The sequence below is a fragment of the Coregonus lavaretus genome (genome assembly GCF_964263955.1).
Source record: "Coregonus lavaretus genome assembly, chromosome: 12".
NCBI lineage: Eukaryota > Metazoa > Chordata > Actinopteri > Salmoniformes > Salmonidae > Coregonus > Coregonus lavaretus.
In genome coordinates, this window is record NC_139999.1 from 38,682,337 (window position 1) to 38,743,284 (window position 60,948).

The following is a 60,948-nucleotide window of genomic DNA, read 5'->3' on the forward strand; positions in this document are numbered from 1 at the left end:
AAAACAATATATTTTAATAAATTATCAAATAGTTTGACAACCCTGTTTGTAAGCTTTTAAATTATATCATTCCCAACCGTTTATCTTTTCCAGTGATGAAGACATGGTGGGGTACGCAAAATAGGATTTACCCTGCTACCAGTGGCTACCCATCAGTGGCGGGTATAGGGCAGATATAGGGTCACGAATCGGGGATGGGCCCGAAACCATGCCTGAACCACCTCTGCATGTTGGAACCTGACATTGTTCCACACAATGACATAGGTGATTCCTTCATTTTGACAGGCCTGCTCAATTTAATTGAGAAACACAATGAGGTGTGCAGCGTTGTAGGATCCAAGTAATGGCCTACGTCCTACCATCTTCAGAGATAGCTGCGCACATGGAGATGTTTCCCCCACGTTGTCCAGGCACTTGGACGGTCGCTCATTGGCCGATGAGGTTCTGCCCACGGCACCGAGTTGTGGACAGGTTGAAGCCTGCTTCATCAATAAAGATATACTTGTGATGGTTCAAAGCAGCATGAAGTACCATCACCCTGGTTAGTTATTTTTACAGTATAGTTCCAATATGACATTGTTTTTTTTTTTTTTTTTTTTTTTTTTTTTTTTTTTGTCATTTAGCAGACGCTCTTATCCAGCGTCTGCTAAATGTGAAGTAGCATGTGTATCAAATAGTAACAGTAATACAGTATATAGTGCTGTAACATACTCGGCCCGCTGTTGTTTCACCTGGTTGTTGTTTCTCTCAAAAGGCACCAGTTAAATGTGTTTCAGAGATACCTGGTGCCTCTTCAAAATGCGGTAGATTGTTGGTAGGCTGATGGATGCCACGTTGGCAAAGGTGTCATCGTTCTCCTCAGTGGCCTGCTTTATTTTGGACAGCCGTATGTCATTCCTGGCCCTCTCCATTTCCACCACTGCCCACTCCTGCTGGTCGGTCAGCACATGGCCACGGTCACCACCATGGGGTCTTCTGTCAATTCTGAGGGTAGAACAGAGTATACTGTCAATAGATCATACTGTAAGAATACTGGAACTGTAATACTGTGAATTTACATGCAGTATTATGTTATTTACTGTAAATGTAATGGTAAAGCATAGTGCATATCCTGCAGACTTACCGGTTTTCTTGGCGAAATGTTCTCATGATCGCATTGACTGCCATAGTAAGGCTTCTGCTTACCACATGGTCAACGACGATGGCCGGACTTCATTAGACATAACAGTTCCCTGCCGTCTGCCTCCTTCTCTCCGATGTCCACCTCTTGATGGGGCCCATGCCCACCTCTTTGACCTCTTTGACAGAGCCCATGCTCACCTCTTTGACCTCTTTGATGGGGCCCATGCACACCTCTTTGACCTCTTTGACAGAGCCCATGCTCACCTCTTTGACCTCTTTGATGGGGCCCATGCACACCTCTTTGACCTCTGACGGGGCCCATGCCCACCTCTTTGACCTCTTTGACGGGGCCATGCCCATCTCTCTGACGGGCCCCTTGTCCACGAGCTCTTTGATTTCTTCCTCTTCCTTGCTGTCAATCCTGCTCCATGTTGAAAGAAATTGCAAGTGTTCACACACCCTCTTTTATATGGTGACCAATTGTGGTTACCACTATGTGAAATCAATTAGCAATAACGAGTAGTCATTGTATAGTTATCATGTACCATACATGTAATTTAGATGTTTATACTTTACAAACACACATTTTATTTCTGTAGTTCTCAAAATCCATATATAATAGACAAACCAGTTTAAAATCTATAGGTTTAACAAACATTTAAGTGATTAACCATTAAGCGCAGTTGGATTAAGTGATGGTCAAATGTATTTAAACAAATGAGAAGATAATCATATGAAAAGTATTGTGAAAGGCAATTACTTTATATGAAAGGTATTTCTAGATGAAACACTGATTAGGTTTGTTAAAAAAGTTACTGTGTGATTTAGTGTGTTGTACTTAGTCAATTGAAAATGCGCTTAAAGTTTTGAAAAAACAGCCTTTTTGATGATCTGTTTTGAGTTTTGTACTAAGAGTTGTGAAATTTTACCACATACTTGTGAAAATAGTACCAAAGCGATTAAAAAATTGATGCAGATGTTTTTTTTTTATTTTGGCAGTTACATGTTAGCGGTTAGAGTGTTGGGACAGTAAACGAAAGGTTGCTTGTTCGAAATCCCCGAACCAGCAAGGTAGAAAAATTTGACTTCCAGTCAGTGTGCTAACGCTAGTTAGCATTGGCTCGCGAAACTACCTCTAACTTCCTTCATACTGGACGCAGAGACATAAAAATGGTATACATGTGTTCATCTGACTCTGGGGAAGTTGCCAAAATCCCAAGGTATCCCTTTAAGGCAGCCCCCCGCACTGCTCTGATTAAGAGGGGTTGGGTTAAATGAGGAAGACACATTTCAGTCTAATGCATTCAGTTGTGCAACTGACTAGGTATCCCCTTTTCCTTTCCCTTTCTATATTATCTCATGTTACAGTAGGAGGTTGAGGCATCAACATTCTCACTGTAATCTATTACAGTAGTCCTATTGATGAAGTGTTCTCTTATCCTGCCTGGCCACTGGTGTTTCTCTGACCTTCAGGCTTTGTCATTGGCTTTCCCAATGGCTCTCTGTTCAATGTTTGATGTGTTTATTTATCAGAATCATTCCCATTACTATCAACACAATCCCCCAAAGATGTAGCATATTACAATTATATTGGTTGGTTACATATCATGCATTAATTAACTTTAAAGGAGAAGTTCACTATTTTACAACTTGATGTTAGATGGTTCCTCACCCTGATAGTTCCTCACCCTTTTGTGATGTCCCCGCAATCTTCTCACCAGACTGTTCTCACAACCTAATAAAGCATTCTGGGAAAACGTAAAGAACAGATTAAATGTGTTCTAGGAATGTTCTTGCAACATCAGGCAAATGTTTTATGCAAACATTCTATAATCTTTAGCATGACTGGACAGTTTTTGTGTTATGAGAACATTTGCCGCGACCTAACAAATGTTCTGGGAACTTTCACAGAACCAATTTTGGTTTGCTGGGTAGCTACACACACTCAACCCAGTGACCATATCTCTCAAGCTATTTATGTTTGGGTACCGGGCGCGCGCAATCTCTGTACAGGGCAGACTGGCAAAAAAGCGCAACCGGGCATGCACGTGGTCCTTACAGGGCTGATCAACAGGCGCAACCAACAGACGTGTCACACCTATTCCCGCTCTCCCGCTCCGGCAGTCGACATTGCCGGTCTACTAACCACCGTGGGCTCCAAACAACAATGACAAAGACAATATAATTTTTTGGGAAATCATACCACCACCCAAAAGGGCAATTTGGAGACTGGCAGGGCAAAGGGGCATGTGCTCTGCACAGGTAGAGTGCTATCTGATGCACATGCCTGATGCAAACACATACACAGCTGTATTTTCCTTTCATTCTCTGTTTTGCAGAGTATTGTACTTTTCACCCTGCTGGTTGTCATCATGCTGTTCACCTTCCTGAACAGGACAGAGAAGGGGGACATTAAGGATGCCTCTCTGTGTAGGTAAAGGGCAGTGGAGGCTGGTTGAAGGAGCTATAGGAGGACAGGCTCATTGTAATGGCTGGAATGGGATAAATGGAACGGTATCAAACAGATAAAACATATGGAAACCACATGTTTGACTCCGTTCCATTGATTCCATTCCAGCCATAACAATGAGCCTGTCCTCCCATAGCTCCTCCCACCAGCCTCCACTGGTACAGGGTCACGCTGGGCAACCCCTCCTTTCTACAAAGTAGCTGTAGGCAAACTCAATGGGCAACATAACAGTTTAATCAAATAATAAGCAACTCTGTGGTTGAGGGTAAGGGTTGAACCGGGATGTGGATGTGAAGCTAGGGTTAGGGTTGTGGTTGTGGTTGAGGCTAGGTTAAGGATTGAACCGGGATGTGGATGTGAAGCTAGGGTTAGGGTTGTGGTTGAGGCTAGGTTAAGGGTTGAACCGGGATGTGGATGTGAAGCTAGGGTTAGGGTTGAGGTTAGGGTTTTGGTTGAGGCTAGGGTTAGGGTTGAACCAAGATGTGGACATATTTGTCAAAGGAATGAGACTCGTGTCATGTCTCAGTTGAATTATTTTAATTGGTTTGAATTACATTCTACCTCCTTTAACTCAAATTAAATTCAAATTTTGCTTCCTGTATTCAGTATTCAGAATTGATCTTAAACCTGGTATGAGACGGACATCTTTCGTATTATGTAGTATGAAGTGACAATAAGTCCCTCAGAAAGACAGTTTTGTATTTTATATTTTATAGTCAAAACATGTTCATGGGCTATCAGTAAGTAGATATGAGCTTTTCATGTAAAAGCAAGCTTATCTTAGTTCTTCAAAATGTCAATAATTTGTGAAACGGTTTATTGCCTTGAAAGTTGTCTATAGGAGGTGAGAGGCTGCAAGCTACAAAGACTTTATGGTCTCAACCCTAACCTTCAACCACAACCCTAACCCTAGCTACGTGTCCACAGCCCTTACCCTAGCCTCAACCCCAACCCTAACTCTAACCCTAACCCTAGCTTCATGTCCACATTCTGGTTAAATCCTAACCCTAGCCTCAACCACAACCCTAACCCCCCTTTAATTGGAAAAGGGTGCCAAAATGTACCAAGTAGCCCATTCTCCTCACTCAATCTGTGCTGTCTACAGTCGTGGTCAAAAGTTTTGAGAATGACACAAATACTAATTTTCACAAAGTCTGCTGCCTCAGTTTTGATGATGGCAATTTGCATATACTCCAGAATGTCATGAAGAGTGATCAGATGAATTGCAATTAATTGCAAAGTCCCTCTTTGCCATGAAAATGAACTTAATCCCCAAAAAACATTTCCACTGCATTTCAGCCCTGCCACAAAAGGACCAGCTGCCATCATGTCAGTGATTCTCTCGTTAACACAGGTGAGAGTGTTGACAAGGACAGGGCTGGAGATCACTCTGTCATGCTGATTGAGTTAGAATAACAGACTGGAAGCTTTACAAGGAGGGTGGTGCTTGAAATCATTGTTCTTCCTCTGTTAACCATGGTTACCTGCAAGGAAACACGTGCCGTCATCATTGCTTTGCACAAAAAGGCCTTCACAGGCAAGGATATTGCTGCTAGTAAGATTACACCTAAATCAACCATTTATCGGATCATCAAGAACTTCAAGGAGAGAGGTTCAATTGTTGTGAAGAAGGCGTCAGGGCGCCCAAGAAAGTCCAGCAAGCGCCAGGACCGTCTCCTAAAGTTGATTCAGCTGGGGGATCGGGCACCACCAGTGCAGAGCTTGCTCAGGAATGGCAGCAGGCAGGTGTGAGTGCATCTGCACGCACAGTGAGGCAAAGACTTTTGGAGGATGGCCTGATGTCAAGAAGGGCAGCAAAGAAGCCACTTCTCTCCAGGAAAAACATTAGGGACAGACTGATATTCTGCAAAAGGTGCAGGGATTGGACTGCTGAGGACTGGGGTAAAGTCATTTTCTCGGATGAATCCCCTTTCCGATTGTTTGGGGTATCCGGAAAACACCTTGTCCGGAGAAGACAAGGTGAGCGCTACCATCAGTCCTGTGTCATGCCAACAGGAAAGCATCCTGAGACCATTCATGTGTGGGGTTGCTTCTCAGCCAAGGGAGTGGGCTCACTCACAATTTTGCCTAAGAACACAGCCATGAATAAACAATGGTACCAACACATCCTCCGAGAGCAACTTCTCCCAACCATCCAAGAAAAGTTGGGTGATGACCAATGCCTTTTCCAGCATGATGGAGCACCTTGCCATAAGGAATGGGGGAACAAAACATCGACATTTTGGGTCCATGGCCAGGAAACTCCCCAGACCTTAATCCCATTGAGAACTTGTGGTCGATCCTCAAGAGGCGGGTGGACAAACAAAACCCCACAAATTCTGACAAACTCCAAGCATTGATTATGCAAGAATGGGCTGCCATCAGTCAGGATGTGGCCCAGAAGTTAATTGACAACATGCCAGGGCAGATTGCAGAGGTCTTGAAAAGAAGGGTCAACACTGCAAATATTGACTCTTTGCATAAACTTAATGTAATTGTCAATAAAAGCCTTTGACACTTATGGAATGCTTATAATTATACTTCAGCATACCATAGTAACATCTGACAAAATATCTCATAACACTGAAGCAGCGAACTTTGTGAAGACCAATACTTGTGTCATTCTCAATACTTTTGACCATGACTGTATTCCAAGTGAAAGTAAAGACATGGTTGCATTTCTAGGCTGTCATGCTAAATAATATCAATGTTTCTTATCTTTGAAAGACCAATTGTATAGAAGTGAAAGGATCACCACGTTTACTTTGGATCACAAATGGACCATGTTCTACAAATCCAAGAGTAATCCAAATTGGATGAATGAATCATATGGAATCAGGATCACTGAAGCAGCCCTAATCAGATGGCTGCTTTTTTAATGCAGTTACAGATGTGTTATGTTGTCCACAATACTGTGTCAATAAAGTTTGTTACCAGGGATTGTATGGATTCAGACGACTTTCTTTACATTGTCAAACGTCAATACAGTTTTCCACATTGTTTGCTGAGCAGAGAACTTCACCCATGCTATCTCTGAAGCCATACAGTGGTTTATGTTTTAACTGTACAGCGTCATGGAAATAGAATTACTAGAACAGGAATTCCCGTTCTAGTGATTCTATGTCTATGCACAGTATGTTACACAGGTGGAACATTGTGTCCTATGTAAGAGATGATTCATGGAAAGCAGAACACACTGACCCCTTGTCTTAACAAGTTATTAGGACCATTCAGTTGGCAAGTAGCTTTTACACTTTACTCCATACATACAACGTGTCTGTTGTACATCTGATTAGATTTGACTACTGTGTATATATGGACTGACTAAAGTTAAAGTGTCAAAGACTGACATTTTTGCTTATCTTTATGTGATAAAACAATAGTAATGTAAAACTTTGCGTATGTTTCCATTCCCCACTCTAAGCTTAGGACGAAATTAGCAAATTATTATTAATGAGTTAAAGCACAATTGTTATAGAGATTTGGGTAATTTCTCTCTAGGATTCTGTGAATATAGCCTACAGGCCTACTGTTGTTATTTCCCCACACCTCTTCATCGTCATTGGAATTGACCTTTGATCCCACTCTGAATCACTAAACCAGTGAAGTCATTCAGAACACACGAGTGTTGAGACAAGCTTGCAAAGTGTGAAGTGAATCAGAGGAAAGTCCCCACTGTTGGGAACCTCAACAAACCTTTCTGTTTTTTTTGTTATTGCCTTCAACAATATCTAAATGTGTTTGGATTTGGATATTTTCTAAGGAAATCCACTCAGGAGGAACCGGCATATTTGATGGAGTCCCATACTATAACAGTAGCTGTACATTGAAGGTATGTAGCTATTTCTGATGTCTACTTTAAAGAATGTGAGTTTAAATAATATAAGAGAGGAATTCACGATATTCACTCCTGGCAAACATTCCCAGTATATTATGAGGTGGTATGTTTTTACTCAGCACCATCTATCCACGGATAGGACAGAAACATGTGCTTGCTGTCTTTCTTGTATTTGAAGGATACTAAAGATCCAATTGTCAGCTCTTAGCTAGCATCTAACACAATGATATCTTCCCTGAAACATCAGATGAATGTGTAAATATTAGAATGCTGTTTGTGCCTCCCAGGTGGTCCGTTAAAGCTGCCTGGGTGACCAACCTGAGCCTCTCAAATTACCCCTCCATCCTCATACAGTAGCCAGACAGTAGGTGAGCTTCTCTCTTTATCTCTTTCTATATTTTTGTTATTTAAAAGCAGACTACACATATGAAAGTTCCCTACAGAGAAAATCTAAGAATTATATTCTGTTCCGTTCTATTCTATTCTATTCTATTCTAATATATTCTATTCACTTCCACTCTTTCCTAGCTTCTCTGATCTAGCTGCCATGAACGGTGTGATAGAAGGTGTATATGAGCCGGTGCAGCACCATTGGTTCCACTGCGAGCAGCAGGTGGACTGTAAAGACTCCTGGCTCCCTTTCAGCAGAGAGGACTCACTAAGGCTGGAAGAGGCACACAAACATGGCATGAGACAATTCATCAAACCTTTACAAATAATACAAATTGTTCTTGTATTGTTACCGCTCTGTACTATAACACCATATTATGTGTGATTTATTACCCTGAAACAAGAATATAGTTACACTGAAATTAAGGAGTATCTAGGCAAGTAATGTTTTCATTGTGAGTAACTATAACTTGTTACCATACTATGTAATTACATCTTTATTTCGTGCTGTAATGTAGAGTGTTACGGTTTTGTTAATTTGGGCTGTGCTGTTCAATAAGACATGGGAGGTAATGAGGTGGTCCCTGATGATAACAGCAATGATAAAGATGATTATAACCATATCATCATAATTGTGGGTTTGCTCCTAACAGGGGAGACCCGTGGGGCGGAGGAGGTGGTGGTATCCACAGAGGGTAGGCGGTTCGATGTGAGGCTGAAGGAGAGGAGGCGCTACGCGGTGTACTGGGAGCAGCCCCCCTCGGAGGTGAGGCGCAGCTCCTGGTTCCACAAAGGAGACAAGGACAACTCCTACACCCCTTACCCAGAGAACACCAGCTTCGTCCTGGAGGTAGGACACAGTCTGAAATGACATCCTGTTCCCTACAGTGCATTCGGAAAGTATTTAGACCCCTAGACTTTTTCCAAATTTTGTTATGTTACAGCCTTATTATAAAATTGATTAAATAAAGGTTTTTCTTCATCAATCTACACACAATACCCCATAGTAACAAAGCGAAAACAGGTTTTTAGAAATGTTTGTAAATTTATTAAAAATAAAACACAGAAATACCTTATTTACATAAGTATTCAGACCCTTTGCTATGAGACTTGAAATTGACCTCAGGTGCATGCTGTTTCCATTGATCATCCTTAAGATGTTTCTACAACGTGATTGGGTCCGCCTGTGGTAAATTCAATTGATTGGACATGATTTGGAAAGGCATACACCTGTCTATATAAGGTCCCACAGTTGACATATTGTAAAGTGGTTATCCCACTGGCTATAAGGTGAATGCACCAATTTGTAAGTCGCTCTGGATAAGAGAGTCTGTTACATGCGGTTGAAGGAATTGTCCGTAGAGCTCCGAGACAGGATTGTTTCTGCAGCATTGAAGATCCCCAAGAACACAGTGGCCTCCATCATTCTTAAATGGAAGAAGTTTGGAACCACTTAAACTCTTCCTAGAGCTGGCCGCCCGGCCAAACTGAGCAATCGGGGGAGAAGGGCCTTGGTCAGGGAGGTGACCAAGAACCCGATGGTCACTCTGACAGAGCTCCAGAATTTCTCTGTGGAGATCTCTGCAGCATTCCACCAATCAGGCCTTTATGGTAGAGTAGCCAGACGGAAGCCACTCCTCAGTAAAAGGCACATGACAGCCCGCTTGGAGTTTGCCAAAAGGCACCTAAAGGACTCTCAGACCATGAGAAACAAGATTCTCTGGAGGAAACCTGGCAGGGACTGGGAGACTAGTAAGGATCGAAGGAAAGATTAACGGCGCAATGTACAGAGAGATCCTCGATGAACCTGCTCCAGAGCGCTCAGGACCTCAGACTAGGGCGAAGGTTCACCTTCCAACAGGAAAACGACCCTAAGCACACAGCCAAGACAACGCAGGAGTGGCTTCGGGATAAGTCTCTGAATGTCCTTGAGTGGCCCAGCCAGAGCCCGGACTTGAACCCAATCAAACATCTCTGGAGAGATCTGAAAATAGCTGTGCAGCGACGCTCTTCATCCAACCTGACAAAGCTTAGGTGGATCTGCAGAGAAGAATGGGAGAGGGAAACTCCCCAAATACAGGTGTGCCAAGCTTGTAGCGTCATACCCAAGAAGAGTCGAGGCTGTAATCGCTGTCGAATGTGCGTCAACAAAGTACTGAGTAAAGGGTCTGAATACTTATGTAAATTTGATATTTCCGTATTTAAAATGTCTAAAAACCAGTTTTTGCTTTGTCATTATGGGGTATTGTGTGTAGATTGATGAGGATTATTATTATTATTTTAAATCCATTTTAGAATAAGGCTGTAACGTAACAAAAGGTAGAAAAGGTCAAGGGGTCTGAATACAATCCAAATGCCCTGTAAAAGTAGTGCACTATATAGGTGCCATATTGGATGCACACAAACACAAATCATAACAAAGTGATAAAATATCTACCTTGGTGTTTATCTTAGTACTGTAGTTTTGTGGGGCCAGTGTTTACTTCTTTCTACCGTCTGAAAGGGGTATACTGCAGATTGACCGGGTTTGAACCTGGGTCAACAGCATGCCCCAAGACTTGTGTTACCTCCCGGAGCTAATGCCTGGAGTGCAGGAGACCAGGGTTTGAACCCTAGTCCATTACATTTGCATCACTGTATTCACAGGAGGCTTACATGATATCAGTGACGCTGAATGACTGGAAGAGGAAGTTAGAATTCCCCACTGGAGAAACGGTGGTGTTGCACAGCCGTAAGGTATGACTCCCTCTCCCATCCATACCTGACATGTATAGAAGCACAGTATATCTTACTGTCACTAGTACCTGCATGGTATGTCTGTAGAGATGCAAATATTGGACTGTAAAATAAAATGCAACAAAGACAGTTTCTAGACCTTGCTCTGTCTCCATTAGTTTATGACACAGCAACAGACGATCCCCTCAAAAGACTGGATAAGCTTACCCTCTGCCTCTGAGCAGAATCGACCCAGGACCGTCAAAAGGGGGCTGGAGGGTATTTCAATAGAGATACCTGAAGGTAAGCCCGCAAATGTATAGGCCTCCATCTTCACAAAGGCCTTTGATTTCTACAGCTCTGTGAGGTTGTCACACCTGTACTGTACTTATATGTGTGTTTCATGCAAACAGTACTGGGAATTGGCCTGAACAATGGATATTGCATTGTTTACAGAGAACTCAAGTTGTGGAGCATCCAATGCATTGGATCATGTGCACATTGGTAATTACATGATAACATATTACAATTCCTTACACAGTAGACATTATTTGTGTTGTTGGTCATTCAGGAGAGCCTTACCAAGTGGATCACCTTGTCTTCATGGTACATGGCATTGGACCGGCATGTGACATCCAGCTGCGTGGGGTCGTTCAATGTGGTGTGTATAACCTTTGACCCCTACCCCAAAACCTTACCTTTACCTGCACTCTGCTTTTTCCCAATTCCTGTTTTCCCACAGACATTCCCATAAATGGATTAATGCAAACTTGATAGGTTAGTCATGAGATTACCATATTAATTTAAACAAAGGCCTAGCAGTTAATTGTACCAACAGGCAAAAGCATATCACAAACATACTAAAGCGCTCTCTCCCGCCTGTAGTGAATGATTTCCGTGGTGCTTCACTCAGCCTGCTGAGCAGTCACTTCAAGCAGAGCCAAGATGGCGCCCACATGGGACGTGTAGAGTACCTGCCAGTCAACTGGCACCAGGTGCTGCATGGGGACGCCACTGGGGTGGACGAGTAAGGCCTTGGACTCTTCCATCATTTGGCTTTGAGTGCTGTTGTTGTGTTGTTTGTTGTTTAAATCATCTGTTTACTGGGTTTTGTGTTCTTGAACACAAAAGAATGGCACACACACGCACACGCACACACTCACACGCACACGCACACAAACACACACACTATTACAAACCCTTTCTTACCTTCCTCCTACCAACAGGGATATCCAAAGGATCACCCTGCCCAGCATCAGTCGTCTGCGTCAGTTCAGCAACAGCACGGTGTTGGACCTGTTCTTCTACAACAGCCCCACCTACTGCCAGACCATCATAGACACCGTGGCCTCAGAGATCAACCGCCTCCACCACATCTTCCTTCAGCGCCACCCACAATTCACTGGGGCAGTGTCACTGACTGGACACAGTCTGGGTCAGTACCCCATAGACCTCTCCTTTATTTTTTTGGGACCTCTTATAACTTTTTCTTCTATCAGTCTTTTTAGACTTTATTAGGAAAAACTACACTCTTAGAAAAAAGCCTTTTTGGTTCCAGGTAGAACCCCTTTTGGTTCCAGGTATAACTCTTTTGGGTTCCATATAGAACCCTCTGTGTAAAGGGTTCTACCTGGAACCAAAAAGGGTTCTTCAAAGGGTTCTCATATGGGGAAAGCCGAAGAACCCTTTTAGGTTCCAGATAGCACCTTTTCTTTCTAAGAGTGTAGTATTGATAGCCATTATAGTAATTCATATTCTTTATTTATATGACTTTTCTAGGTTCTCTGATCCTCTTTGACCTTCTGACAAATCAAGAAATACATAACACAGATGAAAAGATAGTAAGTAGTAGGCTACTGCCAAAATGTACAGCTCCATTTTGGTCAAGGCCACAACCAGCAGCATATTTATTCTGATTAGCTCAATGTTGATCCCATATTTCTTCTGCTTCAGAGTAGCGTCAGCAGCCCAAGTGAAGCAACCTCCATTAACTTTGAGAGCTTTGAGGAAACACTTAGGAACTTTGGATTGGGCGAGTTTTTCAAAATGCTTACAAAGGAGCAGATGGACTTAGAATCACTGGTAAGCATGTGTGTGTGTGTGTGTGCACGTGTGTGTGTGGGTCTGTGACTTTCTAACTGTGTGTGTGTCCTCTGTCTATTGACTAGGCTCTCTGTTCAGAGACGGACTTGAAGGACTTGGGAATACCCTTGGGGCCTCGCAAGAAGATCATGTGCTTGTTGAAGAGATGGAGAGAGGTATGATATCCTATCCACTTCCAAATGGATCTATTCATTGTCGAACATAACCATCATGTGAAATGTTCCCCTTGTGTTAAAAATCTAGCTTCTTTGATCTGACATTCCAGTCTATTGGATCTATTGTGCTATCTATCTATCTATCTATCTATCTATCTACCTACCTACCTACCTACCTACCTAACCACCCACCCACCCTTCGGCCCAGAAGCAGGAATCCATGACAGGAACGTCCCACCCAGTTCCTGGCGTTCCAGGTGTGTATTCCCAGGTCCAAGAACAACCAACGCCCCTCTCAGACGCCCCCTCCACCAGCCCAGTGGATTTCAAGAACTTTGACATTGGCATTGGCCAGGTAAACAAACAACAACAGTGACTGCATACTGTAACATGTACACATGCACATACAGTAGAGAGAGAGAGAGAGAGAGAGAGAGAGAGAGAGAGCGAGAGAGAGAGAGAGAGAGAGAGAGAGAGAGAGAGCGAGAGAGAGAGAGAGAGAGAGAGGACATATGACATGGTGCACATATCTGCACATATGTGAAGTAGTATGCAATTTTCGGGGACCACTTTTGGCTCGTGAGTGCTACTTTCAGAACTACTGGCTAAAGAGTATACAAAAGTAATAGAATGTCTTGATGCAGTTAACATGAGGCCCAACAAATACAAATGAAAATCTAAATGAATTAAATGTTTAATTTCATTTTTAAATGTTGATACATTTTGATAGCCATGCTTAGCTACAGAAAGTGAAGAAATTCAGAATTTACACATGGGGCATACTGAATTAGTATTACAGTTTTTCTCAGTCGCTTTGGTGCATTTTTCACATCATCCCTAACATGTGCAAAATAATAAGTGCATTTCTCAGAACAATTTGTACAAACTGCAATATACAATAGATATGTTTCTAAAGCTAGTCAGTCACTAAAAATCCTTAGTACATCTCTCAAAAGTAAATATTCATGCCAATGATCATGTCAGTGTCATCAGAATGATAAGTCATTGAGTCATTGTTCACGAACAAGGTTGTCAAAATGTTTAGGCATGTTGTCAATGGAACTGTGTACTTTGACAGTATTACCTGATGTAAACTTAGGCTACAGTTTGAATGACAGTTACTGTATAGAAATAAAAATATATTTGCATGTGAAAATGTCATGGGATGCATTTGCTCCATTGATTCCCCTATGGCATATATCAATTTCAACAGTACTATTTACATATTACTGTATGTGGGTTATTGATTGAAAGAGACTGGACAACCCAAGGGGCACAAAGGAAAAAAAACTAAATTAGAAAGAAACACAGGAAACCACCCCTAAGGCACAACTTTGCCCACAGCACTGTTCTAGTGCTGTCTCTACACATCCAGACGTTCCTGTCTGTCAGCCCACATATTCTCATCCACATCACACCGGATATTTTCCCTTCCAATGCAACGTGGAAAGAATCTTTTGGAATGCCTTATCCATCCTCTGCAGGCGTCTACTGTGGTGTCCTCACATGCTGCATCCATTGCAGCCAGCAGGGTCATCTGTGTGTGTGGCTGACGATCGTACACCTTCCACCTCCATGCTGAAAAGAACTCCTCAATTGGGTTAAGGAATGGTGAATAAGGTGGGAGGAATTCTATGAGCATCCTCGGGTGGGTCACAAACCATTGCCTTATGATGTTTGATCGATGGAAACTCACATTATCACAAATGACCGCATACTTTGGCAAATCCTCTCTAAACAGACCCCTCTCATCATCAGGGATGAGAGCCCTGTAGAGAGTCTCTAAAAAGTTGAGTAGATGCTGGGTGTTGTATGGCCCTAAAAGGGGGATATGGGTTAGGACACCATGCTCCGAAATAGCAGCACACATGGTGATATTTCCTCCCCGTTGGCCTGGCAAATCCACAGTAGCTCTGTGACCGATGATATTCCGACCCCGCCTTCTGCATTTGGTCAGGTTGAAGCCAGCCTCATCCACGTATACAAAGTTGTGAGAGGGTTCACTTGATTCCAACTCCATTATACGCTATATCCCAGAACACACAGTTGAATTTGTTTTGGTAAGGAAGAGTGACATAAAATGTACATATATTGCATGTTCCTTCCACAGCAATGGAAATGTGTGCAGTTTATGCTTACTGTACTATGTAACACTATAAAATGTTGCTGTAAAGTAGTTACATAGATATATGTTTTACCTGTACATACTGGTACCGTAGCTCCTTAACTCTGTCCTCATTCCTTTGGAATGGTACACGGTACAGCTGTTTCATACTCATCTGGTTTCTATGCAGCACCCTGTCGATGGTTGAGATGCTAACCGTATGGATGTTTTCAAAGACATCGTTGTCTTCTATAATGGTCCTTTGTATTTCCCTGAGTCTCATGGCATTGTTTGCTCGGACCATGGTGCAAATAGCCTCCTCCTGTTGAGGTGTGAAAAGGCGTCCTCTGCCACCGGTTTGAGGTAATCTTGCAGTCCTATGTGTGGAAAAATGCAGTGATGCATCGCACACTTTCACATAGACAAAAACTATGCGAACACACATTTTACTGTAAAACATACAGGTGGGTGCATGTAAGGTGCAGTATGTATCTGTATAGAGTATATTTCTGTATGCTGTGAAATACAAGTGGACTACTGTAATATGAAGCATTGTAGGAAGTATACAGTATACTGCTTATATACAGTAACAGTGCACTGTACATTGGTGGACATACCTGTTCTCTCTTCGAAACGTTTGTACTATTGAGGACACGGTTGATCTCCCAATATTCGGCTGCACCCTTCGACCCGCCTCAGCCATTGTAAGGCCATGATTGACAACATGGTCTACAATAGTGGCCCTTATGTCATCAGATATGCGCCTATGTCCTCTTCTGCCTCTTCCTCTGTTTTGCCTTCCACCACGCATCCTTGCTCCTCTTCTTCCTCCTCTTGGCTGTTGACCCTGTTCGTTTCCTGGTCCATCCATTATTGGAAAATTGCAACTCTGTGTTGTGGTCTGTCTATATATGCTTGCCAATTGATTCTTCATGAGATGCACCTTTGAGCAATTTAGACAACTGGTTGATTGTTGGTTGAACTAACACTTTACATTCCTTCATGAGTGAGGGTTAATTTCACCTGCACGATTCAGCAATTTACGTTTTTGTACAAAAGGTCTAATAGAAATGTGTAAAACTATGCTTGACAGTTTATGACAAATAGTTCAACAATTTTGCATGTAATGGCTTATGCAAGGAACTAATGCCTAGATGTTTTGAGGGGTAAGACTATTCAACAGAGAACCATCTACTATATTTTGATCAACATGACATGAGCAATTGAAAATGTGGAAAAAAGCTGACACTTGTACATTATCAATTGCAATATGTACAAAAGCAATTGCAATTTGTTCAAAGGAATAAGAAATTGCTTTAATGATGTGCACAAGTGACTAGATGATTTGGAATTTGTACAAGTAGTATCAAGAATTGCACTTTTGATCTAAGAAATGCACCAAAGCGACTGAGAAAAACTGTAATCATTAACCCCTTCCCTTCCTGCCCAGGTGTCCATTGTGTACCCTCAGCTGGCCTTCAAGCCGCAGGCCTTCTTTGCCTTGGGGTCTCCTATAGGGATGTTCCTGACGGTGCGCGGCCTGAAGAGGATCGACCCCAAATACAGCCTCCCCACCTGCAAGAGCTTCTACAACATCTACCATCCAGTATGTTTATGGATCATGTGTTAGTGAATGCTTAGTGTAGCTAAAGTCAATCAAAGTCATGAATATTCATAAGGACCTGACAATGTGTTCTTCCTCCATGCAGTATGACCCGGTGGCCTTCAGGATTGAGCCCATGGTGGTGTCTCCAGGGGTGGACCTGCCCCCAATGCTGATCCCACATCACAAGGGCAGGAAGAGGATGCATCTCGGTGAGACCTGAGGCGTGAAGCTTTGATCTGGACATTACAGAAACGTTTCAAGATATGGTAGCCCCATATGTCATGAGCTTTTTGTTAAGACCCTAAGGGAGCATTACTAAAGCTCTGACCTGCCTGATAATGTAAAAACACTGGCCTACATCGTTGCTATCCAGTGAGCGTGTGGAAGCTTTCATCCACCTTGTGTTCCCATGCAGTGACCCTGTATTGACGTTGTGTCCCCCAGAGCTGAAAGACAGCTTGACGCGAGTCAGCTCAGATCTGCTGCTCTCCATCAGTACTCTCCGTGGTGTGTGGCAGACCCTCACCACGCTACCTGTTAACACACTGCCCCCAGTGGCCAGGGTAGGAACCACAGCTGCACTGCCACCTCAGGAGTCAGAAGGTGAGAGACTGGTGTCATTTATGTATTACTTTCGTTCTCTCATTCATTTATTCACTCATTTATTAGGAACCATGTGCAATGTTTTTACATACACGCATTACTTTATTCTTCATATTCTCAAAAACAAATTCCACTGTTGTTCTCTAGTAATTACAGCGTTAGTACACAGGTAGGCCTTTAAAAGCAACTTAATGTAATATGATGATGTTTCGGTGTAATTTGTCCTTTGTGTGACATGTTTTTTGTATGTACTATGAGTATTTTTATCATGTTACCCCTGCCTGCAACCAAATGTCCCTCGGGAGGCAATAAAGTTTGAACTGTGTTAGAGGAATGTTCCATCAATACTGTTTTCCAGGTAGTAGGGCCTAAAACTGTACAGTCTTTACCTACAGAGATGAAGAATATCAGTTTTGGAATGTTGAATGGTGGACGTCGGTTTGATTACGTCCTTCAAGAGAAACCCCTAGAGAGCTTCAACGAATATCTGTTTGCTATTCAGAGCCATCTGTGCTACTGGTAAGAACAACTGAGCTAGGGTTGGCTCTGACTCATGCTGTATTGAAATAGCTTACATGTTTTCTGCAGTATTTCGTGTTTTCTTGTGTGTTTCAGGGATTCTGAGGATACTGTGTTGCTGCTTTTGAGAGAAATCTACGAGGGGAAGGGAATCCTTCTCTAGCATCTCCAGATGTCAATGTAAAGGATGGATCTTTTGAGTTGTGTATCATGCATCTACTAGAGAAGACTCTGGATGCATCACATTTTTATGGTTTCATTTTTATTTATTTTTCTGTAAAGTGTATTGAGGCTTCTGGGAAATGCACTTTAAATAAATTGTGATTTTAATTTGAATTGTGATTTGATCTGGAGATTACTAATGTACATAAACTGTTATTTTTGGTCTATACCTAATGCACTGTTTGCGTAAGAATGCATTTTAAATTTACTATATGATTATGGGCTCCTTCTAATTTGTTTACAAATATGGAAACTATGACCAACTTTTCATTTAAGCTGCCATTCTGCTCATTCACACTTTTTGCTCGACCATGTCCTTGTTGCAATTGAGCACTTACAGTATTAGGTGTGTGTGTACTTTTAGTAAATTATGAACAACAGACATAAACCCTGCAAGGATTTGATTGTCTGCTGCAACCAATAGGCTTATCTAATGGCTAATGTAGACTCCATGACACACTGTTGCCTATCTAGCCTTGCACTCCAAAGAGAGGTAACCACACGTGTTCCTATCTGTAACATTCATGTCTTGTCGTATATTAACTGACTGTGTCTTTAAGTCACATTCCTGGCATATAGTCCCCAGAAAGTTAATTTCCCATTTATCCGCGTCACCCACCGCGTGGAATATACGCCACAGGACAGTTCTCTTCTTTGAAGAATTCGCGTTGGGACATTGGACTGCCCATCATATCGTGCTTTGCAAGGAACGTTTTCAGTGTGAAGAAAATAACGTCATAACATCATCTTTGACTTCTCTTGAAAGTTGGATAGCGGATTTATCCGGAAAGTTCACTGGAGAGGTAGGACATTTAACTTTTGGACTATTGGCTATAATCGCCAGCTCTGTGTGGACTGTTGCTGCCTGTAAAAATGTAAAGCGCTATAGTGTTAGATGGATAGTGATACCGTTATGTTATGTATCGTGATAGCATCTACTAAAATTTTACATCAGATAACCAATTTGGAATATTAATTGTATTGCATTTTGAAGTAGAATTTTGCTTGAAAAAGTTATTGAACTCACTTTGGCACAAGATCATGGGCGACATGACTACTTACATTTACATTTTAGTCATTTAGCAGACGCTCTTATCCAGAGCGATTTACAGTTAGTGAGTGCATACATTTTCATACTGGCCCCCCGTGGGAAACGAACCCACAACCCTGGCGTTGCAAGCGCCATGCTCTACCAACTGAGCTACAGGGGGCTACTTGCATGTTAAAAGTCACACAGCGTATATGTGCAGACACCAAAGACTAGGCTATCGTCACAATATCTACTTATAGAGTAACGTTCCATGAGAGCAATTACTTTTTAAAACATTATTTGAAACCATAGTCTCTTCTGTTCACCAAGTTTCCTATGAATCAAACATGGACTAACACAGGCCCTATAGTTTCTTGTTTATGATAGATCGTTTGTTTTATTGAAGGTCGGCTATTATGACCATGGAAAGTCAGTTAGCATAAGATCACACCAGTAGCCTAGTCATGACTGTGCATCTGTTGTGTCATGATTATAACCGTTTTATGTAGCCCTTATGACATAGGTTCAAGTAAAGTGCAACCACATAGGGGAATCAATGGAGCAAATGCATCCCATGACATTTTCACATGCAAATATATTTTTATTTCTATAATATATAGGTTATCGGTAGTCCCTGATGAATGAGATTCAATGAGAGCAAAATGTGTCTTCTACTGAATCATACTTCTTTTTGTAGCCTGTCCATTCTGCTTGAATCAAATGTAATTCCTCATTTCCCAAAACTCTCCATTAACTGTCTAGACAGGGGGGTTCTGGCAAGGGAGGATTACTATTAAAGCCTTCATTCTTCTCATGACTTTCACTCTTACAGTGTGAGAGTGTGGCAATGTTATAAGCTCTTTAACACTGGAAACAACTAGCTGAGCTGACACCACAGCCGGTGTCCTTAATCGTGTGTGAGCACTGCTAGTTTGTACATTTTCATGCCTGTGAGCCTGTTGTTTTCGGCTTGGTTTTTCTAACACATGTTTGTATTGTGTTTATGTAAGTCTTATTCAACCACGGGATAATTAATCCCTGCTCTAATTAAACACACTTAAAATGGCTTCCTTTATTTGGATGAAAAAGGAAAGTTGTGAAATGAAAAAGTCTGAACCTGCTTTTTGTGGGGACAGACCGTTATTTACGTAACACCATTAGTTAATGTTTGAGTGCAACGGCTTGGGTTTCTTCAGGGCAGGTTTGATTGGATTCGAGGCTAACACAGCCAGGCTGCACTGCTTAACCCTCCTAGTAAAGAAAACCCATCTGACTGAAAGGTGACTTCATATAAGGTGAGGTAGCTTGAGATTCTTTGAAGTAGGAGGCCTAATAAGAGGACTGGAGGATAGTCTTCGGTTCTAAACCTGGGTTTTGGTCAAGGATTTCACTTTCGTGTATACACATACACACACACACACACGCTCGCACCACACAACAGTGCATTTGCCTTTCTCACAATGTGATTCTCACATTGATTGATGAATCAATCGATTTATTGTGGTTATTGTCCATCAACAGGAAATTCTTTCCACAGATCTTCCACATGTTGACCAATGACCAACGTTCCAGTTGCCAACACAAGGCAAGGCTCAACCGTACACGCGCAGCATTATACATAAGGCAATGTAAAGTCTGTCTGAAGTGAACAGGGTGCTACTCATGGCTTACAATACAGGGCCTATACATCCACATGCACGCGCACACACAGTCACACACACAGTCACACACACAGACACGCACACTCCTCTTTCACTGCACACAAAAACAGCGTCAATCCCAGAAAGAGCACAGCTCAGACGGAGGGTCAAATAATGATAACCAGCATGCTGGAACATTCATTTCCTTCCATGTGTTTTCTTCCAGTTACATTATGACTGAATGAATACGAGTGAAGAACTCTTATAAACTCTCCGTTTTGGCTTACTGTTTGCCTCGAACTTGCATTCACATTGCATCATGTGCTGTGGTGTTTTTGGCATTTCTGGAAGGAAGATGAGGTCACTCTCAGACACAGGCAGAGGCTGTGGCTCAGCTGAACAGGAAGTGGGGGTTAACAGGGCGGGAGCAGCCAACATATGGCTGTCTGAAAAAGTTACTAAACGTCAAAGCTTTTCTTCCTCCGTCATTTTCTTTCTGAATTCCACTCAAAGCTCATTGAAGGAGGTCAGAGGGAGGGATCCTCGGATCCTCTCCTCCGATGGGCTTTGAGAGGAATTGAGGAAACATGGACGGAGGAAGTAAGGATTTGATGGCGCATAATATTTTTAGGCACAGCCCCAGTCCGGTCTTTCACATATGGAAGGGAAGCAAGCTGCAGTTTCTGGGAATCAAAATAAATTCCCACAATGTTCCCATTTTAGAGAACTGGAATGCAGGAGTTCTCTTGGGTGGTGAAGGCATCCATGGCTGCTAGCACAAAAGTTCTGAATTGAAATCAATTGAATTCAATCCATTTATATTGAACTCATGAGGCCTACCGTTTTGAGTAACACTAGGGGGAAAACAATGGAATATGTGATCAGTATTAGAAAATAATCATTGTAATATGTGAGCAGGCCGTATTAGAAAAGGGAGTTACAGGGAGAGATTCCCAGACGCTCCATGACCGTGCCATTTATAGTCTTGTGATTGTGGAAGGGACTTCGAGTTTGTTGTTTTTAAGTGTTTCCCCTAGCAGTTGATGTGGGTGAGTTATCATTTGTTGAGTAGGAAGTGATAGGGAGATGTTGAATCAACACTGTGCTGTTTCACACCCACGCATTGCTTGGTCCCCTGCCTTCTCAATGGAAACCCAACGCTGAGTAAGACTGCGCTGTCACTGCTGCTGGCTAGGATGTACTGTAGGCCTACCCCAGATGTGTCTGGTCTGTATGTGAGGTTGCCTAGTAACCTCCCCATCATAACACCTTGAAACATGTACGGAATGGATTTGGATCACTTTAACATGATGTCACATTAGACCCATATTAGTGGTCATTATTAGTTCCATCGTGGCAATTAGGCCGCCTGTATGAGTAGGGGAGTCAACATCCCTAAAAGCAAGTACACTATAAAGTGTAAAAAGTTCTGTAGTTATGATGTCGAAGATCTTTATGACAAACCTTGGGAAATCATGTCATGCCTGTAAGAACTACCAATAATACCATTTATCTTAGTCTACCACTAGATGTCAGGCTGTTCATACCTAGTCTTTGCTGACGTTTCTTGCCAACCTGTTTAATGCCACTATTTGTAATAACATACAGTCCCAAAGTGATTAGAGTAAAATAACAATTCACTAAATCGGTTCTCAAAAAGATGGATGGATAAAACGTTTAAGCAAATTAATTTCAAGCAGTGTTTGATTTGATGTTCTTAAACATGTAACTCAATGTGAACATGGTCTATGAAGATCAATGATCCTCTTTGAAAATAATTCTAATTGTTCTGTGAAAGCAAGGTGGTGAGGTGACAATGCCATGGCGTCGGCTATCAGTATTGTGAACACGGACAAATAGGCCTCCTACCATGATTGGTCAATGAAGATGCATTCTTCTTCTTACTGTAACTTCTATATTACATTTTAGCAGACGCTCTTATCCAGAGCGACTTACAGGAGCAATTAGGGTTAAGTGCCTTGCTCAAGGGCACATCGACAGATTTTTCACCTAGTCGGCTCGGTGATTAGAACCAGCGACCTTTCGGTTACTGGCACAACGCTCTTAACCACTAAGCTACCTGCCACCCACATGTAGTGTCTATAGGAAACATGGCTAGGTATGTTTGTAGCAGACAGTTTCTACCTTTAGTGGCTAGCTATGCATCTCTAGTATGTAATCTGTACAGTAGACATGGCTAGGTGTGTGTGTGTGTGTGTGTGTGAAAGAGAGGTGTCTGGTATTTATGACTACAATGTGACAGTGACCTCACTTTGACCTTTGTTATTATGCACAGGTCACCGGAGCAGCATTGTGGCAATGTTGTTACAGTATTAATGAAATCTCATGTTTTCAGGGATTGACATTAAGGTCTGAAAGGCATTTTTTGGTTGCCCGATTATGATTGCTTGCCCGAAAATGTAAAGTAGCTGGAAGACCAGACTACTGGAATTATTTTCATGTTGGTTGTTATCAGTATAAAAAAAAAAATCACAGCCCCAGTGGGGCAACCACAGAGCAGACTCAACTTGCGTGATCACTCAGGTCACTTGCCTCAGTCAATAGGGCAACCCTTAATCTCAATCCCTGTGTTTTGTTTTTCTGAGACTTGAAACTACTGATGAATTCATGAATTGATTGAATTAACGCTGCCCATTGTTCCCATGAGGGCTCTTCATGAATTAATTGAATTAATTCACTTTCTAAACTGATTGCGTTCAACAGGTTTTGATGGCCCAACCCTCCAGGTAGACTGTTAATCTGAAATGAAGCATTATGATGTGGTAAATTAGTTCAGCAACTAAAAGGATTAGTCAGTGTGAGCAGCAGAACCGGTTCTTGCTGGCTTGTGGGAGCTTGAATCCTTGAATCCTGAAACAAAGTTGGCTTAAAGTTTTCCCATGGTTCTTCTTTGACAAAAGGATATAAGGTCTTTGTTTTATTCATGGGATTGATCCGATGTGGATTCATAACTGTTAGAAAGGAAGTATCTTGTGTTACATATGTCTCCTCCTTGTCACAGCAAGTTGCATCGGTTTTCTTACTGTATGCTAACACAGACCTTTTTGTCATGCAAAAGAGCACATATCTGTGCAAAAAGTACCGTAACATTTGAAATAGATGGGAAAGCTTCTAATCCAATGGGAGTTCCAAATACCACAACTCGCAGGAGTTGCATGCATTGCAATCTGGTCAGATAATCGCTTCCTGATAAGGGACGGATCGAAATGTACAGAATGGTTACCTGGAGGAAAGTGGGGGAGGGTCATGATTTTTCAATTTCAGTCAAGGGTAGGGTTTAGTATTTTTAAAATCTAGTCCAGGGGAGGGTCATGTAATTTGTAATTGATGAAATGTCAATATTTCTCAGTGTTTTAGAATGTTTTGCTTATTAGGCTATATATCGATGTGTGCCAGGGTGCACAATATCAAGTGCGCCTATACGCTATTTAGTGTGGTGACAATCAAATGATCCATAGCCTATTGGCTATGAAGTGCATGCTAGGAGAAGCAAAGAGCAAGGTTACATTTCTAAGATAGCTGCTGGGATGTTGTAAATACAACTAGGCTGCATTACACACTGCAATAGATATTCCAACCCTGAGCCCCGGCCTGCTCTGCTCTTGCTGATCAAAAACGTTTTTGTGTGCTGCTTAACCAATAGCTGTGCTGTGTAGGGCTACGGTGGCAGTTCAGGAGGAGAGTCAACGGTTTCTTTCAATTTTCTTTTAAATTATTAGGCCTTGTCCAAAAAATTCACAATCTTGCGCACAGACTAGCCTATGTTCTGTTCAGTTGAGGAGAGCGCGAAGATGAGAAGGAGGACCAGAGGTCAACTTTGATAGCTTGCTACTACTATAATTCATTTGATTAAAAACAATATGTTTCTTGCCCATTATGTATTTATCAGAGTTATTGACCTCACAATAAGCCAGATTCTAGTAACTTACATTGTGGTGCTGAAACTTGAAGCGGCAGCCGCGGCACAAACAATCTGAAATGGACAGCACATGGTGCTGAAAGTAGGTACATTCGAGTAGGCATAATTAATTTCAATGTCTTCATTAGGCTATAGGCTTCTATATCCATGGATTTGTCGGTCAATTCCTCCATCCACCATGCACTAGCCTACCTCCATGTCAGTGAAGGGCTGTGAAGTTCAAACCAAGACTCGAATTGAGCGGATATGAGAGGGTATGCCATAGGCCTACCTTTTATTAAAGAAAATGGCAAAAAGCACAGGCCTACCCCTTGTTAGCTTAAGATATTGAAGAAAATAAAACAGATCCGATGATATAAAGTGATCTATAACAGTCCTTTGGTCCGCGATGCTTTATGCTAGAAACAAGCTGTAAAATACCCACGAAATCACTCCGATACATATGGGGATATCGATATCATTGTTTCCTTTCTTTGACATTCAAAGGCAGAGCTACAACCTTCTATAGCCAAGGAGACAAAAACATGACTTTGCTTGTGAAGTAATCTAATTCTGTCACTATCATTTGATTAAACAATTTACTCTCTGTACAGTAGAAGTGAAACACTTGTGACCTTCTCTCGTTGGGTTAAGCCACGGAAGAAGAGTAGCCAGCAGTTAAAGCTTACATATTTCTGCGTTGGTAGGCCTACTCTGTCTGGGGTGGAAAGGTAGGCCTAACTTTTGAAAGTACCATGCTCAGATTCCTAATGATGTCTCAGATGTAATTATTTGCAAACAGGGACAATTTCATTGCAAACAAGACACTCTGATTTGGCATTGGAGAAATATGATAAGATTTACATTTACATTTACATTTTAGTCATTTAGCAGACGCTCTTATCCAGAGCGACTTACAGGAGCAATTAGGGTTAAGTGCCTTGCTCAAGGGCACATTTACGTCATTTAGCAGACGCTCTTATCCAGAGCGACTTACAAATTGGTGCATTCACCCTATAGCCAGTGGGATAACCACTTTACACTCTTTTTTTTTTTTTTTTTTTTTTGTGGGGGGGGGGGGGGGGGGGTGGAAGGATTTCTTTATCCTATCCCAGGTATTCTTTAAAGAGGTGGGGTTTCAAATGTCTCCGGAAGGTGGTGAGTGACTCCGCTGTCCTGGCGTCGTGAGGGAGCTTGTTCCACCATTGGGGTGCCAGAGCAGCGAACAGTTTTGACTGGGCTGAGCGGGAACTATGCTTCCGCAGAGGAAGGGGAGCCAGCAGGCCAGAGGTGGATGAACGCAATGCCCTCGTTTGGGTGTAGGGACTGATCAGAGCCCGAAGGTACGGAGGTGCCGTTCCCCTCACTGCTCCATAGGCAAGCACCATGGTCTTGTAACGGATGCGAGCTTCAACTGGAAGCCAGTGGAGTGTGCGGAGGAGGGGGGTGACGTGAGAGAACTTGGGAATAATAATAATAATAATAATATGCCATTTAGCAGACGCTTTTATCCAAAGCGACTTACAGTCATGCGTGCATACATTTATTTGGAAGGTTGAACACCAGACGGGCTGCGGCATTCTGGATGAGTTGTAGGGGTTTAATGGCACAGGCAGGGAGGCCAGCCAACAGCGAGTTGCAGTAATCCAGACGGGAGATGACAAGTGCCTGGATTAGGACCTGTGCCGCTTCCTGTGTAAGGCAGGGTCGTACTCTCCGAATGTTGTAGAGCATGAACCTGCAGGATCGGGTTACCGCCTTGATGTTAGCGGAGAACGACAGGGTGTTGTCCAGGGTCACGCCAAGGCTCTTTGCACTCTGGGAGGAGGACACAACGGAGTTGTCAACCGTGAGGGCGAGATCATGGAACGGGCAGTCCTTCCCCGGGAGGAAGAGCAGCTCCGTCTTGCCAGGGTTCAGCTTGAGGTGGTGATCCGTCATCCATACTGATATGTCTGCCAGACATGCAGAGATGCGATTCGCCACCTGGTTATCAGAAGGGGGAAAGGAGAAGATTAGTTGTGTATCGTCAGCGTAGCAATGATAGGAGAGGCCATGTGAGGATATGACAGAGCCAAGTGACTTGGTGTATAGGGAGAATAGGAGAGGGCCTAGAACTGAGCCCTGGGGGACACCAGTGGTGAGAGCACGTGGTGCGGAGACAGCTTCTCGCCACGCCACTTGGTAGGAGCGACCGGTCAGGTAGGACGCAATCCAGGAGTGAGCCGCGCCGGAGATGCCCAGCTCGGAGAGGGTGGAGAGGAGGATCTGATGGTTCACAGTATCAAAGGCAGCAGACAGGTCTAGAAGGACAAGAGCAGAGGAGAGAGAGTTAGCTTTAGCAGTGCGGAGAGCCTCCGTGACACAGAGAAGAGCAGTCTCAGTTGAATGACCAGTCCTGAAACCTGACTGGTTTGGATCAAGAAGGTCATTCTGAGAGAGATAGCAAGAGAGTTGGCTAAAGACGGCACGCTCAATAGTTTTGGAAAGAAAAGAAAGAAGGGATACTGGTCTGTAGTTGTTGACATCAGTGGGATCGAGTGTTGGTTTTTTGAGAAGGGGTGCAACTCTCGCTCTCTTGAAGACGGAAGGGACATGGCCAGCGGTCAAGGATGAGTTGATCAGCGAGGTGAGGTAGGGGAGAAGGTCACCGGAGATGGTCTGGAGAAGAGAGGAGGGGATGGGGTCAAGCGGGCAGGTTGTTGGGCGGCCTGCAGTCACAAGTCGCAGGATTTTATCTGGAGAGAGAGGGGAGAAAGAAGTCAGAGCATAGGGTAGGGCAGTGTGAGTAGGACCAGCAGTGTCATTAGACTTAACAAACGAGGATCGGATGTCGTCAACCTTCTTTTCAAAGTGGTTGACGAAGTCATCCACAGAGAGAGAGGAGGGGGGGAGGGGGGGGGGGGGGGGAGCACATAGGCCTATCTCTCTGTCCCTTCTTAGCCTGTAATTTCAGTAATTTGTGTGGTATTAAATAAACATTCTGCTAATATGTACAATTACGTAGAATTGCATTAAATGTTTATAAAAGGCTATTTTTTCTCTGACCTGCAAATATGATGATTCATGCAATGCGTTTACTATAAAGGAGATCTTTCCACCCCTACTCTTGTCCACGGTGGTCTGTGAACCCACAACTTTCTGGCCCGCAGCCCTGTGTGCTATCAAAATGTCTGCGTTGCCATGTAATGCTTACAGGATGAAGAACAGTTTCTAAAACGGCATATCTAAGGCTCTGGTCTGTCCAAGAAGTGAGGGTAAACGGTAGATATGTTCTCTGCTCTCCACTTTGTTTTAATTATTATTTTGGGTATAGGGAAGGGTCGCTTGTTTTTTTTCAAGCGTTCAGGGAGGGTTTAGGTAAAATATATTTTGCTGAAAGGAGGGCCATCCATTTTCATTTCAGAGAGGTCAGATTCACTCCCTAACTGTAATGTTTTGAATGACAGGACTGCTGTTGACATTTAGATTTGAGTCAAAACACGGTACCATCCCTCCTTGCTAAACAGGTTGAACCAGAAGTATGTAACACCACGTCTTCACATCAAGCAGAGTCCTGTTTGCTCTCATGGGTTGTTGTGTGCCTGCTATCTGGGGATGAGTCCCAAATGGCACCCTATTCCCTATATAGTGTTCTACTTTTGAACAGAGCCATATGGATAGTACACTATAGTAGTAGTACACTATAGGGAATAGGGTGCCATTTGGGATGCAACCCCGGTTTTTACCCACATGACATCACTTTATGACAAAGAAACTTGACCTGCTTTATCTACTGTACCTTTTAGCCTCCTTCCTTGATTGTCCCCACCTGGATTTATTACAGTGTACAATAACTCCCAGCCAAATGTTTACCACAGTCTGTTCCCTGGTGTTTGCGTGTGTGTGTGTGTGTGTGTGTATGTGTGTGTGTGTGTGTGTATGTGTGTGTGTATGTGTGTGTGTGTGTGTGTGTATGTGTGTGTGTGTGTGTGTGTGCTTGAGGTGAGGGAGGAGGGGACAGGGAGAAAAAGAAAGAGGGAGGGAGGGAGGGAGGGAGGGAGAGAGGGAGGGAGGGAGGGAGGGAGGAGGCTTGGGCCAGCTGAGAGAGCCTGGGAGAGTATCAGGGCTGTTTCAGATGGACATTGCAGCGTCATTCACTGCAGCAGTACAGTAGTCAGAGAAACACGGATGGGACAGTACGCTGGCTAACTTGAGCTGGGATGACACTGAACCCACACCCACATGTGCACACTTGAAGGAGCACGCACGTGTACAGACTTACAGACAGACAGGTGAAGGCCCAGTCCCCTTGGAGGGGTAGAGGGAGCTGCTGTCAACATGGGGGGCTCTCAGTCCCAACAGAAGAAGACCGGCGGGGCAGCAAACACAACCAAGAGGAAGACAATTAGCATGTGAGTGAAGTAACTGTTTTCTCTAATACCTGTACTTACAGTAACAGCAATGGAAGTTTGAAAACGGTCTAATAACAGTACTTCTACAGAGGCATGTCAAAATGGCCTCAGTCGTGGAGTGGACTATTTTAAATGAGCTATTGGGTCAATGATATTCATGCTGAATGTTTCAGGAGCTCTTGTTTGTCAGAGGTTGTGGCGTCTTGTAGGCGGAATTGACTGTGCACTTGGATGTTCTGGTTTGTCAACTTTGTTGTGGCCTGACGAGTGAAGAAGCTATGGATAGGCTATGACTGAGGCGTTTGTGACCTGTGAGAGTGTTTGTTGACTAGAAAGGAAGTAGCTTAAACATTATATCATCTTAGTTTAAAACAAAGTGTTGGGGAGACTTTAGCTAACCAATGTCTACATTAAACTATTACAGTATAACAATATCATCACTATGCCATATTTTACGGCTTGATAGTCTATAGATACAGTCTTTGTTAGTTTTTGCAAGCTATATGTCTTATTATTCAAATCGATTGATACATTTCAGGATTTAAAATGACAAAGTAGCTGTGGGAAATGGATTGAGATCAGTTGCTTGTTATGCTGTGTATTATAAGAGTTATGCTGTGTATTATAATAGTTATGCTGTGTATTATAAGAGTTATACTGTGTATTATAAGAGTTATGCTGTGTATTATAAGAATTATGCTGTGTATTATAATAGTTATGCTGTGTATTATAAGAGTTATACTGTGTATTATAAGAGTTATGCTGTGTATTATAAGAATTATGCTGTGTATTATAAGAGTTATGCTGTGTATTATAAGAGTTATACTGTGTATTATAAGAATTATGCTGTGTATTATAAGAGTAATAATACACTATAAGCAAACAGTCAGTGTATGCAATGTGTTGTCACCTCCATGTGTTTAATACTAGAGTGTGAATGAATGGTCTCTGTTCAGACGAGCTCTTGCACACACATGCAAATATTCACACACCCTCATTCACTCACTGATAAGGCTTCAAACAGGCTAGAAATGTACAGTGTCAAACATGTTTGTCTACCGTTCCCTCTAGTACATGCTTGCCTGTTTGTTTGTGTTTGTGTGTGTGCATGCACGCATCTCCAAGAACTGAGATGTCATTTTACAGTTGTTGATTGAAACGGAGACCCTAAGTGATCTCTTCATGTTTTGTTGGCCAAAGGAAAGGTTAACTGGCAGACCGATTGATCTCACTGTGTGAAATAGCTCCTGGGTTTCCTCTAGTCCACCCTGTACTGTCAACGTTTACATGAGGAGTTGTCTCTCCCAAAGGGGACCACTCTGCCCCCTGCAGGTTATACACACAGCAATAGAATAGATAGAATGGAGAACCCCATTCAAGTCAATGGACTGTAATTCTATTTTTATGGTTATGCCATCTCAATAACAGGTGAGACAGTGGATGTAATGGAGTAATGGATGCATTTAACCCTCATGCTTTTACTAATACAGTAAACTGTACCTCGCACTAGAAGATAAATAAATGCTGCATTACTGTTTGTGTAATGGAGGTGGTTCGGAACCGTGCTCATTTGATGAATAAACCTTGCCTGAGACATGAAGAGTTGTGTTGGCTCCCAAAGCTAATGCCTAGGCTTTAGCACAGCAGGATAACATAGATCAATATTGTGGTAAGCTGTTACTGATTGACTACATTAGATAGATCCATATCCGATCACGGTGGTGAAGCCATAAGATGTTCAGCTAATTGTATGTGATTAATGTGGGAGTTGGAAGTTTAGAGTGAACTACTATTGATTGAAAGAAGTGTATCAGCAGAAGTTCTGCTATAGACAGTCCTGTAAGCCGGTTAACTGATCTAAATCGGGCTCTGAAGCGGGGGAACATTGAGGAAAGGTTGACCTTTCCCTCTGAATCTTCTGCCACAGGGGAACTTTTGTTCCTGCTGTGTAGAGATGATTGTCAGGCAGTGTTGTAAAGTACTTAAGTAAAAATACTTTAAAGTAATACTTAAGTAGTTTTTTGGGGTATCTGTACTTTACTTTACTATTTATATTTTTGCCAACTTGTACTTTTATTTCACTACATTCTTAAAGAAAATTATGTACTTTTTACTCCATACATTTTCCCTGACACCCAAAAGTACTCGTTACATTTTGACAGGAAAATGGTCCAATTCACACACTTATCAAGAGAACATCCCTGGTCATCCCTACTGCCTCTGATCTGGCGGACTCACTAAAAACAAATGCTTTGTTTGTAAATTATGTCTGAGTGTTGGAGTGTGCCCCTGGCTATCCGTAAATTTAAAAAACTAGAAAATGGTGCCGTCTGGTTTGCTTAATATAAGGAATTTGAAATGAGTTATACTTTTACTTTTACTTTTGATACTTAAGTATATTTGAGCAATTTCATTTACTTTTGATACTTACTTTTGCTCAAGTAGTATTTTACTGGGTGACTTTCAATTTTACTTGAGTCATTTTCTATTAAGGTATCTTTACTTTTACTCAAGTATGACAATGGAGTACTTTTTCCACCACTGGTGTCAGGTTCTTTCACTTTCTAAAGTCAATCATATAGATAATGTAGTAGGGCTGGGAATTGCCAGGGACCTCACGATACGATATTATCACGATACTTAGGTGCAGATATGATATGAATTGCAATTCTTACGATCCTCACGATTCTATATGTATTGTGATTTGATACAGCGATTTTATTGCGATTTGATGTTCCAAACAGATTGTTTGCTATATGTCTGCTGCAGAGAGACAAGTAAAAGCATAAGAAATTGGCCAGTCTGGGAAATAAAAGTGCTGAAAACATGTTGGCTTACTATTTAAAAAGAAGATGCAGAAGTGGAGTCAAATATCGATATAATATCGGCCAAAAATAATATTGCGATATATAACTGTATCGATTTTTTCTCCCCATCACTAATAGATAAAGATAGCCGCTAATACTTTACTAGACTCAAGCTATGGTGACTTTGTGCTATATCATCTAAAAAGCTTTACTACATGGATAGTTCACCCAATTTATACAATAAGTCAGATGTTATCCTGGGTGAACTGAACTATCCTTCTAAAACAGGATATGCCTATCATTTGATTCCCTGGTGTTTACACAGATAGAAAATGCAAAGGCTCCCACTATAAAAGCCCTTCACACATCCTATTTGCATTGCAAACATGGGTCACTTCAGTCAGGAGGTATCTGTGTATCCTTTCACATCAGATAGGACTTTGTCCTCTCAGCATTTGTCATATCCAGTGTCCTGGATTGGGCAGGGCTGGCTGGTATAACACCAGTCACACTGCATACAGGTGCTCAAGGCCTTGGCTATGTTCCAATATCCATACTAGCACACCCTCTGCCTGATTCTTATAGGACTCACTGTGGCGATTTAGCAAATGTATTACTCAAGTGCTACATGTCAGAAATGACCAAAACTTGATAACCACCTCCTTTCTCAAGTTTGTTCCAAATAGCTGAGTGAATAATACATCACAAGACTAGGGAAGTACGACAGCGTGAAACCAAAAATAACCTTATTTGAGACTGTTGTATGATTTACCACATTCACATACAGTATCATATATTTGATTCCATATAGCTGTATATTATTAAAGAGGTAAACATAAATGCAATTCAGGGCAGCCACAGAATGGGGTTAGAGGGCACTGGAGCAGTATCAGAACTGTTTCTGCCACCAGATGGCTCTCTCATCACATGAAGGTGACTTTCCATGGGGAGACTGTACAAGGCATATCTTATTTAGGCTTCATCCAAAATGGCACCCCATTCCCTATATACCTGTAGTTCACTACTTTTGACCAGGGCCCATAGCATGGCTGGTCCCAGATATGTTTGTGCTGGTGTGACAATAACACTAGGAGCATTTCACGGTAATGTCTACACCAGTTGTATTCGGCGCATGTGACAAATCAAATTTGATTTGATTTTGAGTTGGCAAAACAGCAGAAACAGATCTGGGACCAGGCTAAATGTAACCTTACATACTAGGTAGACACATGGCTGATAGAACATACCGAGGCAAGGCATAAATAGGAAAGGTGGTTGGTCTGTCTCAAGTAATGATTGGATAGCAGTTTAGATGTCAACAGACACATAGTCATGTCTGTAGGCGGATGTGGTCTCCACTTCCTCAAACTGTGTAGACTAGAAAAACGACTTTCATTTTACCCATCTTTACAACTCTCTGACAATACATGAAGAAAAGAAAACAAGCATTAATACAGACACCTGAGATAACTGTTATAATATGTTGTGTTCTTGGGCCTGTGTTGTGCAGTGGGTGGTGATTTTTCCTGTCAGGTTTTTGGACAGGTGCAGCATGTGATGTGGGAGAAAATAACAATGATCATTATCACTGCGCTCAAAATAGAGTCACTTCCCGATATGGCTATGCAAAATAGGGGCTTACAACAGCCGGCAGATGCTGGTATAATACGTAAACTAATAAAATACATATAACATGTGTTACTTATTATTTATCCTGTCTCACTCTTTCTCTCTCCCTCTCCCTTTATCTCATTCTCTCACTCTCACTCAGAGAGAGAGAGTTCACATCCCCTTTTGAATACCATGAATCACACCAAGCAGCTACAAAGTTCCCATCATGAGAAGTTTGGAGAGAAAAGAGGCTTAGTACTTTATAGTAGAGGACAAGACTGTGACTGCGGTGAAGAAGTAGGAAATAAGGGCCCTGCCTTACATAACAGACCTTCCTCTGCCTGGAGACAGAAATAGCACCAGTGAGGACAGACAGAGGGCCTGCCTAATACAAACCCCACTACAAATGCAAGCACTGTTTGTGTGTAAATGAAATAGTGAGTGAACCTGTTTGAGCGGGTAGCAAGATCAGAGAAAGAGAGTGTTGGGTTTCTCTAAACATGCCTGTGTGTATGTGTTAACGAACTAGTGTATGCTGTGTTGCAGAGGTATTCACCTCCCTAACTAACGGACATCTCAATCTTAGTTCCACCCTGTTTGGTAAAAGAGAACAGAGGAAGTAGCACATGAGGGCCTGCAGCCAAAGAGGATTTCTACTTCTGTACGCTTGTTATTGTTCCTCCCAGCTTGGCTCACTAAAGACACAATGTTAGCAGGCTGGGCTGTTGTGCAAGGCTATACCAGGTTGTTGTTGTTATTGGATGTTCAGTAAGACTGACATCAAGACTCAACACAGATGGGTTTTTGTTGGTGACATCTGTGCTGAGAAAAGTGAGAGGTTGCTAAGGTCAGTGAGGACGTGCCTTGATGAGACAGTGAGACAATGTGTTAGGGGATGTGTTATATTCCTTTGCTGTCTTCTTTACACGTGTGTGTGTGTGTGTGTGTGTGTGTGTCTGTCTGTGACTGTTTCACTGTCTGTCGTCTGTGTGTATTTGGCTCACTGTTGTCTCAGAGAGGATCCCGTTTACCCATACATATGGAGTGGGATGGTAGCCAGGCCACTCCCCATTGAAACTGGCTTGTTGGAATTCCTCACATATAGAAGCGTCCACCTTTATTCCCCTACCTCCCCAACAGCAACAAAGGGATCTAACAGATGAAGCCAGGCCACTGGCTGCAGGCTGGGTGGAACCTGTCTGGAGCTTTAATAGCTAGGGTCTGGTCTGCTCCACTGGAAACACCCACCAGCCAATTAGATACACAACAAACACACACACACACACTCTCTTCTGTGAATGGTTTGGAAATCCCAAAAATGTTGAGGAAAGTCGTGTTTTAAACAGGTTGGTTGAATATATTTGTATAGTACTTTGTCTTTCCCAACTCCCCTGTGTTGTGCTCCGCCACTGGAGCAACTTTGGGATGAAGTGCTTTGCTCAAGGGCACAACGGTAGATGGTAGCTGGGAACAGACACCAGCCGCAATCTTCAGATTACTACTTCAATTCCTTTTAATGTAAGCCAGAGCGCCAAATACAATTTTCCATTCCGTGTAAACTTAATGGACAATAAAGGTTTTCTAATCTCTAATCTAATTGCCACTATCAGCAGTCCCAGCACTCCTTAGTTATTCTACAGGCTTTATAAAGGCTTTACGACAGCTTCATTAAGCCTTAACAGATATTGTTCGTTTAAAGTGGGACATGATTTCGTAACTGCTCATTTCAGTGGCATGTGGTTTCTGTTTTCCTCAGCTTCATAACTTTCAGTGTGTGTTTGAAATATGAAGCCTGTCTATGTAGCTCTCTTTGGGTTACATAACAGAACGGCAGTCTCATATCCTCCTGAGCAGCAGTAGTGGAGAAGCAGGTAACAGCAGCTTACCTTACAAGACTGGGTAGTCTCCTGTTTGGAATGGGGCCCATGCACCCCACAGTACATTGCCTCACCCTTTTCATTGATGTGTATGGCTGTCGGTTTTATACTAGAATGAACAAGCACAGCCTTTGCATTTCAATCAAGCAATCTGTTTTTGATGTTGCGTAATATAGCAGTGAAGGGGCCATGTGTGATGTGTATGCGGGTAGCCTACACACCTCAATTCCTTTTACTTTGATGCTGATGAACGTTATTGATGGAATAGTATGATTATAAGTATGCTAATAAGTATATGCTTTATGGCTTAATTTAGTTCTACACTTCGGACAGGCTGTTCAGTTGGGCAGTTTTGACTGAATCTCATTGACTGTTGTAGATTAGAAGATAATGTAGATCTATGGTGACAGTCAGTGGTTATGTAACTGAATGCTGTACAAACCTAGATCACCATGTGTCACAACTCTCTCTGGATCACTTTGACCTTTTCGTGCTTTTTGGGTTGAACTGTTCCTACACCACCTCACCTCATTTCCTCACTGCAGTAGTAGTCGATGGGAGACAGCATGTTGTCAAGACGGGTATTTCAGACAACAAACACTTTAGAGAGTTTGCTAAGGCTTATTAGTATTTTAACCCAACACAATGGAAAATACCTGGAAAACGGATCAGAAATACAACATTGATAGAATCACCAATAACTCTCCAATGTAGGAAAACACAATAGAAGGATAAATCATTAAAAAAAATATTCTGACTTTCTCAACCACATCTTCAAACCACACGGCAGAAACCTAAACTAGAGAGAGCCTTCACCCTCTTCATGGTGGAAAGAATTCTGGCAGAGTAAAAATGTTTTTCTCGTCTACAATGGACAGGCTGCGCTCTCGTGGTTCTTTAACTGAAGCATAATATTGATGTCAGCTTGAACATAAATCACTGGAGGGGAACAAACAGCCAGCTCCCCCAGGCTCTTCAAGTATTTCAAGCAGCCATCAGTGGTATCAGTGATAGCTAGCTAGGTTGTGTCCCAATCATCTAAAATGGCTTCCTCTCCTTATCTCCTTTTCTTGGTGACAACTGATCGGCTTGAGGGAAGGGAAGGGAAAGGAGGATACCTAGTCAGTTGCACAACTGAATGCATTCAACCGAAATTTGTCTTCTGCATTTAACCCAACCCCTCTGAATCAGAGAGGTACAGGGAGCTGCCTTAATCGACCTTCATGTCATCGGCTCCTGGGGAGCAGTTGTTGTTAGCTGCCTTGCTCAAGGGCAGAACGGCATATTTTTCCACCTTGCCGGCTCGGGGATTCGAACCAGCGACATTTTGGTTACTGGCCCAACGCTCTTCACTGCTAGGCTAAGAAAAGATAGGGTCAGGATTCTACCTATTTCTTTTACCAATAAAGACCTTTTCATGTCAGCGTTCATGAAGGACAGGAACATTTCCTAGGGAAATTAGGAAAGGAAAATAGCATCCTAAGGAAATTAGGAAAAGAAGGGAATCGATGACTATTGGGACAATGAGCCAGAGAGTGACGGGGGGCCATTGGGTCCGTGAACCAGGGAGGGACTGGGGGCTATGAGACAGAACAGGTTTCCCCGGTCTGGTCCAGTCATGCATGTCTGGCTGTTGCCGCCTTGTCGGGTCGGAGGAGGAGGAGGAGGGAAACGGTTAACGGTTAAACAGCCTGAGGGCGGGGAGCTCGGGAGGCTACATTCCAAAACCCTCTGTGCAGTAAAACGTGGAGCTCCACTGACTCCACCACTCTGCTACACCAGACTCTCCTCAGCCCCAGTTCGTTTTCCCTGTTCTGCTTTTTGCATGAGAGTGGAACAGCTGCCTGACTGGAAGCTACCACTCTGTCACCACAGGGGCCGCCACACTCACTGGCCCAGGGAGCACAGCAATCTTTTGAACCACAAGCTTCCTTTCGCCCCCCATGTTCTTTCACAGTGGACTGGCCCTGATGTAGACAGCGTGGGGGAGAGAGAGAGTGAGAGTGAGAGCTAGGCAGCACTCTGGAAGCCAGCTGATCATTGCTGTGGTATTCTGCCACAGAGGCAGAGAGAGCGGGAGCGTGACAGACAGAAAGAGAGAGGGCGAGAGGGAGCAAGAAAAGGCGAGAGCACTGGAAGCTTCTTTCCATTCTGTCACCCTCTGAGAAAAGGTTCCCAAACAGAACATCAACAGCAGAGTGGAGAGTGGAAGGAGCACCTTCACTAACATGAAGAAGAAAACAGTCCAGAGGAGCTACTACTAAAGATATGAAGAACAACTGGTGGTTTATTGAGCCATCTTTAAGAAGGAGAGAATAAGATAGAAACAACTGGTTAACCATTGGAGACAACTCAAACAGATAGTGTCTATTCAGACACCACAGAACTGATTTAGTCTATCTAGACACAACTCAAGAAGATAGTGTCTACGCTATTCAGACCAAAGGAGGAAGCCGAAAACATTGTCAAGGAGGATGTCTTGGCTGTCACCCGTGTCTTGGGCCAAGTGGACGTGGACGGCGGTCCGGGGAGCAGGGGAGGGAGAGGACGGTGAGGAGGAGGAGGAGGAGGAGGAGGAGGGCCAGGGGGTGAAGGAGGAGGTTGGACAGCTGCCCCTTAGAGGGAAGCGAGAGGAGGAGGAGGAAGATGGATCTCAAGGCTGCAGGCGAGTGTGTTTGTGGGCTACATTGGAACCTTGAAGCATTCAGAGTGAAAGACCCACAAGGCAGCTGGAGGGAGAGAGTGGGTGTCATATGGGGAAAGGAGAGGGAGAGTGGGTGTCATATGGGTGAAGGAGGGGGAGAGTGGGTGTCATATGGTGGAAGGAGGGGGAGAGTGGGTGTCATATGGGTGAAGGAGGGGGAGAGTGGGTGTCATATGGGTGAAGGAGGGGGAGAGGGGCACCTGCTTTGCCTGTCCACCTGTGGGGTGTGTAAGTCAGTGTTGTTCTAAAGAGGGAATGCGCAGAGAGAGAGAAAGAGAAGAAAATGCATTTGACCATTACATCGTTTCTTTCTACTATGGGGTTCTTCCAAACAGACATGTCTGTTGTTGTGTTAGAGGCTTACTGGTTAATGCGTGACTGTGTGTGTGACGTTTGTGTAAGTATTTCACAATGTCTCAGGTACTTCGTTATTCCCCAGCACCGCAGACAGGTACAACGAGTGATGTCATCTTAATATAGCACACACTGTGCCCTCTGTCTCCTGTTCCTTGTTGGGGCAAAACACTACCCTGCCTTTGATGATAGTGTTATCACTCAAGGCTTTGTGATAGCGATGGAGAGAGACGATCGTGCAAAATATATGTTTTTATAGCAGTGTTTAATTGCTATACATATAGCACAACTTTGGATGGTGGGGGGTCTTGTTTTCGGTCACAGCTACTATTGCTAGTTGTTTATCACTTGTACCCAACTGGTTTTGGACATGACAGCAATGCAAACACATTGCATTGAATGAGTACACATACTAGAACATCTACACTAGTACACATACTAGAACATCTACACTAGTACACATACTAGAACATCTACACTAGTACACATACTAGAACATCTACACTAATACACATACTAGAACATCTACACTAGTACACATACTAGAACATCTACACTAGTACACATACTAGAACATCTACATTAGTACACACACTAGAATGATATTTTCATAATAGTTAGCATTTCCAGATATTCTAGTGGTATGATCATACTCATCTACCTCTCTTTTTTCTCTCTCTCTCTACCTGTTTCTCTCTCTCTTTCTCTCATTCTCTCTCCGTTCCAGTTCAGACTCAGAGGGCCACTTTGAGACCCCAGTGGCTCAGAGTCCTGTCCACGCTCCACTCAGAGTCCCAGGAGAGCTGGAGACCCTCACCACCGACAGAGCAGGTGAGACCACTGCTGCTTGCCTTCAACACACAAGGACAGAAAGAGAGAAGTAGGCACAAAACATGCTGAAAATCACTTGCACATATTTAATTAAAAACAACAACAAAAACAACAACATGACAGCATATAACTATGTCATAATGACATACCACACATAGCAGCTTCACAGTGAGGGATATTGTAGGGATATTATAGCAAAAAATAGTCCCTCACAACATCTACAGTTAGCTGGCTGGCTTCCTTTGGAGTTTCCATGGTAACAAGAGAGATTTTGTTTCTCTGTTTTGCACTTCCTGTGGGGAACCATGTGTGTGTGCGCGCTATCATGGTGCTTCAATTTTTAACAGTCACCTCAGACGTGGTTTTCAATAGGCTGTTTTCATAAACAAAAGATAGTGTTTGGTGGAATCAAGTAGATTAGTCCTTCAGACCTTTTGATGACTCTGTCGATCAATAATGTTTTCTCAACTGAAACTGCAGATTGCATTTGCTCTCAAAGGACTGCTACTGCATTAGATTAAACTGCACCTACTGTAAAGCTATTTTAACTATGTTCCGTCTGACATGTGGCCAAACGGAGGGAAGTGTACCTTGCCACTGTAATTGAAGACAGATGTGCTTTGTTTGCCTACCGTACTTCTCTAGGTATGCATCTGACTGTTAGACATTCATGAAGACCATTAACGTTACACAGCACTTAAAGCTTGATATTAAACTACACAATTACCTTATTCACACCAACAATTACACTTGTTGTGAGAGAGAACCCACTGGGCACACACTGGTTGAATCAATGTTGTTTCCACGTCATTGCAATGACTTTACGTTGAACCAATGTGGAAAAGACGTTGAATTGACGTCTGTGCCCAGTGGGAAGTCATCGGCTGAATAAAGGACTTATATTTGCCATTCAGGTAAAACTGAGGGAGGCCACTCCACAACAATAGCATGTGTGGCTCAAATAAAATGTTAACATTGTAACATTGGAGAAGTAAAGGGAAGAGAATTGGACCACGGCCTGCATAGGAATTGGCTTTGGACTATGGAATTTGGGAGGTCAGCCGTGAACAAAAGCAGTTGCTCCTCTTTGTTTTCAATTGTCTATGGGAGGGGTTAAAAGTCATGAGAGTGACTTACCCTGTGAGGGATCTAGAAATGTCTCCAATATATTGATCCAGTTTGGATCTATTAGCCCCGTTACAAGTCAGTGAAGCAATAATAGTTTCCATATTAGTCCCAGTCCCAATATTTTGAAGTAGCCTACTTGAAACACTTAATTTCAAACCCTGTCATTGTATGATGTCCAGTAGATGTTGCCGATAATTTAGATGGTCTCAAAACTCATAGAGAGTGCATGCAATGCAACCACATACCTGTTGGATTTCAGACTGGTTTGGAAGTATTTGAGGAGGCGTAGTTTAGTTGGACAGCCGTGCTGCTTTTCACTCTGTCAAAGTTACTTTTAAATAAGTATTTCTTCGTCTCTGGGTCTTTGATCTCTGAGAGCTTTGTTTTGGTTCACTCCACTGTGTTTTGATATGAGACTGTAAAAGCAGGGGGTCTCAAACTGCTTTGAGTGGGATTGCATAGCATAGGCTAGTATGTTTCCAGGCTATCTTTGTTTGCTCAGGCCTGGGGTAGTGAAAGTGTCCTTCGTGAGCCGTGGAGTCGGAGAAGGCTGCGTTCGCTGGCAGCACGCACCGAGGGAGTTGTCTTCTGTTCTATTCCACAACCACAACCCCAAACATTCTCCTGATGTTTCCTCACTCCTCCTCACGCAGCCAGCTGTGGAGAAGATTGAACTCTAGCTCATTGGCCATTTAGAAGGGACCGTTCTTGGCAGCATGAAGCTAGCCTGTTCCAGGATCCATTTGTGCTGCCTTGCTAATGGTCCCAGATCTGTTTGCCAATAAAGACCATATGAGTTGGCAAGACTGCACAAACAGATCTGGCAACAGGCTAGGATGAAGCTGCAGTACGTTTAGTAGTGTACACAAAAATAACCAACTTTGATGTTTGTCCTACTCTCTGAATGCTCAACTATCTCTGGCAAAGTAAAAGCATATTGTAGGATTTATAGACAGAAACAATGTCACTTACAGGCACCATAATTTCTCCCCTTGGCCAAATATTATTAAAACAACAGACTATAGAGGGTTTTACGCAGGGGCGCAACTTTGGTTTTAGAAGTGTGGGGGGGACATATATATATATATTTTTTTTTAATCCAGTCGGATAAACACTCCAAACAGCCTACCCGGCCGCTCTGAGGCGTCCGCATGGTCCTAAAGCATACTGTTGCGTCGTTTTGTATCACATTCTAATTATAAAACTGGGGTGGACAAAAATGCAATTTCAGAATGTGGGGATGTCCCCTCCGTCCCCAGTGAAAGTTGCGCCTCTGGTTTTACAGCACATCCAAACTTTTCACAGTAGCTGGACAAAGATCCAATATATATAGAAAAGGAGAATGTCCACTCACTTTTATACTGCTCCCAGATAGGCCTATGTTTTATGAACATAATCGGAACCATCTTACAGATCAGATTGCATGCACACATCTACAGAAGTTGCATTGCATGCGCGACATGGACATTGTAACCATAAAACCAGGAAGGTGAATCATTCTAATAACAATGGTTGTAATAAAACTTTACGAAAACATTATTTTTTTACAACAATAAATGTAATGATATCATAAAATTGCCAGGATAAAAAAGACATTGCTGTTGAATCAGCCTTCGTTATAGTCGGCCTAAGGGAGGGCTTGAGTTTTGAACATATAAAACGGAAAACAAGCCATTGTTACAGGTTACAGATAACTTCTATATACGAGGTTCACCGGTATTCACAGATGTTCTCATCTCTCCTTTCATGATGGGCATGGACGCGTAGAGGAGGGGGGTTTATGCATATCCAAAATAGGACCTGCATGGCTAAAATAATGTGGGCTTGCCTACAATGCATAGATAAAAACTGAATGTCAACTCACTGTTTTACTCCTCTCAAACTTTATATTTTAATAAAGCGTTGGTGATTAAGATTTATTTCCAAGCGGTCTCAGCAGCCAAACCCTTTATCGACAGTCTTGATTACTTAGCGATTGCATTGGGCAGGACAATAAAAGCCTTAATTGAGAGGAGGGGAGGCTATGCTTGATTTTAAACCAAATAAAACTAAATGTGAAAAAACATTAGTTCTTTATGTTTCTAAATACAAAGTATACAGGCACCAAAAGCACATTAGGCTACTGTTGTTCCATGCGCATATGGGCAGTGTGCTTCACGGCTGGATAGGCTGTCAAAATTCATGCCATAACCAACCGCCTTACCGCTAAAACCAGCTTTTGGTTGGTCTTAAATATCCTTATCAGCGCTGCCTGAAATTAGCACTTTCGATCATGTTTTTAAGGACACACCTCAAACACTAGCGCCGCCTTAACACCAGCAGAAAATAGAGCCCTCTCTCCACTGTCAAGATACACCTTGCAGGCAAAACTAAAATGTTTGGAGAAGTAAAGGGTCCTTTGGAATTTGACTAATGTTTATATTGTCGATGTCAGTTTCATTAAAGTTCTGTTTTCAATATGTGACCGACCGCCTTGATTCGGTCTTATGTAGCAACATTTGAAATTGTTTTTTTTTTCTTTGGATAAAAGCAGAGACACAGAGCTACAAAGTGGTATATAATACACTGCATTTAAGGGAACAATGGGAAAGTAATTCTGCTTTGAAAGTTGATCAACTTGTAATCACACTTTTGAGAAAATGGCCTTTGAATGTTTTGGTGCCTACTGAAGAGCACTTCATTGTCTACACCCATTCAGCATAGTTCACACCCTCTTAAGCTTTAGCCCCACCCATCTAATTTCGCTCTCGGAGCGTTCAGAGCGCACACTTGATGCTCTGGCCGATGAGTAGGGTTGATCCGAGCGTTCTGACCTCACAATGGCAGTCAAGCACCCAAGTTAACTGGCTAGCATTGGCTAGACCTCTGGATAACATGAAAACAGCCTAACCAGCTCTGCTAGGGCGATGGTCAGTGAGAGAACACCCCACTGACCATTTTACTCACCCTAGTAGAGCTGGTTAGGCTGTTTTTATGTTATCCAGAACGTTGGTGACTGTAACTGTGCTGCTGGCAACAATTTAATTACTATTTTTTGCCAACGTTTACTGAGACCGGCCATATTCAACGGGTGTTGTGCGTTCGTAAATTCATCAGTTATTCTGTACTGTGGCATACTCAGACTGAATTTATTAACGCACCCGAAATTGTTATTTGCATAGTGGAGTCTTTTGTTAAGACTTGTAGCTAGCTAGCTAGGTAAACAATGAACCATAATCCCAACTCATGACGTTACTACCCTGCATGAATCTGCAAGTAGCTAACCGACCAGGTTCAATGTTAGCTAGCTAACATTAGGCTCTAACTAGCCAAGCAAATGGCTCTGAGATACGAATAATAAGACCATACACGTAATGTTAGCTAGTGAGCCAGCCAGCTAACGTTAGCTAGCTAGCTAAACAATGAACCATAATACCAACTCATGACGTTACTACCCTGCATGAATCTGCAGGTAGCTAACCAACCAGGTTCAATGTTAGCTAGCTAACATTAGGCTCTAACTAGCCAAGCAAATGGCTCTGAGATACAAATAATAAGACCATACGCGTAACGTTAGCTAGCGAGCCAGCCAGCTAACGTTAGCTAGCTAGCTAAACAATGAACCATAATCCCAACTCATGACGTTACTACCCTGCATGAATCTGCAGGTAGCAAACCAACCAGGTTCAATGTTAGCAAGCAAATGGCTCTGAGATACGAATAATAAGATTATACACATAACGTTAGCTAGTGAGCCAGCCAGCTAACATTAGCTAGCGAGCCAGCCAGCTAACGTTAGCTAGCTAGCTAACAGTACACTTTAACTTGAAATGAAACCACTTTCTGTCAAAATTAGAAACGTGTAATATCTGAAAATGTAGCTAGCTAGACTATCTTATCCGTATACATCATGCATGATGGACGTGTCTCCCTGTCACGGATTACATGGTTGCCCTTAGTTTGAAGATGTAATCTGGAGACAGGTGTTTTCTCCATCTCTTTAGCTATCACACTCTAATTCCACTGATTTCAAAACTCGATCCTCCAGAAAGTGGAGAGCAACACTTATGCAGTTCCACTACACAATAAAAAAAATGTAAAGCAGCGTTAGACATTATTACCTACACATACTAACCAGCTCAAATAGACAGAAGCATGCTATATGGCAGACCAATCCAAACTCCTCTCTCGGCATGTCCAGCCCACTCATTATCTCAGCCAATCATGGCTAGTGGGAAGGTTGCTGTCTTTTTCTGTGGCTTAACCAACTAGGCTCGTAATTTAACAATTTTATTTGTATTTACAGATGGCATACAAGTTTGTTATTAAGGCACATGAAAGTTCACATGTTCCAGAAGGCACTTCTGCCAAAAAACGCATTTTGATTTTTAAAAAAAGTTTACGTTCAAATGGCTCTCCTGTAAAGTAGCGACATATGCCTTGTTTCCTGAAACTAGACACATATTGTTTGCTATAAGCTCAACCTCTTGTCGCTGTGACGATAGATAGCTATTATCGGCCTGGGATAATGCATTCAACATGCCTCAATGTCAGACCACAGTAGCAGGAGATCATACTTTTCAAATAGAATAGAAGTCACTGACAAAAGCAGCCATCTCTCAAAAATATGTGCAGTATAGCTGTCCATGTGAATGTTATCGGAGTTGTGGAGGAACAAAGGAACAATTGAAAACATTAAGTTAAGAGAAAGTTGATTGCAAGTGTTCAGACCTGGTGAGAGAGCTTATATAACCACTCTTAACTTGGGGAATGTATTGGCTTGCCCTGTTGTCTAGTCTTTTTCTACTATAGGTCCTTAGCGCTGCATTTGGCTACTGCAGGAAAAGAAGCGAGTGCTATATTGTTTTAGGGTTGAACTAAAAACCTTAATGCCGACAATAAGTATAACGTATATTATAAAATATATAACTATTTTCCTTTATACTATGATTATTTGTATCAAATGAGTACAAAGGTACTTATGTCCAGTGAGAGTTAGCCTTAGTATTATTGCAGTATCAAGACCCAACTTAATAATGGCATAGTAGAGACTTTGACAAATGATGACACTGCAGCAAAACTTCTTATCAGAAATATGTCTTCTTGTTAATATAGCAATATAGCCATGTTCTCTATCTCCAATAAAGATGGATTCAGTAACATAACCTTGATTCCCTGGGTACAGAGATCTGAACTTTGATTAACTGATTCTAGAGCAGTTAATCAGATCTGCTCTGTCCAAGCTGTACAGATGTAGGATCTTAATTTGCAATGCAGGAAATGTAAAACTTGTAGTGTATTTGAGGTTTAATGAAACAGTTGACTGCAGTTACTGCACTTTTACTGCAGTTTCAAAACTGCAATCTTTTTTTGTAAGGGTGAAGTTTGTAATTTCCACTTTTTCAGACTTGATTTTGCCTTATGAAAAATGTATCAACCCCTACAAAAATGTCCATTAATTATAATCCACATAATAATTCACATTTCCTGTTGCTGCAGGATTATTTTCCTCCTGTAGCAAACTGGCTCAAATTAAGATCCTACGTCTGTAGTTATACTGTACCTCTCTCTGCAGCCCTCTCTTGTTCTCTCTCCACACACACACACACACACACACACACACACACACACACACACACACACACACACACACACACACACTGAAGCACCCATTCACACGTACGTAAACATACTGATGGAAAGATTTGACTTTGCTTAGTGATGATTAGCTCTAAATATTTTGAATAAGAGGATCAACGCTGCATTAAACACTGTAGCATATGAATTCCTCCACACCACTGTATATAAATAAACTAGGGCCTTTGCTGCCCCCTGTCTCTTAGCAACAGACTGTTGCATGAAAACTGTGAGGATGACGGCCATCAGGAAACATTTGTACATTCCTCTGGGCAGTGTTGCAAAATCAACAACAGCAACAGCTCCCTCAACCCATACACTCTCAATCTGACCTGTTATGGCTTTTCCATATTCCCTTATTAGAGTTTCCAGAACACGCAAATGTATTGTTATGTTATTAGGTTTTTAAAGAAAAGCGTAACCATGGAAACAGATGCAACTGTATGTTACTGTGAGATTGGTAGCAACCAAGGAATATTAACATCTCTTAATATCCTGCCTTGAGAAGGCTTTTTTGTTGAAATTACAGGACACTCCAAATTACATTTTTGATCATCGTCTTTTGTATTTGTGGCTATGTTTTGTATTTATGTTCCGGCAGCTACTACTGCTTTTTGAGTTAATTTGTCATATCCTCTCTCCTGCTTTCACCAGATACCCTGGAGGAGGAGGATGAACAGCTGATGGTGTCTGGCCTAGCTGGGGATCCAGCTCATAGCCTCCTCTTTAACCAGAACATGGGCCAGGCTGAGCCCCCCTTGGCACCTGAGGAGGCCCCTGTGAACCCTAAGGAGGAGGCCCCCGTGGACCCTAAGGATGGGCCCCAAACACTTCCCAACACAACAGACACTGCAGAGGTTCAACCCTCCACAGCAGACCCACCAGCACAGGCCAATGGAGAAGCAATGACCAGCCCTCCTCTGAACTTAGGTCTACCTGATGAGAGGCCAAATGCTACCTCTCTGGACTTAGGCCTACCTGAGGAGAAGCCACTGGCTACTTCTCTGGACTTAGGTCAACCCGAGGAAGAGAGGCCACTGTCCAGCAGCACAGAGACAGTTTGTAATGGACACCCCGTTGAGACCATCTCTGAACCGCAGGCCAAACTTACTAAAATCCCTAAAACCACTAAAACCAAGCCCCCTTCCCTGAAGATAAAGACAGCCCTGAGCGAGGCTAGCACACTGGGGGATGGGGACATTGACATCATCACAATCCCTAAAGCTAGCTACAACTTCGACCCGGACCAGTTTGACGACAGCTTTAACCCGTTCGCCACTGGAGGCTCCAAGATACAGAACTCCCCGCCAGCTTTTGCAGCCGATGCCCTGCCCACACTTGAGTCGCTACCTGTAAGTAGCTCCTTTCCCAAACTGGAGCCTTTGCCTGTACGTAGCTCTTCTCCACCGCTTTGCAGGACTAGTTCCTCACGTAAAATGGAGGTTGAGGAGGTCAAAGAGTTATCGTCGGAGGCATCAGAGGAGCCCAAGCCTGTGAAGATGGAGTTTGGGTTAGACGAGGCAGGCGAGGTAAAAAAAACACAGCCGAGGAGGCTGAGTAAAAAGCCTGGCAGCAAGCTCGCCGTCAAGAAGCCAAAGGCCAAAGCAACGACGACAGCACCTGCCCCGACGCCGACACCCGAACCAGTCGTAGCTGAACCGGTAGCAGAGACAGTTTCAGAAACAGCTTCCGAACCGCTTTCCGTGCCAGGTGCCTCCTTAAGTTTGGATGACGTTCCAATTCCCAAGTCCACTTATAAGTTTGACCCCAACCAGTGGGATGACCCTAATTTTAACCCCTTTGGGGGTGGTGGTGGCAAAATGAGCGGTTCCCCAGTTCTGCCCAAAGGATCCTACAGCTTTGATCCTCAGAACTTTGACGACTCAGTGGACACATTTAAGCCGTCTAAAGCCCTGGGCAGTGAAAACCCAACTTCCCTGGATACCCCTGAGAGGCCAGCAGAGGAAGCAGTGAAACCAAAGCTGGATCGCCCTCTGGAGGAGGAGAAGAAAACGTGCCAGCCTCCAAAGAAAAGCAAGGACAGGATCATCAAGTAAGTCCACTACACCTACAGCTCAGCATTTCAGCACGTCAATCCAAAGCATGCGTTGTGTTCCACCACTAGTATAGCCTTCTTCAGGGTAATTCTGTTTTCAGAAATGTGCTTTGTCCTAGCAAGAAGAAAAACATTAAAATTGTCTTCCTGCTCATTATCCTACAGTATGTGATATCAAACCTTCCCTCATGGTTTTCACACTAGTTTAAACTCATACACAGGTTGTTTTAGGTGGTGGATCTCCTTTTGCCTTTTGCAAAGTCACTGGCATCCTAATGTTTGTGTCAGATGCCCGCTGCCAAACCCTCAGCCCCCTAGAAACCTAACTCCTTCATCTCTAATGCTGAGCAGAACACCTCTACTCACTCCTCCTTCTCTCTCTCCTTCATCCTTCATTCCCAAAATGTTCTCTGTGCCACCGTTGTACCTCCTCCCTCCCACCCAACCAACCTCCACTGTCTGTCTATCATGCACCCCTTCTCTGCTTCCCCTCCCACCTTGTGTTTGTTTGCCTCAGGACCACTGAACAAGTGAAGTTTCTCTGTTTTCTATTGTAAGTAGTACTCTCTCTTCCCCCACTCACTCTCTCGCTTGGTCTGCCGTCTTTGCTTTCTGTCCCATTGCATGTGTTGTTATGATGAGAGCTCAGTGAAGAAGCTTTTAGTGACCTGCATTACTGCTTGTTGGCACGTGAACCCTCCTCCTTGAAAAAAAGCTTCATTAGCTAGTTGGCTATTTCCTGAACGGTTGCCTTGTTACTCTTTGCAAAGTTAAACGGCAGGTAGCTTAGTGGGTAAGAGCGTTGTGCCAGTAACCGAAAGGTCGCTGGTTCTAATCCCCGAGCCGACTAGGTGAAAAATCTGTCGATGTGCCCTTAAGCAAGGCACTTAACCCTAATTGCTCCTGTAAGTCGCTCTGGATAAGAGCGTCTGCTAAATGACTAAAATGTAAATGTAAATGTTAAACAGCAGATTTCTATCTGCATAGGATTTTTAACAGTGTTGTAGTGTGCAACACTGACTAGACCAATGGGACCTATAGTGTTTACAATGTCATCCACATTTAGACAACAGCTATTTATTAGATACCTGTCCTGAACAATTACATGTCCAGTAAACGTTTAATCTTGGCCAAGTGCCCCAATAACCAGTGCTATGTTTTTTATTTACAAATCCTCTGCCTGTGTTCTTCTTCTAGGAATTCTTGTAAGGTGAAGAAGTATGAAAACCAGTCCCTGGTCCTGGATGTCTGCAATCAGGTAGGTGTGTGTGTGTGTGTGTGTGTAATATCAGCTGAATATAACCTTGCTGCAGTGGCACTGCAATGTTTATTACTCAGTAGGTTACCTCATCTCATTTACACACACACACACACACACTTCCCTCTCATGCTGACCAGTGCATCCCTTTCTCACACACTCATCAGTGTGTCTCTAGCACTGCAGTACAACCCTGGCGTGTTGACAGATGCATTACTCATCTTTCAGCACTGATTATCAGTCTATAGAGGCCGTGTGCCATCAAGTTTTATGACCTCCCATTGTACTTCAATAGACTATCAAACTACTTAAAGTGACCCCCAAATGTAATGCTTTGAGAAACCAAACAGAAATACTATAATATCATAGAAATCAAGTACTATTTGCATGTTGAAATGCATATGGAATGCACCTTGGAATATTGCTGCATTGTTTATGATTTTTTGTTGGTGGACTTATTCTCTGAGGGTACAGTATGCACATTTTACATTATGGCTTTAATTATAGAATGATTATCACCGCCTATCAGATGGAATACATTGAATTTAATACAGCAATGACAGTTAGTACCATCACATCAGTGTTCTATCGTCCTCTAGACTGACAGCACGCTGGCACTGCATTCTCTTGTTTACAGGAAGAGGATGCTGTGGTGTCCCAGGTCCAAGGAATGCCCCGCCGTGTTCGCCATGCCACCGATGAGGAAAAGCTGGCTTGCAGTGGCATCATGGGCCAGAAAGCCAAGGAGGAGGCCGAGGTGGAGGTGGAGGAAGAAGAAGACTCAGCGTGTGCCAAAAGCCCAGCTAAAGGCCCAGCCAATGTCAAAAGCCAGGCGCTGCTGGATGGTACATTTGGTTTGCTCTCAGGCAGGGACGTCAGTTGGCAGTCGCCATACCCTAGCTCAATACCTTTTTTTTCCAAAAAAAAAAAAGTAGGCTCAAATCATTCCAATCCCGATTAAAATGTAAAGGCTGTTTAGCGTATTGATAGGCTGGCTTTAGGACCATGCAGAGCATCGCTCGGAGAAGCTGCCAGCAGTGTTGCCAACTTAGCGACTTTGTCGCTATATTTAGCGAGTTTTCAGACCCCTCTAGCGACACATTTTCCAAAAAGCAACTAGCGACAAATCTAGCGACTTTTTCTGGAGTTATTGGAGACTCTGACATGAAAGCACGTATCGTTCATACTCTTCTGAATGAGCAGCGGGCACTCACAGGCGGCCCAGTCCTCGTGCAGCAGTCCCTCCCAGCTGCAGTCAGAGCAGGAGATGTTCACCCCTCCGCGTCCAGACTGCAAATGAATCGCGCATGCGGGAAGCCGCCGCTGGCTGATCCCGCCCTGGCTTACATTCAGGGCGGGATGTAAATGTAGGGTGTTTTTTACTCACTTTTTGTCTCTCCCACGACATTATTCCTCTCTCCTACAGCGTCCATCACAATTACATGCACATGGCCAATTATGCAAATTAGGTGATGAGGTCATTTAGCGACTTTTAGGACAGCCAATAGCTACTTTCCTTACTGAGGAGTTGGCAACACTGGCTGCCAGCCTGCATGCCTTTCTCCCACTTTAAGAAAGCAGAGACAGTGCCAGAGTTTGCTTTGTCAGTCAGCCGATTGCTTTGAATCTGATATCGGCATTGAACTTGGTCTTGTAAGCCTCGAGGCCAGCTGTTTTATGCACCGGTTACTTTCACATTGATGTCGGCACAGGTGGCACGTGTAATAGGCTAGGGTAAAATAAGCTTCCCTTAAAGTAAATTTAATTTGCCCAAATTAGCTATATAATTACTTGTGCCTATACAGAAATAAATACAATCTTTCGAAATACTACACCAGAGAGCATGATTTGGCCACAGATGATCATTAGCTTCTTTTAAAAATGAGCTGTGGATCATTTTAAGCATGCAGCAAATAGCAGTGCACTTAAAGGAGAATAAACATAGCTGATTAGGCCTATTCTATAGCAGTGCTGCCAACTTAGCTACTTTGTTGCTATATTTAGCGAGTATTCAGACCCCTCTAGAGACACATTTTTAAAAAAGCGACTAGTGACAAATCTAGCGACTTTTTCTGGTGTTATTGGAGACTCTGACGTGAAAGCACGTATCATTCTTACTCTTCTCAACGAGCAGCAGGTGCTACGGGCCCCACCCCCCTCCCAAAGCACTCACAGGTGGCCCAGTCCTCAGGCAGCTTTTTACTCACTTTTTGTCTCTCCCACAACGTTATTCCTCTCTCCTACAGCGTCCATCACAATTACATGCACATGGCCAATTATGCAAATTAGGTGATGATGTCATTTAGCGACTTTTAGGACAGCCAATAGCTACTTTCCTTACTGTTCTAGAGGCCCTATTCCCACTTCGAGAGATTAAGCAGCGTCTGAGGAGCAGAGTGGCGAAAGAGATTTCTACTTTTCACTTCACATTACATATTTGCCTTACCTTTCGTTGTGGCTGGCAACGTGACATTCTTCGTCCGCAGCTCAAATTGACCATAAATATCACAGTAGCCAGTAAGCACAAACCATTTAACAATCTGAGCAACTTTTCTTCTAAAACATATTACAATATTGAATAATGCAACAATCCCCAAGCAGGTGCAGACAATTAAAGGGTTTATTTTCTCGTCCATACACAGCTAACTAACAACATGCTTCATGATCAAATAATGAACTTTCAACTCTGTTCTCTTATATCGAGGCGGAGTTGAGTTTTGATGATTGGTCGCAGGATTTGTTATCAACGACATTGAGTCACCATCAGTCAATTCTAAAAGCTTTTAGCAAATACAACCACTGACTTTTTACTCGTTGCTCGTACTACGTAAGCTGAAATTCAATTGGGTCCGTGCTATCCGGGATCCTTGGGATGTCCCTACCACATTGAAGTTGAACTTTTAAATGGTTAAGGTTAGGGTAGGGTAATGATTAAGGTTAGGGTAGGGGTTAAGGTTAGGATTTAGGGTAGGGACGTCCCAACGATTATGGATTGCACGGACCCAATTGAATCTCAATTTATGTAGTACGAGCAATGAGGAAAAGGTTGGCGGTTGTATTCGCTAAAAGATTTTATTCGAAATATGAGTTTCAGCACCCCGCGGAAGGACCGCAGTTGTACAGGAAAAACATAAGTACCGTGAAGTGTATTCAGAATTGATTTTTTATTTATTTAAATCTACTGATAGTGACTCAATGTTGTTGCTAGTAAATACAGCGATCAGTTATCAAAACTCAACTCCGCCTCAATATAAGAGAACAGAGTTGAGGGTTCCTCAGCTACCCTCCCATACGAATATAAAAGTACAGCAAAGCTATCATACAGTGTCATTCATATTATAATATAGGCTACACAGCTAGGTAACGTTAGCTAGCAAGCTAGCGAAACAAAATCATTTCTGCATCCTCACGTAATCGTGCTAGCTGTAGCTGAATGCTGACGTTTAGCTGAACCATAGCTAGACAGGAGCTCTTAGTCTTACACTAGCTACAGTATTAAAGTTACCTCAGAACAAACCAGGCTTCATTTTATCAATAACATGGAAGTCATTATGAGGTCAAAGGAAATTGCGACTGAAAATGTTGATAATTCCCTGTGTTGCTTCTTGCCTGGACCTCAGTAGCTCAGTGCAGTCAAGCAAAAAAGAAACACAGATTTAAAGCTACGGCTACAATTTCAGGTATAAACTCAATAAAACAAGTAAAAAAAATAAGGAAAATGTCTATACATGTTCAGCTGTTTTAAAAACATTGCTATGCTATTACAATTTGTACTGTAAGAGTGTTGGCTCAACGAGACAATTCTGTTTACATGGCCCTGCTTAAAGGGGGGGGGGGGGGCAACTGTCGGGCGAGTGTTGTGGTCGAGACTTGACAAGTTCGCAAGTTTACATTGCAGTAAATGTGTAGCCGAGGGTATTCTTGCGAAACTCTAGTAAGTGTGAAGAGTCTGCGCACTCAGGCATGCATTGTTCAGAACTGTCTGTTTTTCTAACTGTGATTGAGTTTAGTTATATTATTAGATTAGTTCCTTTTCCTTTTTTAAGGAACTCAGTCGGGCTTTCAACTTACTCTTGAAAGTTGTAATAATAGAATGCACAAGGTGCAATTTTGAAATTGGGTAGTACATCATCAGTTTTCTTCTTGTCATTGCAGACCTAAGAGAGCTACAGTATTTTTTACTTGTTAGAAATGTCCAGATCAACTAGCCCATGTCAGTTAATGTTTTTTAGCTAGGTTTTTTAGCACATTGATTTTGTTGTAATGTTTGAGTCACTCAGATATCACATGAATACATATAAGATGTACAGGATGTTCCCCAATGATGGAAGGGGGGCCTGAGTGAAAAAGTTAGGGAACCCTGGATTTAGATGTATCCAATAATCAAGTCATAGTCAAAGGGACTCTGCTTAAAGGGGCAAGAAAACAAACATAGCTAAAATGCCAGAAGCAGTCCTAGACAATTGATTAGATTAGCTCAATTAGATTACACTAGAGGACAGACAAAGCAGAAAAACAGCTTCTGAAGAGCCTCTTGGATTGTTGAATCTCATAATAGGTTTTACTGCCACCTAGTGGCCATTGAAAATCAAGTGTTGAGTAAAATGACTTTCCATCTCCGTCCCCTGATTCATGATACTGATTCATTATTTTATTTTTTTCCCCTCAGGTCCACAGGCGAGGATAACACACTGTATGGATGAGAAAGACATTTGCACTTTGGTAAGTAGGCCTAGATCTGGGCTGGCCAACTTTAATGGGGGTGGGGGCCACAAAATATCTGAACTCATCATGGGGGGCCGCAGTGGCTCGCGTGTCAGTGTACCCTCATCCATACCCACACATGCAGTCAACTGATTTGTGCAATCCATTTGTGCAGTTAAACTACTTAACTCTCCTAACGAAATGTATTATACCAGTAGCCAAGGCCGGCTCTAGCCTTTTGGGGGCTCTAAGCGAGATGTGGTTGGGGGGCCCCCCCACCTCGCGGGCAAATCATTTTATTGGGCCCCGCCTTGACGGCAGAGAGAAATTTAGCATTTCCTTCAATTCTACACAAAGTCTTGCAATTTTAAAGCACGTTTTCTGCAATTCGACACAATTTGCCATGGGGCAGAGTGAACAGTTTGAAATGTTTTAACAGATTTCATGCAATTCTACTCATTTTGACATGAGGCAGAGAGAAAAATATGCAGTTTTACAGCTAATATCCTGCAATTCTATCCATTTTGCTATGGGATGGAGAGAAATGTTTATAGTTTTAAAGCTAATTTCCTGGAATTCTACACATATTGCCATTACTTATGCCACGTTAATATGATATCTGAGTGAGAGTGACTTGCAAAATCAATGGGGGCCCCCTGGAGGTCAGTGCCCCTGGGCACGTGCCCTGCATGCCTGGTCAGTATTCGGCCATGATTACTACAAGTTTCGATAGCTGTCTAGACTAACTTACCAATCTAAACATTGTTAGCTGAAATGGCTAATTGAGTGACTGTCAGTGATTGACATAACAAGATAAAAACTGCTGATACACAACCAAATTTAGAAATTGCACCTTGTGAATTCTACTATTCTAACTCTCAACAGTAAATTGAGACCCCGACTGAGTTGCTACATGTAATTTTTTTACATAAATAAATAATTTGGGTTGGGGCCCTGTTTTTGGAAATTGATCTGCGGGCCTACAAAAGAAGAGCTATGCGGCACGCAGGTTGCCAGTTGCCCATCCCTGGCCTAGATCTTTTGATTTGTTAGTCGTCATGATTTTTCAATAGAAGCCAGTTTGCATTAGAGCCCAGACTAACATGTTTTGTCCTTGGTGTCTACAGAGTGAAGAGCTGTCAATCACCCCAGGGCCAAAGTTGATTGGCTGTGAGGGTCACGATGACAAAGGCAGTCCCTCCTCCCTGGATACCATATCGCAAAGTGAGATGGACAAAGCAGCAGTGCTCACCTTGATCAGAGAGGAGGTACAGTAACTGACTGATAAAACCTGGGTCGTGTTCATTAGGCACCAAACAGAAATAGGGAGGGGCTACCTTGACTAATAAGAAAGGCACATTTTCCTTTAAAAAACATTTCCCGTTGCCTGCCCTAATGAACACAACCTAGGTAACACCAAGAGCTAGCCCTCTGAGCTAAAGGCCCAGTTCCCTGATTGCCGACTGTCACTGTAATACTGAACACATAATACAGTACTTCTGTTATATTATACTATAGTAAACATACATAAATAATCAACAAGTAGCAAGCAAATGGATGCCTGGCTGTCAAGCTTCTTCTAACCCTAGAGTGTTTTCTCCCCAACAGATAATCACTAAAGAGATAGAAGCCAATGAATGGAAGAGAAAGTATGAAGAAAGCCGCATGGAGGTGTTAGAGATGAGGTATTATATGGCACTGTTGTTTTAGTTTGCCATAATTCAGAGTTAATCATATTTAAAATAGACAAACTCACAATAAACATTTTAGACTGAAAAGAAACCTTTTCATTTTTATTTAATTCTCTCCTGTGTTTATCTGTCTCTTGTAGGAAAATAGTGGCAGAGTACGAGAAAACCGTTGCACAGATGATTGGTAAGTTCATTGAGGAGTTCATTTGATCTGCACTGATATGAAATCATGGGATAGGTGAAAGCAATATGGTGGATGCCTACCAGTTTATGGCTTTCACCAACCCATTTAATTCCAAATCAGTGCAAATCCATGGAACTAGACAACAGTAACAAGCCTTAGACTATTGAGACACACCCTTGGACCCAACATCCTTGTTCGGATGTACCTCAACTATCTGACCTTTGACCTGTGACCTTTACAGAGGACGAGCAGCACAAGAGGAGTGTCCTGGGCTCCCAAAAGAGCATCCAGCAGGTGATCCTGGAGCGGGACCAGGCCCTGGCTGACCTCAACTCTGTGGAGCGCTCACTTTCTGACCTCTTCAGACGCTACGAGAACATGAAGACCGTCCTGGAAGGCTTTAAGAAGGTAGGCTACGTGTTAACACTAGACTAGAGAGAAGGTTTAAGAACGTGAGTGTAACGTTAGATTAAGACTAGAGAGGTTCTGTTGAAGAAGTGACCCACTGGGCAAAAACTGGTTTAATCAACGTTGTTTCCACATCGTTTCAACCCAAAAAATCTATGTGATGACTGAGTCAACCTTGGAAACTAATTGGATTTGCAAAAAGTCATCAACGTAAGGGCATTTCTTATTTTTTTCACCCAACTTTTAACTTAAATCCAATGACATGGCAATTTATTTTGCAGATTTCACATTGAATTCACGTTAGTTGACAACTCAACCAAATGTAAATCAAAACTAGACGTTGAACTGAACCTTTTGTACCTTTTGTACTTTTTATTCTTCTTTTGTTGATGTTATGATGTACAGAGTCCTTTTATGTTTAGAAAAGCACTTATTAATTGGATGAAATGGTATTATTAGTGTCACTGTTTTTTCTGTATCTGACTGTTGCTTACAAAATGACTACCTGTAATGGAGATACAAGGTTATTCAGTTTTCCTTTTTTTTTTTACTGTCTGTGTGTGTGTGCAGAATGAAGAGGTGCTGAAGAAGTGTGCCCAGGAGTACCTGGTCCGCGTCAGACAGGAGGAACAGAGATACCACACACTCAAGATCCACGCAGAGGAAAAACTAGACAAGTAACGACAGACACATTAATTTAGTATTTCTTGTATCTCGACTGCTTTTTCAGCAGATGTTTTATATGATTTGAGTCTTGACTCTAGAGATTGAGACGGTAAATGTTTAAATGTTAAATATCTGATCATGTTAAATATAAATACACCTTATCTAGCCTATTGTTCATTTGGCTACTATGTACTGTTGAGGCGAGGGACATTATCTTTCTATGGATCTCTCTCTCTCTCTCATTTCTGTGTGAGGTCTTCTATTTTTCTTTTTCTTTCTCTAATGTTCCCCTCTCTGCTGTGTTGCAGGGCAAATGAAGATATCGCCCAAGTGCGCTCCAGGGCCGACTCAGAGAGTGTGGCTCTTCATGCCAGCCTGAGGAAGGAGCAGATGAAGGTAGACTCCTTGGAGAGAGCTCTCCATCAGAAGGTACTTGACTTGACTTGAGTTAAATTGACTTGACTTGGCTTGACTTTGTCCCTAGGGGGAAATGTGTCTGTAGGAATCATTGATAGTAAAATAATAACTGGATACAATAATTCTGTTAGTTATCAATGGTTCCCAATGAGAAGCACAAAATGTCGCATTTCGACCAGGAAGTGTTTCACGATGTCGCATTTGTTAGTCACAAAAAAACAATTTAAATGCTGAATCTTTGATTGAACCATCTCTACCTATCTCTCTATTCTTCACAGAACCAAGAAATTGAGGAGCTCACAAAGATCTGTGACGAACTAATAGCAAAGCTCGGAACATTAGACTGATACCTGATATCATGAACTTTGGAGTTCTTGGATGTACTGTTCCACCAACATCTCTCCGCTCTGCCTTACCGTTGCAGCCAAGGCCTAACCATCCCCACCACTAGTAAACGACTGTGCACACTTCAACACAATCTAAACCCTTCTCTGCTAATATTACTCATACACACAGGGAGTGACGGCAGTAGTCACCCCTGTTGTCTCTCAACTGGAACAAATAAACAGCAAAACAGCTATGAGTATATGTTTTTTTTTAGGACCAATTAAGTATTGATGTGGCAATTTGTAATGTGCATGTGCAGCTGTTATATGCATGTAGGGCCCAATCGTAACTTTTGCATAAATAAAGCATTAGTATGGACATTACTGTTGATTTCTCCCTGTTGTAAGGCTATGTGAGGGAACTGTAAGTCGCTCTGGATAAGAGCGTCTGCTAAATGACTAAAATGTAAATGTCAAATGTAACTGCTAGTAACCTGTTGCGTTGCGTACTGTGGGGTGTGTTTGTAAAGTATGTTCCACATCATGGATTATCAGTATTGAAGAAAGAGACAGAGACGTGTGATCCAGAAAGGGATTGGGGGACATTTTTCTGCTGATACAGGGAAAGAGATCAACAATCAATGAGTTGGTGGCTCTTGTTTTTCAATCGCTTGCGTTCCACGGGTTTAGACTTTACACAATCATTCTGCTGCTATTCTAGTAACTACTAGAGATGGAGAGCGATCAATTTTTTGTTTTATAGAGTTACCATTTCTATCTACTCTCAGTTGATCTTCTATTGTTTTGTACCTTTCTTTAGGTAGGACAATGCTTTTAGGGGTATGCTAGTATAAGTTCTTTAAAAAATCGATCATGGGATTGCACATTTATTTTAATAACTATGTAGCTTCTTGCTATTTGATATTAACTTCAAACTGCAGTTTGTGGTCAATGCTCTAGATCTTTTATGTAGCTCCATTAGATATACTATATATACCCTTATTAATTATTATAATAATTTGAAGGCAAATCAATGTTTCATGTGTACAGCATATATCAAAGTATGTTTGTTTGCTCATACAGTGAGGGACAAAAGTATTTGATCCCCTGCTGATTTTCTACATTTGCCCACTGACAAAGACATGATCAGTCTATAATTTTAATGGTAGGTTTATTTGAACAATGAGAGACAGAATAACAACAAAAAAATCCAGAAAAACGCATGTCAAAAATGTTATAAATTGATTTGCATTTTAATGAGGGAAATAAGTATTTGACCCCTCTGCAAAACATTACTTAGTACTTGGTGGCAAAAACCTTGTTGGCAATCACAGAGGTCAGACATTTCTTGTAGTTGGCCACCAGGTTTGCACACATCTCAGGAGGGATTTTGTCCCACTTCTCTTTGCAGATCTTCTCCAAGTCATTAAGGTTTCGAGGCTGACGTTTGGCAACTCGAACCTTCAGCTCCCTCCACATATTTTCTATGGGATTAAGGTCTGGAGACTGGCTAGGCCACTCCAGGACCTTAATGTGCTTCTTCTTGAGCCACTCCTTTGTTGCCTTGGCCATGTGTTTTGGGTCATTGTCATGTTGGAATACCCATCCACGACCCATTTTCAATGCCCTGACTGAGGGAAGGAGGTTCTCACCCAAGATTTGACAGAGTGTGCTCCTAATCTCAGCTCGTTACCTGTATAAAAGACACCTGCTAGCCAGAAATCTTTCTGATTGAGAGGGGGTCAAATACTTATTTCCCTCATTAAAATGCAAATCAATTTATAACATTTTTGACATGTGTTTTTCTGGATTTTTTTGTTGTTATTCTGTCTCTCACTGTTCAAATAAACCTACCATTAAAATTATAGACTGATAATTTCTTTGTCAGTGGGCAAACATACAAAATCAGCAGGGGATCAAATAATTTTTTCCCTCACTGTATCAGCATAACTCCAATGATGAGCATCCATGTTTCTAGTGGCACCACATTTCTGGAGGAGGTGCTTGGTTTTCTGTATTAACAATGCAACATTATTTGGAAAAACTCTTGTTACAGTATTTGTTGTTTGAACAAATATGTTTTGTTATATAGACAATATAGGCTTTAATCCATATTCCTTGTGTCTTACCCCTTAGCCCATGTAGCTGAACAAATGAGCACTATGACAAGAATATCTTAACAAATCCATCAATGGAATAGTGACATATCCTGTTATAATTGTAGTTTTGCTCTATTTAAGAATAGTTTGAAACTGACATGTTTTGTTTTCTTCTTTCCTTTATATAGGGAGCTGTGGTTGTAAGCTTGGCTTTCTGTAGTGCAGCCACAGTTAAGTTTCTCTCCAGACCTTTGGAAAACAGGACAAATATTTTCTACCATCTCCATAATCCTTGGGTTGCCAAATATTTCCCTTGCCCTCAAAGCCCATCACTGTTAATGTTGTAGGCTCTGAGAATAACTTTTCCAGAAAACACTAATTATTATTACAGATTATGACGGATCTGTAAACTATGTACTAATGCAGATGTGGATTCTTGTTTAGATAGATGTTGTCAGTGCGAACAAAAAGCTAACTGTTGGCCAAACAGCACAACGACTAGTTCCTTTAATGTAATGGCAATGTCTAGGACCGGTTCCTATCAACCTTTAGGACTACAAGGACCTACAGTACAGTATGTGGACATGGAGCTGTCCCCAAGCCCACTTTAGGTGCTACCTACCTGAGTCATAGTTTGGGAGCCATTGCCTTATCATACTTGTTTCATGAATCATCATCATTGTCAACATCGTCATCATCATCAGTACCTTCAACTGCCAAATGATTTAAAGGTCTGACTGGTCCTTGTTTGAAACTGCTTGTCATTCTATCACTGCAGTATGTGTACATTTTATATTGTATGAAAATAATATTATTTTATTGATTGTTCATACAGTATTTGTAAAGTGGAGGAACGAAACGTGCACAGATTCTATGATGTTTACTGATTGATATATATATATTTTGTGCAGAAGGCATTTCCTGAATAAAAGTGATAATTATTGTGAACTTTGTTTACTTTGGTAAAACTTTGATGAAAACTTTGAGGCTGGGATTCAATTCGAGGCACGCTATAGAGTAGCGCACTGGACAGCCGATGTACCTAAAGGCAATTTCCCCGTCATTCACGGAGATCCCATTCACAGTAAACGCTGCGCATGTCAGCTGACCTTCAAAAGTCAAGAGCAATGTGCTGCCCTTTAACGCGCCTTGGATTTAATCCCAGCCTTGGTGTATATGTTGACATACACTAAGGCCACACATGGCCAAAAGTATGTGGACTACCCTTCAAATTAGTGGATTCGGCTATTTCAACCACACCCGTTGCTGATAGGTGTATAAAATTGAGCACACAGCCATGCAATCTCCATAGACAAACATTGGCAGTAGAATGGCCTTGCTGAAGAGCTCAGTGACTTTCAATGTAGCACAGTTATAGGAT

At 42.4% G+C, this 60,948-nt stretch overlaps 2 protein-coding genes across 10 annotated transcripts; both read left to right on the forward strand.

Annotated features, from left to right (window-relative positions):
* Window positions 1–7,220: 7,220 nt before the first annotated feature.
* LOC311139028 (triacylglycerol hydrolase DDHD2-like) lies at window positions 7,221–17,961 on the forward strand. Of its 5 annotated transcripts, none has more exons than XM_084173862.1 (18): window positions 7,221–7,424; window positions 7,718–7,798; window positions 7,959–8,116; window positions 8,474–8,670; window positions 10,467–10,556; window positions 10,715–10,838; window positions 11,107–11,196; window positions 11,421–11,562; window positions 11,762–11,970; window positions 12,315–12,376; window positions 12,489–12,617; window positions 12,704–12,793; window positions 13,002–13,148; window positions 16,348–16,503; window positions 16,607–16,712; window positions 16,948–17,106; window positions 17,502–17,625; window positions 17,722–17,961. In XM_084173862.1, the coding sequence occupies exons 3-18, from the start codon at window positions 7,978–7,980 to the stop codon at window positions 17,786–17,788; spliced, it is 2,031 nt and encodes a 676-aa protein (XP_084029988.1). In that variant the 5' UTR covers window positions 7,221–7,424; window positions 7,718–7,798; window positions 7,959–7,977; the 3' UTR covers window positions 17,789–17,961. The 5 variants fall into 5 exon arrangements, with proteins under 5 accessions (XP_084029988.1, XP_084029990.1, XP_084029991.1 ...); XM_084173864.1 differs by having other exon boundaries at window positions 13,005–13,148; XM_084173865.1 differs by having other exon boundaries at window positions 13,008–13,148.
* A 382-nt stretch (window positions 17,962–18,343) lies between these two features.
* On the forward strand, window positions 18,344–60,515 carry LOC311139029 (transforming acidic coiled-coil-containing protein 1-like). 5 transcript variants are annotated; one of them, XM_084173870.1, is made up of 13 exons: window positions 18,344–18,650; window positions 38,911–39,014; window positions 46,413–47,811; window positions 49,012–49,072; window positions 49,710–49,917; window positions 53,742–53,794; window positions 54,904–55,044; window positions 55,385–55,461; window positions 55,608–55,651; window positions 55,893–56,059; window positions 56,630–56,736; window positions 57,034–57,154; window positions 57,421–60,515. In XM_084173870.1, exons 3-13 carry the CDS (start codon window positions 46,442–46,444, stop codon window positions 57,487–57,489), a joined length of 2,418 nt encoding a protein of 805 aa, XP_084029996.1. In that variant the 5' UTR covers window positions 18,344–18,650; window positions 38,911–39,014; window positions 46,413–46,441; the 3' UTR covers window positions 57,490–60,515. The 5 variants fall into 5 exon arrangements, with proteins under 5 accessions (XP_084029996.1, XP_084029995.1, XP_084029994.1 ...); XM_084173869.1 differs by lacking the exon at window positions 18,344–18,650 and adding an exon at window positions 20,419–20,462; XM_084173868.1 differs by lacking the exon at window positions 18,344–18,650 and adding an exon at window positions 28,160–28,830.
* Window positions 60,516–60,948: the final 433 nt, after the last annotated feature.

Bases quoted from the DNA above. Each gene is read 5' to 3' on its own strand.
- LOC311139029 (XM_084173867.1), top strand. From the start codon at position 37,600: ATGTCTTGGCTGTCACCCGTGTCTTGGGCCAAGTGGACGTGGACGGCG. The intron at 55,652-55,892 runs GTAAGTTCATTG...TGACCTTTACAG, and splicing joins AACCGTTGCACAGATGATTG to AGGACGAGCAGCACAAGAGG. The intron at 56,737-57,033 runs GTAACGACAGAC...GCTGTGTTGCAG, and splicing joins GCAGAGGAAAAACTAGACAA to GGCAAATGAAGATATCGCCC.
- LOC311139028 (XM_084173862.1), top strand. From the start codon at position 7,978: ATGAACGGTGTGATAGAAGGTGTATATGAGCCGGTGCAGCACCATTGG. The intron at 8,671-10,466 runs GTAGGACACAGT...CTGTATTCACAG, and splicing joins ACACCAGCTTCGTCCTGGAG to GAGGCTTACATGATATCAGT. The intron at 16,713-16,947 runs GTGAGACCTGAG...TGTGTCCCCCAG, and splicing joins CAGGAAGAGGATGCATCTCG to AGCTGAAAGACAGCTTGACG.